The sequence below is a fragment of the Pan paniscus genome, chromosome 10, assembly GCF_029289425.2.
Source record: "Pan paniscus chromosome 10, NHGRI_mPanPan1-v2.0_pri, whole genome shotgun sequence".
Lineage (NCBI taxonomy): Eukaryota > Metazoa > Chordata > Mammalia > Primates > Hominidae > Pan > Pan paniscus.
In genome coordinates this window covers 45,497,658-45,569,496 of record NC_073259.2, presented here as the reverse complement: position 1 = coordinate 45,569,496, position 71,839 = coordinate 45,497,658, and the positions used below count along the sequence as shown (strand labels likewise).

The 71,839-nt window shown below is 42.6% G+C and overlaps 1 protein-coding gene, 3 non-coding genes and 1 pseudogene across 9 annotated transcripts; 1 reads left to right on the top strand and 4 right to left on the bottom strand.

Moving 5' to 3' along the window:
* Positions 1-16,887: 16,887 nt before the first annotated feature.
* LOC100992359 (olfactory receptor 11A1-like) lies at positions 16,888-18,252 on the top strand (annotated as a pseudogene).
* Positions 18,253-42,818: 24,566 nt separating this feature from the next.
* On the bottom strand, positions 42,819-71,632 carry KANSL2 (KAT8 regulatory NSL complex subunit 2). 6 transcript variants are annotated; one of them, XM_063593535.1, is made up of 11 exons: positions 71,535-71,586; positions 71,235-71,413; positions 70,730-70,989; positions 69,016-69,194; positions 68,401-68,515; positions 61,190-61,357; positions 58,494-58,656; positions 57,085-57,181; positions 49,749-50,002; positions 44,338-44,457; positions 42,819-43,572 (listed from the first exon to the last, which is right to left on the bottom strand). In XM_063593535.1, the coding sequence occupies exons 3-11, from the start codon at positions 70,978-70,980 to the stop codon at positions 43,441-43,443; spliced, it is 1,479 nt and encodes a 492-aa protein (XP_063449605.1). In that variant the 5' UTR covers positions 70,981-70,989; positions 71,235-71,413; positions 71,535-71,586; the 3' UTR covers positions 42,819-43,440. The 6 variants fall into 6 exon arrangements, with proteins under 6 accessions (XP_063449605.1, XP_054951679.1, XP_063449606.1 ...); XM_055095704.2 differs by having other exon boundaries at positions 71,206-71,413; positions 71,535-71,574; XM_063593536.1 differs by having other exon boundaries at positions 49,851-50,002; positions 71,535-71,571.
* LOC112436802 (small nucleolar RNA SNORA2/SNORA34 family) lies at positions 43,779-43,915 on the bottom strand. Its single transcript, XR_003025493.1, has one exon. It is a non-coding gene; the product is annotated as a small nucleolar RNA SNORA2/SNORA34 family (small nucleolar RNA).
* On the bottom strand, positions 46,039-46,173 carry LOC112436801 (small nucleolar RNA SNORA2/SNORA34 family). Its single transcript, XR_003025492.1, has one exon. It is a non-coding gene; the product is annotated as a small nucleolar RNA SNORA2/SNORA34 family (small nucleolar RNA).
* On the bottom strand, positions 56,849-56,985 carry LOC112436800 (small nucleolar RNA SNORA2/SNORA34 family). The gene has a single exon (XR_003025491.1). It is a non-coding gene; the product is annotated as a small nucleolar RNA SNORA2/SNORA34 family (small nucleolar RNA).
* Positions 71,633-71,839: the final 207 nt, after the last annotated feature.

Sequence of the window (71,839 nt, the reverse complement as noted above, 5' to 3'; positions counted from 1 at the left end):
CAGCATTGAATCTATAAATTACTTTGGGAAGTATGGACATTTTCACAATATTTATGCTTCCTATCCATAAGCACAGAATGTTTCTCCATTTGTTTGTGTCCTCTATTATTTCTTTAAGTAGTGGTTTGTAGTTTCCTTTAAGAGATCCTTCACCTCCCTTGTTAGCTGTATTCCTAGGTATTTTACTCTTTTTGTAACGATTGTGAATGGGAGTTCATTCATAATATGGCTCTCTGCTTGCCTGTTTTTGGTGTATAGGAATGCTAGCAATTTTTGCACATTGATTTTGTATCCTGAGACTTTGCTGAAGTTGCTTATCAGCTTAAGAAGCTTTTGCGCCGAGACAATGGGGTTTTCTATATATAAGATCATGTCATCTGCAAACAAACATAATTTGACTTCCTCTCTTCCTATTTTGAAAACTCTTTATGTCTTTCTGTTGCCTGATTGCCCTGGCCAGAACTTTCAATACTATGTTAAATAGAAGTGATGAGAGAGAGTATCCTTGTGTCAGTTTTCAAGGGGAATGCTTCTAGCTTTTGCCTATTCCGTATGGTGTTAGCATGTGGGTTTGTCATAGATGGCTGTTATTATTTTCAGGTATGCTCCTTCGATAGCTTGTTCACTGTTTTAAACGTGAAGGGGTGTTGAATTTTATTAAAGGCCTTTTCTGCATCTATTGAGATAGTCATGTCGTTTTTGTCTTTGGTTCCATTTATGTGATGAATCATGTTTATTGATTTGTGTATGTTAAACCAAACTTGCATCCCAGGGATGAAGCCAACTTGATCATGGTGGATAAGGTTTTTGATATGCTGCTGGATTCAGTTTGTCAGTATTTTACTGAAGACTTTTACATCAATATTCATCAAGGATATTGCCCTGGGGTTTTGTTTTTTTGTTGCATCTCTGCCATGTTTTGGTATCAGGATGATGCTGGCCTCATAAAATAAGTAAGGGAGGAGTCCCTCCTTTTCAATTTTTTGCAGTAGTTTCAATAGAAATGATACCAGCTCCTCTTCAAACCTCTGGTAGAATTCAGCTGTGAATTTGTCTGGTCCTGGGCTTTTTTTTTTTTTTTTTTTTTTGGTTGGTAGGCTTATTTATTACTGCCTCAATTTTAAAACTCATTATTGGTCTATTCACAGATTCAATTTCTTCCTGGTTCAGTCTCAGGAGGGTGTACATGTCCAGAAATGTATCCATTTCTTCTAGATTTTTAAATTTTGTTTGTTTGCTTGTTTGTTTGTTTTTTGAGACAGGGTCTTGCTCTGTCACCCATGCTGGTGTGCAGTGGTGTGATCGTGGCTCACTGCAGCTTCCACCTTCTGGGTTCAAGAGATCCTCCTGCCTCACCCTCCTTAGTAGCTGGGACTATAGGCATGTGCCACCACACCTGGCTAATTTTTGTATTTTCAGTAGAGATGGGGTTTCACCATGTTGGCCAGTGGAGGCACTGAAAACGTCAGATGCAGAGGTGGATTTTTTTTCTTTTTTTTTTTTTTGAGATGGAGTTTCACTCTTGTCTCCCAGGCTGGAGTGCAGTGGTGTCATCTTGGCTCATTGGAACCTCCACCTCCAAGTTTCAAGCAATTCTCTTCCCTCAGCCACCCTGGTAGCTGGGACTACAGGCATGCACACTACTCCTGGCTAATTTTTGTATTTTTTTGTAGAGACAGGGTTTCCCCATGTTGGCCAGGCTGGTCTCAAACTCCTGACCTCAGGTGATCCACCAGCCTCAGCCACCCAAAGTGCTGGGATTACAGGCATGAGCCACTCCAAATGGCATAGATTTTCTAGTTTATATGCATAGTAGTGATTATAGTATTCTCTGACGGTTGTTTGCATTTCTGTGGGGTCAGTGCTGATATCTCCCTTATCACTTCTGATTGTGTTTATTTGAATCATCTCTCTTTTCTTCCTTATTAGTCTATCTATTTTAATAATTTTTTTCAAAAAACCAGCTCCTGGATTCATTGATGTTTTAATGGATTTTTTGTGTCAGTTCAGCTCTCATCCTTCAGTTCAGCTCTTATGTTAGTTATTTCTTGTCTTCCACTAGCTTTGGGGTTTGTTTGCTCTTGGTTCTCTAGTACTTTTAGTTGACATGTTAGGTTGTTAATTTGATGTTTTTCTAGCTTTTTGATGTGGGCATTTAGTGCTATAAATTTCCCGCTTAACATTGCTTTAGCTATGTCCCAGAGATTGTGGTACATTGTCTCTTTGTTCTGATTAGTTTCAAAGAACTTCTTGATTTCTACCTTAATTTCATTATTTACCCAAGAGTCATTCAGGAGCAGGTTGTTCAATTTCCATGTAGTTGTGTAATTTTGAGTGAATTTCTTAATCTTGAGTTCTAACTTGATTACACTGTGGTCTGAGAGGTTGTTATTATTTCAGTTCTTTTGCATTTGCTGAGAAGTGTTTTATTTCCAATTATGTGATCAATTTCAGAGCAAGTGCTGTGTAGCAATGAGAAGAATGTATACTCTGTTGTTTTGTGGTTGAGTGTGCTGTAGATATCTGTCAGGTCGACTTGATCCAGAGCTGAGTTCATGTCCTGAATATATTTGTTAATTTTCTTTCTCAATGATCTGTTTAATATTGTCAGTGGGGTGTTAACATCTCCCACTATTATTGCATGGGAGTCTCAGTCTCTTTGTAGGTCTCTAAGAACCTGCTTTATTAATCTGCGTGCTCCTATATTGGGTGCACATATGTTTAGGATAATTAGCTCTTCTTTTTGAATTGAACCCTTTACCATTGTGTAATGCCCTTCTTTGTCTTTTTTTATTTTTGCTGGTTTAAAATTAGTTTTGTTAGAAACTAGGATTGCAACCCCTGATTTTTTCTGCTTTCCACTTGCTTGGTAAACTTTCCTCCATCCCTTTATTTTGAGTCTATGTGTGTCTTTGCAAATGAGATGTGTCTCTTGAAGACAGCATACCAACGGGTCTTATCTCTTTATCCAGTTTGCCATTCTGTGTCTTTTAATTGGGGCATTTAGCCCATTAACATTTAAGGTTAGTGTTGTTATGTGTGAATTTGATCCTGTCATCATGATGCTAGCTGGTTATTTTGCAGACCTTGTTTATGTGGTTGCTTCATATGGTCACTGGTCTGTGTACTTCACTGTATTTTTATAGTGGCTGGTAATGGTTTTCCTTTCCATATTTAGTGCTTCCTTCAGGAGCTCTTGCAAGGCAGGCCTGGTGGTGACGAATTCCCTAAGCATTTGCTTCTCTGAAAAGGGTCTTAGTTCTCCTTTGCATACGAAGCTTAGCTTGGCTAGATATAAAATTCCGGGTTGGAAATTCTTTTCTTTAAGAATGTTGAATATTGGCCCTCAATCTCTTCTGGCTTGTATGGTTTCCACTGAGAGGTTTGCTGTTAGTCTGATGGGTTTTCCTTTGTAAGTGACCTAGCCTTTCTTTCTGGCTGCCCTTAACATTTTTTTCTTTCATGTAGACCTTGGAGACTCTGAGGATTATGTGTCTTGGGGTTGATCTTCTCGTGGAGTATCTTACTGGAGTTTTCTGCATTTCCTGAATTTGAATGTTGGTCTGTCTTGCTAGGTTGCAGAAGTTCTCCTGGATGATATTCTGTAGTATGTTTTCCAACTTGGCTCCATTTGCCCCATCTCTTTCAGGTACCCCAATCAGTCATAGGTTAGGTCTTTTTAAACAGTCTCATATTTCTCTGAGGTTTTGTTCATTCCTTTTCATTCTTTTTTGCCTGTCTTATTCAGAAAGATTGTCTTCAAGCTCCGAGATTATTACTATTCTTGTCTGCCTGTCTTATTTCAGCAAGATAGTCTTGAAGCTCTGAGATTCTTTCCTCCACTTGGTCTATTCTGCTACTGATACTTGTGATACATTGTGATGTTCTCATGTTGTCTTTTCAGCTCCATCAGGTCTGTTTTGTTCCTCTCTAAACTGGCTATTCTGGCTATTAGCTCCTGTATTGTTTCATTTTGTATTTTGTAGAGGTGGAGATTTGCTCTGTCACCCAGGCTGGAGTGCAGTGGCCTGATCTCAGCACACTGCAACCTCTGCCTCCTGAGTTCAGTGGTTCTCCTGCCTCAGCCTCCCAATTAGCTGGGATTACAGGCAAGCGCCACTGTGCCCAGCTAATTTTTTTGTATTTTTGGTACAGACAGTTTTCATCATGTTGGCCAGTCTGGTCTCAAACTCCTGACCTCGTGATCTGCCTGCCTCAGCCTCCAAAGTCCTGGGATTATAGGCATGAACCACTGCACCCAGCCTCCTATATTGTTTTATCATGATTCTTAGCTTCTTTGCATTGGGTTAGAACATGCTCTTTTAGTTCAGTGAGGTTCATTATTACCCATCATCTGAAGCCTACTTCTGTCAATTCAGCCATCTCAGCCTGAGCCCAGTTTTGTGTCCTTGCTGGAAAAGTGTTGTGGTCATTTGGAGGAGAAAAGGCCCTCTGGCTTTTTGAGTTTTCAGCTTCTTTGCATTGATTCTTCCTCATCTTTGTGGGCTTATCAACCTTGAATCTTTGAGGTTGCTAACCTTTAAACAGACTTCTTGTGGGGTCTTTTTTGTTGACGTTGTTGCTGTTGTTTTCTGTTTGTTTGCTTGTTTGTTTTTCTCTTAACAGTCAAGCTACACTACTGTAGGGCTTCTGTGGTTTGCTGGGGGTCCACTCCAGACCCTAGTTGCCTTGTTTTTTCCAGTACTTGGAGGTATCACCAGTGAAGGCTGCAAAACAGCAAAGATGGCTGCCAGCTCCTTCCTCTGGAAACTTTGTCCCAGGTGGGTACTGACCTGTTGCTGGCCCAAACACACTGGTAGGAGGTGTCTGGAGACCCCTGTTGGGAGGTCTCACCCAGTCAGGAGGAATGGGATCAGGGACCCACTTAAATAAGCAATCTGTGCCGGGCACGGTGGGCTCATGCCTGTAATCCAACACCCTGGGAGGCCGAGGCAGGTGGATCACGAGGTCAGGAGATCGAGACCATCCTGGCTAACATGGTGAAACCCCATCTCCACTAAAAAAATACCAAAAAAAAAATTAGCCAGGTGTGGTGGCGGGTGCCTGTAGTCCCAGCTACTCGGGAGGCTGAGGCAGGAGAATGGCATGAACCTGGGAGGTGGAGCATGCAATGAGCCGAGATCATGCCACTGCACTCCAGCCTGGGGGACAGAGTGAGACTCCGTCTCAAAAATAAATAAATAAATAAGCAATCTGACTGCTTTTTGGTAGAGCAGGTGTGCTGCACTGGGGGGAACCCTTCCTTGTCCAGACTGTTTGTATTCTCCAAAGCCAATAGGCTGGAACAGACTGAGTCAACCAAACCACAAAGACAGCAGCTGCACCTCCCCCAGGGGCTCTATCCCAGGGAGAGATCAGAGCTTTTTCTGAAGAACCCTAGCTGGAGTGGCTGAAGCTCCCACAGAGAGGTTGCACCCAGTGAGGAAGAATGAACTGGGGTCCCGCTTAAAGAAGCAGTCTGACCACAGTCTGGCAAGGTGGCTGTGTTGCTTTGTGAGGGACTTTTCCTCATCCAGACTTTATATTCTCCAAAACCAGCAGACTGGAATGGCTGAGTCTACCAAACTACAGCAATTATGAGTTTAATTTCTTTTATAGATATAAGATTATTCAGATTTGTATTAATTCTTATGTCATTCTGGTCATTAGTATCTTTCAAGTAATTTAAAAATTTTATTTAAATTGTCAAATGTATTGGCATAAGGTTGTTCATAATACTGCCTTTTAATTCTTTTAATATCTGTAGGGTTTGTAGTGATACCTCTTCTTTTGTTTATTGATATTGATAATTTGTGTTTTTCTGGGTTTAAGTCAATTTAGCTGATAATTTATCAATTTTATTGATTTTTTTCAAAGAGCTAATTTTTTGCCTGTAATCCCAGCAATTTGGAAGGCCAGACCACTTGAGCCTAGGAGTCCAAGACCAGCCTGGGCAACATGGTGAAACCCTGACTCTACAAAAAATCTAAAACATTAGCCAGGCATGGTGGTGTATACCTGTAGTTCCAGCTACCTGGGAGGCTGAGATGGGAGGATCACCTGAGCCCAAGAGGTTAAGGCTGCAGTGAGCCATGATCATATCACTGCACTCCAGCCTGAATGACAGAACAATACCCTGTTTCAAACTTTTAAAAACTAATTTTTGTTTTATTGGTTTTTCTCCTTTATATTCATTGATTTCCATTCTTTATTATTTTCTCTGTTCTATTTACTCTGAGTCCATCTTGCTCTTCCTGATCTACCTTGTTAAAGTGGAAGCTTAAATTATTGGTTTTAAATATTTATCTTTCTAACATAAGCATTTAAAGACATAAAGTTTCTTCTAAGCGCTGATTTAGCAGCATTTCACAATTTTTCATATGTAATTATTATAATTTAGTTCAAAATGTTTTCTAATTTCCCTTGTGATTTCTTCCTTTACCCATGGGTTATTTAAACACACGTTGCATGCGAGGCACAATGGCTCATGCCTGTAATCCCAGCACTTTGGGAGGCCAAGGCAGGAGAATTTTTTGGGACCAGGGGTTTGAGACCAGCCTGGGCAATATAGCAAGACCTTGTCTCTACAAAAAAAAAAAAAACTTAATTAAGCAAATATAGTGGCACATGCCTCTAGTCTCAGCCACTCAGGAGGCTGCAACAGGAAGATTATTTGAGTCCAGGAGTTTGAGGTTACAGTAAGCTATGATCACACCACTGCACTGCAGCCTGCGCAACGGAGTGAGACTATGTCTCTCAAAAAATCATAATAATAGGCTGGGCGCACATCTATAATCCCAGCTCACATCTATAATCCCAGCACTTTGGGAGGCCGAGGCGGGTTCACGAGGTCAGGAATTTGAGACCAGCCTGGCCAACATGGTGAAACCCTGTCTCTACTAAAATACAAAAAATTAGCCGGGTGTGGTGGTGTGTGTCTGTAGTCCCAGCTACTCGGGAGGCTGAGGCAAGAGAATCGCTTGAACCCGGGAGGCAGAGGTTGCAGTGAGCCGAGATCGCATCACTGCACTCCAGCCTGGTGGCAGAGCGAGCCTCCATCTCAAAAAAAAAAAAAAAATCATCATAAAATAAAAGTATGTTGCTTAAATTCTAGATATTTTATTGTTGTTTATTTCTAATTTACTCCCCTTGTGGTAATAGAAAATATTCAGCTTTATCTTAATTCTTTGAAATTTATTGAGTTTTGTTTTATAGCCCAGCATATGGTCTATTTTGGTGAGAAAGTCTTTCTTGCTGTTATACATGAAGTGTACTATAAATGTCAATCATATCAAGTTGGTTGATAGTGTTTTGTAAGTTTTCTACATACATACTGATTTTCTGACTACTCGTTGAATAAATGCTTCAGAGAAGAACGTTGAAATATCCAACTGTAGTCATTTCAGCTCTATCAGTTTTTCCCTCATTCACTTCATTTTGAAGCTCTGTTATTGAGTCCACACACATTTCAGATTGTTCTACCTTCTTGATGAATTTAACTCGTTATCATTATATAAATTCTTATTTATTCCTAGAAAATTTCTTGTTTGGAACTCTATTTTGTCTTACATTAATACAACCACTACAGCTTTGTTGTTGTTGTTGTTGTTGTTTTACTTTAATCACCTTGACAAGTACAACTTTCTTATGATAATCATTTTCATGACATATTCTCATGTTTATATTTATATTTAAAGTTCATTTATTACAGAACAAAACGCTGGTTACCAGGAGCAGGTGTGAGGAGGAAATGAGGAGATGTATGTCAGAGAATGCAAAGTGGCAGATATATAGGATGAACGAATCTAGAGATCAAATATACATAAAACATGAGGATCATAGGTAATAAAATTGTACTCTATACGGGATTCAAGCTAAAGGAGTATATTTTAGCTGCTCTTGCCACAAAAACAAAAACCGTGAGTAACTGCATGAGATGATGGATATGAAAATTTGCTTCACCATAGTCAACCTAAATGAAGATGTTTGCCAGTTTCTACTCAGGAGCTCTTGTGTCTGTCTGCAATGCTGCCGCTTCTCAGGTGCTGTAGAAAGCTGCGGTACTGGAGTTCCACCTAGTGTTTGTCTGTGGTACTGCAGATTCTGGTGCTGGAACAAACCACGTTGATCACCTTTGTCCTTAACCAGCCCCAACCTGAGCACTGTTCCTGTCAGTGCTTAAATTTGGGCAGCTCCCTCAACAGCATCTTCATAAGTCAGAATGTTGGGTGCACATTTCACTCCTTTCTCTTCCCAGGAAGAAGTGGAGAGTTGGAGGTTTCCTTCAGATTATGTCATGCCGTGCCAGAGGGAAGGGTGAGTGAATGTCATAAATTTTCCTGCTAAGGTTTGATAGGGTTGCCTTCGCACTCGACTGAGGGGCAAGAACCTATTAACTGGTTTCTGGATTCTTCAAACAGGTTTATATATTGTTAAGTTCATGTTCTCATGGAAGAAAGAGGGTCTGGAATTTTTTATTCTGCCATCTTGCTGATGTCTTTTATCATTTTTCTCTGGTTAGTGGTCACATTTATCTGCTTCTTTGTATTTCTACTAATCGTTCTATTAGATGCTGGACATTATGGATATCCTGTTGTTGCGTGTCTGGATTTTGTTTTGTTTTGTTTTGTTTTTGGTTTTTTTTTTTTTTTGAGATGGATCCTCTGTCGCTCAGGCTGGAGTGCAGTGGCGCGATCTCGGCTCACTGCAACTTCCGCCTCCCAGGTTCAAGCGATTCTCCTGCCTCAGCCTCCTGACTAGCTGGGATTACAGGCGCCCGCCACCACGCCCGGCTAATTTTTGTATTTTTACTAGAGAGGGGGTTTCACCATATTGGTCAGGCTGGTCTCAAACTCCTGACCTCGTGATCCACTTGGCCTTGTTCTAGTAGAGAGTTAAGATACTTAAGGTTCAGTTTAATCTTTTCGAGCTTTGTTTTTAAGTTTTGTTCGAATAGGTCTAGATTAGCTTTTATTCTTCGACTGATTTATACCTATACCTAAGGTGTGACCTTTCTGAGATATCTGCTGCATACCCCCAGTTTTCAATGAGATCGCTCCAGCCTGAATGGTTGGAGCTCTAACATCTCCCATTCTGTATGAGTTCTAGTGGTTACTTAACTTACAGCTCCTAGTAATATTCAGCCAAAGTCTCATGAGATTCCTACATATGTTTCTGAAATTCTTTCTCACTATACCTCCCTCCTCTTCTGCCCTACAAATTTAAACAATCTCTGCCTCTCCAAACTCTGATCTCTGTCTCCTCAGTTCAGGCCCTCCTGGATTCCAGATCTGGAAAATGAGTCAAGACAGAAAAACTAATGTGATGGTAGGACTTCCCTTCTCTAAGGAATTAAGGTTCTGTGCTATATGTTTTCCAGTAGCTGGAAACAGATATTTTATGTGTTGTCCATTTTGTAGTTGTTTACATCAGGAGGACTAGACTGGTATCAGTCACTCCGTCATGGGTGGAAGCTGAAAACCTTACCCTCATTTTTAACTTTCTTTTTTTTTTTTGAGATGGAGTCTCACTCTGTCGCCCAAGCTGGAATGCAGTGGCACAATCTTGGCTCACTACAACCTCTGCCTCCCGGGTTCAAGCGATTCTTCTGCTTCAGCCTCCTGAGTAGCTGGGATTACAGGCACCCACCAACAAGCCCAGCTAATTTTTGTATTTTTAGTAGAGGCAGGGTTTCACCATGTTGGCCAGGATGATCTTGATCTCCTGACCTTCTGATCCACCCGCCTTGGCCTCCTAAAGTGCTGGGATTACAGGCTTGAGCCACCACGCCCAGCCCCCTCATTTTTAACTTTCTAAAACCTCTACTGTTTTACATTCTAGTGCATATTCCACTCTCTCCATTAACTTCCCTTAATCCCGTCTCAATAAACTATGCAGCTCTTTTGTAGCAGTTGTCACATATTCCATACTGTACCATAGTTAATCTGCAGGCAGATCCTATGTCTTGATCATCCAATAATGCCTAACATGTGTGGAGCTCCAAAACGTTTATTTATAAGTTAACCCAATTAAAAAATGGGCTAAGGACCTGAACAGACATTTCTCAAAAGTCATATAAATGACCAATAAATACATGAAAAACTGCTCAACGTTACTAATTATTAGGGAAACGCAAATTAAAACCACAATGAGATATCACTTCATACCTGTTAGAATGACTTTTATCAAAAAGATGAAAGATAACAAGTGTTGGAGAGGATGTGGAGAAAAGGGAACTCTTATATATTGATGGTGGGAATGCAAATTAGTAAAGCCATTATGAAAAATGATATGGAGGTTCCTCAAAAAACTAAAATAGAATTACCATACAACTCATTAATCCCACTTCTGGATATATATCCAAAGGAACTGAAACAAATATGTCAAAGGAATAGCTGTGCCCTCCTGTTCATTGCAAGATTATTCGCAATAGTCAAGATATGAAAACAACCTAAGTGTCCATCAACAGGTGAATGGATAAAGAAAATGTAACATATATACACAATGGAATACTATTCAGCCTTAAAAGGGGGGACATCCTATCATTTGCAACAGTGTTGATAAATCTGTAGGACATTATGCTAAGTGAAATAAGCCAGGCACAAAAAGACAAATACTTCATGATCTCACTTATATGTAAAATCTAATAAAGTTGATCTCACAGACGTAGAAACTAAAAGGATGGTTACCAGAGTTTGGGGAAAGGGGTGGAGATGGAGGGAATGGGGAGTTGTTGATCAAAGGGTACAAAGTTTCAGGTAGGAAGAATAGGTCTTAGGATCTATTGCAACAGTGGGGTGAATATGGTCAATAATAATGTGTTATTTATTTCAAAATAGGGCATAAATTTCAAATGCTTCACCATAAAAAAAAATGATAGGTAAGTGAGGTGATGGATATGTTAATTAGCTTGATTTAATCCTGCCACATTTATACATATATCATAGTGTATCCCATAAATGTATGCAATAATGATGCATTGCTCAAAAATACTAATGTTAAATAAATGTTTTAAAATTTTTAATTTGTTGAAACACTGAGATACCCTAAAAAGACACTCTCTTCTTTTCAGTTGAAATACATACAAAGAGAATAAATAACCTCCCCTCTTAGTGAAATGTTGGCCTATATATAGCTTACAGTCCCTCCCAACCCAAAGATTCCCTGAAAAAAATGGTTAGGCAAATTGTGCTACAGCTACATAATGAATATTATATTATTATTTTAAATGTGGGATATATAACATGCTTATAATAAAATGTTAGGTGAAGCATCAGGATTCAAATTGTACATATGATAATAATTATAGCTATATAAAAAGTGCATCAAAAAACTAGAAATAAATTTTTAATAGAGTTATTATAATGTGTATGTATTGTTGACATATTTTTTTTTCATGATCTAAGATTAGTCTTGAAAGACAGTTGGCTTGGTTTTCCAATTATCTTCATGAAGGATGGCTTAGGATGATCAGTTATTCCAAAGCCAAACTTTATTTGTATTACATATGGTCCAACATCTTACTGGATTTAGCTAACAGCCTTATTGAGAATACTAGTTCATGTAGTTATCTACAAGTACATTTTGAAACTAGTTTATCCTGAAGGACTGACCAGGAAGTTTTACTGCTCATATTGAGGTATTATAAGCTTTATTGAGACTTTGTTTGAGACTGAGTCACCTTTTCTACACCTAAGACTCTCTACTCTGCCTCTCTTCTGCCAATGTCACACACTTGTCCAGTTTTTTCCAGGAAGAGCCATGCGAGTCTGTTCCTAGAAAATCTCAGCCCCAGCCCAGAGCCTGTGCTGTCCTCCTCCTGGCCCAGATCTGCTCTCTGCTTGCTATGGAAGAAACTCGGTGCTATATTACTGCAGTGGGATTTCCTATTTACATTTGTCATTCAGCTGCATTTTAGTCTGTCTCCATTATCTTGAAGGGATCTGACCTGGTTTTATGTTAATCTGTGATGTTAAACTATCCAACTAAACAGGACAGAATACCTACAGAGTTATATATCAGTTTCTTCTTGCCTCCTCCCTGCTAAGAGATCAAAGCGGGACCCCAGGGTCCTAACCCAGGCCAGGGTAGAAAGACTGTTGATTTAGCCCTTAGAGGTCACACTGTGTACAGAGTTGGTTCCTTCCAGCAGGCTTTTGGTCTTGCTGACTTCAAGAATGAAGCCGCAGACCTTCACGGTGAGTGTTACAGCTCTTAAAGATGGTGTGTCCGGAGTTTGTTCCTTCAGATGTGTCTGGAGTTTCTTCCTTCTGGTGGGTCTGTGGTCTCGCTGACTTCAAGAATGAACCCGCGGACCTTTGTGGCGAGTGTTACAGCTCTTAAAGGTGGTGCAGACACAAAGAGTGAGCAGCAGCAAGATTTATTGTGAAGAGTGAAAGAACAAAGCTTCCACAGCGTGGAAAGGGACCTGAGTGGGTTGCCGGTGCTGGCTGGGGTGGCCAGCTTTTATTCCCTTATTTGGCCTCTCCCATGTCCTGCTGACTGGTCCATTTTACAGAGTGCTGATTGGTCCATTTCACAGAGTGCTGATTGGTGCATTTACAATCCTTTAGCTAGACACAGAGTGCTGATTGGTGCATTTACAATCCTTTAGCTAGACACAGAGCGCTGATTGGTGCGTTTTTACAGAGTGCTGACTGGCACATTTTACAAACCTCTAGCTAGCCACAGAGTGCTGATTGGTGCGTTTTACAATCCTAGCTACAGAGCGCTGATTGGTGCATTTTACAATCCTGTTGTTAGAAAAGTTCTCCAAGTCCCGACTCGACCCAGAAATCCAGCTGGCTTCACCTCTCAACACTCTTGATAGCTCATCCCAATGCTGCAAGAACAAGTTATAACATACATTTCACCTTGGGGTTCATTCTGAGAATTGAATATTTATTAAATTAGCTAATCAGTTAATATTTGCTTTATGAATTATAAAGTATTCCATAAACGCTGGCTTTCATTGTGGCTATTTTCTTTTTGGTCACCCAGGCTGGAGTGCAGTGGTGCAATTATGGCTCACTGCATCCTCAACCTCCTGGGCTCAAGCGAAGCTCCCACCACAGGCTCCAGAGTAGCTGGGACTACAGGCATATGCCACCATGACTGGCTGATTTTTTTTTTTTTTTTTTTTTTTTTTGTAGAGATGGGGTCTTACTATGTTTCCCAGGCTGGTCTTGAACTTTTTGGCTCAAGTGATCCTCCCTCTTCAGCCTCCCAAAGTGCTGGGGTTATAGGCATGAGCCACAGCATTTGGCTATTATGGTTATTCTTATGTCTTGCCAGTCTTTCCCCATTCATAAGGGGGAGGTAATTAGGTTTGAATGAAACACATGGATGTGGTCCCTTGTAGACCTGAACATTTCCCTGGAACCAAAAGATAGATGCAGCTGCTCCAGTTGGCTCCAAACTACATCTCCTCTCCAAGGAGGCTCTTCTCCAACCTGCACAAGGGAGGGGCGCTCTCCTCCTCTAGAAAAGGCAGTTGCATCCATAGCAGCACATACGGAATAGGGACAACTGTCTTCTGTGAGCACCCTAGGGTGTAGGGAGTCAATAACATGTGGAGACTCCACAGGAGAGAAGCAGAAAGTCCACAGAGCTGTCAGGTGGCAGAAGAATTTAGTCTAGGGGTAAAGACGTCCAGGAGAGAAGTTGACTCCAAGCCCAAAGCAGGTCCGCCCCCATCTTCACTGAGCTTGAGTATCTGGCGTTCATATGGGTCAACCCTGCTCTCTGCCTACAGAGAGGACCACCACTGACCCAACCTAAACATACAGAAGAGAGTTTATCATTTTTTTTTGTTTGTTTGCTCTGGGAGGTTCCTGTGGATGAGGCCCATATTTGCCAACAAACTTCTGGAGGCTCTAGGAAGAAATTCCACTTCACCCACACTGACCCTGTCCCCCGAGCCTCATCTTATTTTCAACCCCCCCAAAAAATGCAGTAAATAACAATGGTTAACCCCTTAAGAATCACCTCTAGGAAGCCAGCACAGATGAGTAATCATGGGTTTTCCAGCACCACCACACCCTTGGTCCTTGTTCTGTGAATTAAATATAATTCCTCTTCTTTATAAGAGTCTCTGAAATATTTGAAAACAGTTATCATATTCTTCTATTCATTTTGTCTTTTCCAGATTCTCTACATTCTTCATATATTCCTTGTATTTCACAGTTTTCAAGCCCTAATTCATGATACTCAGGCCGGGCGCGGTGGCTCACGCCTGTAATCCCAGCACTCTGGGAGGCCGAGGCGGGCAGATCACGAGGTCAGGAGATTGAGACCATCCTGGCTAACACGGTGAAACCCCGTCTCTACTGAAAATACAAAAAAGTAGCCGGGCTCGGTGTTGGGCACCTGTAGTTCCAGCTGCTTGGGAGGCTGAGGCAGGAGAATCGGTTGAGCCTGGGAGGTGGAGGTTGCAGTGAGCTGAAATCGTACCACTGCACTCTAGCCTGGGCGACAGAGCCAGAATCCATCTCAAAAAAAAAAAAAAGAAAAAATTCATGATAGTCAACAAAAAGCCCAAATTATTTTCACATAATTGGCTACTAAGTTGGGTCTTACCCTTCCTATGCTTGTGTAACCGGTTGTTAAAATCTACATGCAGATTTTATATGTGCCTCTGTTAAATTCCGTCTTGTTTTTAGTTTGGCATTCCAAAAGGCAAGATTATTTTGAATTATAATTGTTGCTTACAATATTGATTTTCCCTCTTTGTTTCATATCATCTGAAGTTTGATGAGCCATGCATGCTTACTATGCCTATTGAAGTCATTGCTAAAATAGGTGACGAAGATAAGATCTACAACACATTCTCCTTTTCACTAGACAGATTTCTCCAGATTTTTAGTCATTAATGAATAATTTTGGTGTATGGTAGCCAAACTAAAAGTGTTATCTTTTTTCTTTTTTTCTTTTTTGAGACGGAGTCTCGTTCTGTCGCCCAGGCTGGAGTGCATTGGCATGATCTTGGCTCACTGCAACCTCCGCCTCCCAGGTTCACGCCATTCTCCTGCCTCAGCCTCCTGAGTAGCTGGGATTACAGGCACACACCACCACACCTGGTTAATTTTTTGTGTATTTTTAGTAGAGACAGGGTTTCACTATGTTGGTCAGACTGGTCTTGAACTCCTGACCTCGTGATCCGCCTGCCTCGGCCTCCCAAAGTGGTGGGATAACAGGCGTGAGCCACTGCACCAGGCTAAAAAGCGTTATCTCTAAGCACACAGTCATCATCTTTTTATGAAGCTTTACTGAGATTAACATGCCCTTTCTCTGCTCCTTTCTCCTGATTGTTAAATTATTAGTACTGTCAATAAAAGATAATATTATGAGGTTTTACATTAGGTTCAGCATTACAAAGATCCTGGTGATCCCTTATGGGACTTCCAACTATTCTACATAGCATCTATTTAGGAATTTTACCAGGAACCAAGGTCAAATTCATTGGCTGGCAAGGGCAGTGCTTCTAACTTTATAATCATAAGCATTGGCTCAGAGTGTAGACTTCAGAAGTTTCGGGTCAGTTGACTGGTTGGTTGATTTGGTTAGTTTAACTAGTTTCTTCCTTTGCTCCCTCTTTCTGCTAAACCCAGAGTCCTATTTCACTCTCAATTCAAGTCACTCCTTGGCTCTTTAAGAAATCATTAGTATATAGAAGACAGAATATGTTCAAATACATATGAAAGCATTCAGTTTGTTCCATGTCTGTATCCCCATATGACTGAATGTGGGTCTGCATGATGTAAGCCCAAAGCCAAAGGAAAAGGTAGGATCAGGCCAGGAACAGAAAAACCCTCTGTTCTCACTGCCATCGGCTAATGTGAGATGTCACCTTTCTTAACTTCAAAAGTGAGAAAACTCTCTATCACATTGGGCTTTCTGGTTTCTACCTCCTATGCACACACATATTTTTGATTTCCATATCCATTCTTATTTTATGATTCCATCCCAAGCTTCCAATATTCCCTCAACTGTAGGGGATGACCCAATGATTCCTCCTCTATTTTAGTAGTCATTTAAATGTCTCTTTGACTCTAGTGTTAACTGTCAGATGGTGCAAATTTTTCATCTCAATTTGCTGTTGGAAAATTATTGTAATGAATTCATATATTAATTTATTTATTCATTCCACAAAGTCCTCCTATGTGTTTGGTGGAAAGGTAGTGCTGCAATAACTGAGAGAAGGAAACCTACGCCAGAAGAGAAGTTTCTAAAGAACCCACAGTTAGTTAAGATAAACTGAGCATTAGACCTGTATGGAAAATACAAGGCAGGAGAACCAAGATAAACAGAGTGTTTCCAGTTTCCAACAAACTGATCGGAGACTGGGCAAAGTGTGGAAATGGCTTTACCAAGGGTCACCAGGCCACCTGTCCAAAGAGAAAGAGTGGTTTCCCGGGGGGGTGGGATCTGGATTAATTCAGATCTTTCTGTGTTGCATATCTTGCTGAATAGATGATATAGATTGCTCATCTGGATTTCCAAGTCTCATTTTCTTGGAAAGAAAAAATAGTCTGAGATGAGTGGCAGCCTCAGGAACGTGCATGACTTCAGAGTAGGACCAACTCTCCTAGAGGCGATGCGCACGCCTCCTACCCTTCCACAGTTCACCAGCTGTGGTCCTCCTGTTGGTGCCCAGCCGGGACCTCCAGGTAAATAGCTTCCTGCGGATTGGAAGAACATTATGCTGCTCTCTAATTTTGACATTTCTATCACTTAAAAAAGGTTTGGGGCCAGATGCAGTGGCTCACGCCTATAATCCCAGAACTTTGGGAGGATCGCTTGAGCCCAGAAATTTGAGACCAGCCTGGACGATATAGGGAGACTTCATTTCTGTTAAATTTTTTTTTAAGTAGCCAGGCATGGTGGCATGTGCTTGTAGTCCCAGCTACTTGGGAGGCTGAGGTGGGAGGATGGCTTGAGCCCAGGAAGTCGAGGCTGTAGTGAGCTGTGATCGCACCACTACACTCCTGCCTGGGTGAGACCCTATCTCAAAAAAAAAAAAAATGTGGGTGGAGCAGGTTGGGAAAGCACTGTAGAACAGTAGACCATTCGGGAGCCTTAGAGTCAGGCAAACCTGGGTTCACATCATGACTCCATCATAATGACCTGGAATAATTGACTTGAACAAACGGGTCTTAGTTTCTCTTCCACATCTGGGAGACAATAAGGCCTGTCTCTGATGCGCGCTGTGATGAGTAAATGGATAAGCCAAGCATGGAGTGTGGCCATAATAGTATCTTTGTTAATATTAACTACCTTCCTCTCTTCTCTTGGGCCCAGACCTGGAAGAAGAAGCAGTCCAGTGGTGACAGTGGGAACCAGACCACCTGGCTGATCCTAGTGGGCTTCGGGGAGCTGCAATACCTGGGCTTCCTTCCCTTCACTCTCTTCCTGGCCATCTATGTGGTGACAGTTGGGGGCAATGCCCTCATCATGCTGGCTGTGGCCGCTAGTCGGACACTGCACCTACCAATGTACTTCTTCCTCTGCCACTTCTCCCTGCTGGAGATTGGCTATACCTCCAACGTCATACTATGGCTGTTGCAGAGTTTCTTGGAGGGGAAGGAAGTCATCTCTCTAGTCAGCTGTCTGGCTCAGTTCTACGTGTTTTCCTCGCTGGCTGCAGCTGAGTGCCTCCTGCTATCTGCCGTGTCCTATGACTGTTACTTGGCCATCTGCTGCCCCCTTCACTATCCTGCCCTGATGAGCCCTGGTTTTGTCACTGCCTGGCCGCTGGTGCTTGGTTCAGTGGCTTCTTCTCCTCTGCCTTCACTATGGCCCTGGCAGCACCTCTGTCCTGGCAGCAGGGAGATTGACCACTATTTCTGTGAGTTTGCTCCAGTAGTCAGGCAGTTCTGCGGGGATGTGGGAGTCATGTAGGGAGCTGAAGTCAGCATCTCAGACTTCCTGACACTGGCCCCCTTCCTACTGATTGTGGCATCCTCTGCCTTCATTGAGGGCTGTACTGCAAATACCCTCAGGCCATGAGAGGCAGAAAGCCTTCTTCACCTGTTCCTCCCACCTCACCGTAGTTGGGGTATTTTATGGCACCCTCATTGTGGTCTATGTGGCCCCAACAGAACACATGTCCCCTTGCTTCTAAAGGTCTTCTCTGTCCTCTACACAGTGTTCACTCCCATGGTCAACTCCATCATCCACAGCCTCAAGAACCAAGAGGTGAAGGGGGCTCTGCATAGGCTCAGGGGACAGCTCATCCCAGGACACACTCACTAAGGAGGACAGGACAGCTTTTGGCTTCTTCCTGGATTGATTTCAGCTTAGCCCCTTCCTCAAAGTCTGATGGACTAGAGACCACTGCAATAAAAAGATGGAGACTGTGGGATTGAAAGTGGATGTCTACCAAAATGAGGTAACTGTATTTTCCAATTGGAATTGGCCTCCCTATCCCCAGTGGTAGCAGCTTCCCCAACCCCAGCGACAGCAGCCTCTGTCCCTGTCTGAGGGAATTAATCCCACATTGCCTGAAGAAACTGTAATTGCCTCCCCTGGGGCAGTTCCCATGCAAGACAATGCTGATTCTCCTCAGAACCCATACCCATCACTCCTCTTTGGTTCTAAAACTATAGCTAGACCCAAGTCCCTGCAGGCCTCTAAAGGTGAGCACAAAGCGTGACCCATGAGGACATGCACTACAATCCAAAAGAATTACTTGGGTTTTCTAATTTATACAGACAGAAATCCAGTGAACATGCATGGAAATAGATCTTGAAATTGTGGGATGATGATGGAAGGAACGTAAAGTTGAATAAAGCCGAATGTATTGATATACATTTGTGACAGTGGGAACCAGACCACCTGGCTGATCCTAGTGGGCTTCGGGGAGCTGCAATATCTGGGTTTCCTTCCCTTCACTCTCCCTTCAAGGCTCACTAAAGCAGAAATTCTGCATTTAATGTTGCAGCTTGGGGAACTAGGAAGGATTCTAACAGTTTGTTTAGTTGGTTGACTGAAACATGAACCAAAAGGTGGGATACAGTAAGTGAATTAGAAATGCTGGATCTGCCTTGATTTAATGTAGAGAAAGGATTCAACGGCTAAAGGATATTGAAATATTAGAGTGGATTTGTTACTTAAGACCTACTTACCCATGTGAGAGGGCCCAGAAGACATACTTTTCACTATGACTAAGAAATAGGGAAGCCCCGGCATCCTTGAAGAGCTCTGTAATCTCTCTTCTCTGTAGCCCAGACCTTACGGTGAGGACTGCAGTCACTGAATTGGGAAACCTACATTCAATGGGAGTAACTGCATCCTGAGATGGCAGAGCCCAAGTGGCAGCACTCAACCTCCAAAGGCAAGGTGTACATGGTTGCCACAATGGACAGCAGAGTCAAATCAGCAATCAGAATAGCCGGACTCACACAGACCTATGGCATACTGTTTCTAGAAATGCAATAGATAAGAAGCCTACTAAATTCTTACTTGATCAGAAAAGTTCTAAATCAAGTGAACATCAGCTAAGTTTTTATCAGGGTTATTCTACTAGTGCCACAAGAGAGTTAGATTGGGATTGTGAGAATGAAGGGGAAGTGATGATGAGGGTAACAAGAGGGATTGAGAATCTCAGCCATCCATCTTATTGGTTACAAGAAATGAAACTATTTCAACTTCCCTTGAATATCTTTCTTCATTTTTCTCCATGCCAAACCTACTCTTTCTCATGTAGAGAAACCTTCCAAGGATGGTTTTTCTGTGCTGCCTTCCAAGGATTCTCCTCCGCTACCTTTCCACCTTTTCTCTTGCATGTACCTTGGGATATAGAACAAAAGTGAATATATACAAGTGAGTATTTGGCTGGGAGATGAGGCTGGAAAGGTTGATTGGGAAACAGACTGTGATTGATTGATTACTGGTCATTCCAATTTTAATTCCATAAAATGACACCAAATAATTTTGGATTTATTTGGAATAAAATTCCAAATTAATAAATTTATTATAATTATAATTATTATTTTATTTGGAATAAAATTCTAAATTTATTAATAAATGCATTTAATAAATTGTTGTATATTTTCCATGGGCTAATTATTGCTTAGGACTGGGAGTGCATATGAATTATAAATGATCTCTGACATTGAGGATCTCATAGTTTTTTCAACTCAGTCTTTTTTTTTCTTTTCTTTTCTTTTTTTTTTGAGATGGAGTTTCACTCTTGTTGCCCAGGCTGGAGTGCAATGGCACCATCCAGCTCACTGCAACCTCTGCCTCTCGAGTTCAAGTCATTCCCCCGCCTCACCCTCCCGAGTGGCTGGGATTACAGGCGCCTGCCATCACACCCGGCTAATTTTTTTTTGTATTTTTAGTAGAAACGGGGTTTCACCATGATGGCCAGGATGATCTCGAACTCCTGACCTCAGGTGATCTGCCCGCCTTGGCCTCCCCAAGTGCTGGGATTACAGGGGTGAGCCACTGCACCCGGCCTCAACTCAGTCTTAAAAATGGATTTTCATTTCAGATAGCACTAGTACAGCATAAGTTATGTCTCATCTTTCCCATGGCCTATTGGATGACCTCTCATCATGGAGCACTCTCCCTTTTCTATCCATACCTTTTGCTCTCTCTGACACAGGGATCTGCTTGGTTCAGTGTGGGAGTAACTTGAACACCCAGGCCTTTAATGGAAAAAACTGCTGATGGCAGTAGTGACAACGGGATTTTCCAGCTGAACAACTTCTGATACAAAGACCACAAGCATTCCTCAGAAAATGCCTGCAACCTAATGTGCAGCAGTAAGGACTCTATCCCTCTGAGGGCTGGATGAAGTGGGAGCAGGTAAAATAGGTGCAAAACTGAATGCACTGCTCCCTATCACCTGACTGTCAGCCTGTGCTGGGGAAGCTGAATATGGGGAATAAACAGTCCTCACACTGAAACAAGATCCCACAGAGATCATCCTGACAAAAAGAAGGAAGAAAGACTGGCCCCTGGCTAAGCCCCCTGATTCCCAATCTCCTTTTCATCTTCCTCATTCATGGGTTCCCACCCTTCAAGACATGTTATCTGCTCCTGGTACACACATCATCCCACATACCAGCACTCCAGACATTCTGAGCAGCTTCCCGAACACAAAAGCTCTCCCTAGTCCATCATGTCCTCGATGCCTTCTGGAAGGACCAGTGCTCAGAGAAGGAGTCTAAGCAAAAACAAGAAAACCCAGGCAAAATGGAAGGCAAACCCAGAGAGGAGCTCCAGAGAGAAAGGATTTCTGAATCTCAGGATTCACTTTCCTCTGGGAATTCCCCTCTAAAAATGATCAATAATTCAAAATAGAAAAAGAGAGATTTCCCTCCCCACTCATCCACTTGTCCTTTCAGAGTTTATTGATGATAACATTGGTGATGACAAACTGCCAAGAGGACTGTGAAAGATCCTAAAGTGATATCTGCCTGGTAAGAGGAATGTGAAGGGCAGAGAGTAACTGTTCTGCCAGTGGGGTTTGGTGGGAGAGGGGCAGATAATATCTGGGCTACTGATGTTAGTGGCATCTGTGCTGCAGGATTTGCCATGGGCTTTGGGAGAGGGTTGAGAATGTTCCCCTGATGAGAAAATGAGGCAGAGTAATCATGTGATGCATTCATCCCAGGCATCATGGCAGCACCCACATGCATCCTCTTCACCTGGGACTCTCCAACAGCATAAATTGGCTCCAGCCCGCAAGCCCAACTTTCCCTCAGCTGAGCCCCTTTCAGACTTCTGCCCCTGCCTCTGATCTATACTTTATTTCTCTATCCTTAAGGCAGCCTGGGTAAAACACTGCAAAGCCAAAGATTTGTCTAAATACCTGACCAGCTGTAAGCTGTGAGACTGTTTAAACATGGCTCTTGGAGAAGGTAGCCCAGAAGATGGGGTAATTTCTCAAGGTTCTTTGAAGTTCTGAATCTTCCCCCATCTCTGCCTCCAAAATAAAAGTTACTCAAGTTCACCTGTCTCAAGCAGAATGCTTAAGGACTGGGTCAAGATGGAGCCTTTCCTACATGATATAAACAGCTGGATATCCCATTCTCTCCAAGCCCACCACTGAAGTTTCCTATATCTCCTCTGGAAAGATGATTAAGGAAAATTATTGTCTCAGAAATTCCTGAGGGTCATCCAGATTGGGCTAAAATTGACAGCTGAATATGGCATTCTAGATGCTAGCTCTCAAAATGCCAGCTCTTATAAAATTCATTTAGTGGAGAGGGTTAATCTTATTCTCCATCACCAGAAGGAGACTCAAGATGAAACAGAAGGAAATTGTGGGAGAGGTTTGATTTACAGACAGGGAAAGATTGGCAGAATATCAGGGTGATGAGCTTAGGGAAATAACTAAACTGCTGTAAGAAAGTCCCAAAAATATGGTGCTAGACATTTATTTGTCTCTCACAATAGTCTAAGATGGGTAGACAGGCTCCTTTATTCCACAAAGACATTCAGAAACCCAGGTTCTTTCCATTTTGCATCTCCACCATTCTCTTTATTAAAATATCTTTTATTTATTTTTTATTTTATTTATGTATTTTTAGATGGAGTCTTGCTCTCTGTCACCCAGGCTAGAGTGCAGTGGCGCGATCTCAGCTCACTGCAACCTCTACCTCCCAGGCTCAAGCAATTCTCCTGTCTCAGCCTCCCAAGTAGCTGGGATTACAGGCGCACACCACCACACCTGGCTAATTTTTGTATTTTTAATAGAAATGGGGTTTCACCACGTTGGCCAAGCTGGTCTCAAACTCCTGACCTCAAGCAATCCACCCACCTAGGCCTCCCAAAGTGCTGAGATTACAGATGTGAGCCACCATGCCTGGCCACTTTACGTTTTACTTTGGAATGTGGCATCTATCTATTGTCTTTAGGACTCAGCTGAAACTAAAATGAAAAGCGTTTCTCATTTTATCTCCTGATTCATTATCTTTTAACAGTTTATAAAGCACTTTCAGACACTAGACCTTATTTGACCCTTGCCATACCCTCTGTGTTACAGAAATCATTCCCCAATTGGCACTATCACTGCCTTGCTGCTCCTGCAGCTGCCTCCTTCTCTGATGGATTTCATCATTTCTGCTGCTGTTGCTGTCGCTGCTGTTGCTGTCGCTGCTGTTGCTGTCGCTGCTGCTGCTGTAGCTGCTGCTGCTACAACTGCTGGCTCAAATACTTTCCTTGTCTTGTTGGCAACACACCATGGTTAAGTCCCAGCTGAGGGTTCCCAAGTAGGAGAAGGAAGGAGTGGAAGAACAGGAAAATAAAGTGAAGAGGAAATAAAGAGAGGCCAGCTTGTACTATAGCATTAGTGTTACACAGCTCTATACTAGGGCTAATTATCTCCCAAATCTCCTAGAGGAAGTTCTCTATATCTCCACATTCCAGGAAGCAGCAAGGTGGCTCACAACTATCCAGGAATCCTGTCCGGACTGGGCACGGTGGTTCACGCCTGTAATCCTAGCACTTTAGGAGGCCAAGGTGGGTGGGTCACCAGAGATCAGGAGTTCAAGACCAGCCTGGCCAACATGGCAAAACCCCGTCTCTACTAAAAACACAAAAATTAGCCAGGCGTGGTGCTGTGGGCCTATAATCCCAGCTACTCAGGAGGCTGAGGCAGGAGAATTGCTTGAACCCAGGAGGCAGAGGCTGCAGTGAGCTAAGATCACACTACTGCACTCCAGCTTGGGCAATAGAGTGAGACCCCATCTTAAAAAAAAAAAAAAAAAAAAAAGAATTCTGTCCCTTCCTTGGGTAGAATGAATTATTATTCCCAATTCCTTACCTCCTACGTCAGTGTGATCTTCCAGACCACACATAGGACAGAGTATTATTTCCCCACTACATCAAGGTTGAACTTGGCCATGCAACCTGCTTTAGCCAATGAAATGTTAGCAGATATGACTAAGTTGAAATGAAAAAATGTGCTTGCCTGCTGTCATTTGGCTTCTTGTGCTCTGTGATTGCCAGAAGAGAGCTGCACTCTCTATCTACCTACATCCCAGAATGAAACATTTAGAACAGACCTGATCCCAACCCAAATCCTGGCTCCTAAAGTAGAGTCTCCTCCCCAACCCAACCCATCAGCAATCCACCAGACCCAGGAGCAAGAAAAATAAATGCTGTTGTAAGCCACTGAGTTTTTGGGTGGCTTATGACACAGCAAAGACACTGACAAATACTCTTCCTCACTCCTCTACTTCTCCAAAGAGTCCTCTTTACTCTCCTACCACGAACCCTAACCCCCCTTAATTAGCAAGATTCTTCATTGTGTGCATGCAGATTCTGTACCTCCTTTGGTGATCTGCATTACATTTGGTTAAAATATGTTTACTGATCCCTTACTTTATGGTTAGTTGCCTAGAAAGGGGATTTAGATATGGTCCTATCCTTTGTCCCATTACAAACCCGGGGAGGGAATCTAAAATTCCCACCCAGAATAATCCAACCAGTAACTAATATAAACAGATCCTTGATCAAAATCTAATGCAACTCCTTTCTGCTCCCTACATAAAATCATCAAAGTTGAGAGTGCATACATATTTTTTTGTAGATGTTTACTTTGCACTTAAGAAATAAGGCCAGGCACAGTGGCTCATGCCTGTAATCCCAGCACTTTGGGTGGCCGAGGCGGGTGGATCACCCAAGATCAGGAGTTTGAGACCAGCCTGGCCAACATGGTGAAACCCCATCTCTACTAAAAATACAAAAAATTAGCCAGACGTAGTGGTGGACGCCTACAATCCCAGCTACTCAGGAGGCTGAAGCAGGAGAATTGCTTGGACCCAGGAGGCGGAGGTTGCAGTGAGCTGAGATCACACCGTTGCACTCTAGCCTGGGTGATGAGTGAAACTTCATCTCAAAAAAAAAAAAAAGAAAGAAAGAAAGAAAAGTTAATTCTTTTGTTTGGGACACTTCTTTTAACAGAGCTTTGGATGTGGAGTGTTTTCATTCAATCCTAGAAGCACAACATTGTTCTTTTTAGTCTGTTAAAAATCAACTAGGGCCAGCACGGTGGCTCACGCCTATAATTCCAGCACTTTGGGAGGCTGAGGCAGGCGGATTACTTGAGGCCAGGAGTTTGAGACCAGCCTGGACAACATGGTGAAACCCCATGTCTACTAAAAATACAAAAATTAGCCAAGCGTGGTGGTGCATGCCTGTAATCCCAGCTACTCGGGAGGCTGAAGCACTTAAACCCAGGAGGCAGAGACTGCAGTGAGTTGAGATCGCTCCACTGCACTCCAGCCTGGGTGATGGAGTGAGACCCTGTCCAAAAAAAAAAAAGGGCCAGGCACGATGGCTCATGCCTGTAATCTCAGCACTTTGGGAGGCCGAGGCAGGCAAATCATGAGGTCAGGAGTTTGAGACCAGCCTGACCAACATAGTGAAACCCCGACTCTACTAAAAATACAAAAATTAGCTGGGTGTGGTGGTGCACGCCTGTAATCCCAGTTACTCAGGAGGCTGAGGCAGGAGAATGGCTTGAACCTGGGAGGAGGAGGTTACAGTGAACCGAGATCACACCACTGCACTCCAGCCTGGGAGACAGAGCAAGACTCTATCTCAAAAAAAAAAAAAAAAAAAAATCAACTGAAGAGTAGCTGAGGCAGCTTTTATGAAGAAAAAACCAGACATCTCACATGTCCAGATATCAAGATCTATTACAATGCTATGGTAATTAAGATAGTGAACAGATGAGTGGAACAGAATGGTGACTTTCACAAATATGATCACCTGACAGGACAAAGTTGGCACTGTACTGATGTAAGGAAAGCATGGTATTTTCAATAAATGACAATGATTCGGCTGGCTACCTATGGCTGCTTTTGTTATCTTTTACTCATCTCAAAGCTGTCTGTGGTATTAGAAAAGCAAGAAACATACACATGTCTATGATTGTAGCCAGCAAGACATGAACTTTTCTGCCCATTTAAAAAAACAAAACAAAAAGCAGTAGCAGAGGTAACAGTGGACTTTTTTGATCATCCCCAAATCTGGATGTAAATTGGACTTTGAAGCCGTTTGCCTCAGAGCGCTGAATTCAAACACATGTCCTAAAAACTTGACCTACCTTTTTTTAATGCTGCATCCAAAGAGCAAGAGCAGAGGGAAGGGGGCTGCACTAAAAGAAAAGCAAGCAATAATTTTGCCCCACAGTAGAGACCACCCCAGGGCACAGTGGCCACTAGTAGAAGCGGCAGTTCTCTGGACAGGAAAAACTGCCATTCCATACAGAAGTAATGCTTTGATCTTCCACTGTATTATTTTATTGAAAGCCAATAAGCTTTCTTTATTAGGAAGGAGATGCTGGGCACGGTGGCTCATGCCTGTAATCCCAGAACTTTGGGAAGCCGAGGCAGGTAGATTATGAGGTCAGGAGATCGAGACCATCCTGGCTAACATGGTGAAACCCCATCTCTACTAAAAATACAAAAAATTAGCCGGGTGTGATGGTGGGCGCCTGTAGTCCCAGCTACTCAGGAGGCTGAGGCAGGAGAATGGCGTGAACCCGGGAGGCGGAGCTTGCAGTGAGCCGAGATCGCGCCACTGCACCCCAGCCTGGGTGACAGAGCAAGACTCCGTCTCAAAAAAAAAAAAAAGAAAGAAAAGGAAAGGAAAAGAAGGAAGGAGATTAGGAAAGATTAGGCTTGTTGCTCTCATTTTTGTTCCAGCAACACTGACCTCACAGTTAAAGGGGAAAAAAAGAAAATCCTTGATTCCTTTGCTGATGACTACGGCCAAGAGTAGGGGAAATTTGAATAGAAACTTCACCAGAGACACATGGATGGCAAATAAGCAGCTGATGAAAAGCTGCTCAACTCATTAATCATTAGGGAAGAGCTAATTAAAACTACAATGGAATATAACCACACCCATTAGAATTGTTAAAATTTTAAAAAGGCTGACCATATATGTGTCCCTCCAAAATTCACATGTTGGAACCTAATATCTAATGTGATATTACTAAGAGATAGGGCCTTTGGGGAAGTGATTAAGTCTTGAGGGCTCCACCCTCATAAACTACTTAGTGCCTTTATAAAAGAGGCTTCAGAGAGCTGCCTGGGCCTTCCTTCTCTTCCATGTGAGGACACAGCATTAGTCCCCTCTTGCCCTTCCACCTTCTGCTGTGTGCCGATGCAACAAAAAGGCACCAACTTGGAAGCAGAGAGCAGCCCTCACCAGACACTGAACCTGCCATCATCTTGATCTTGGACTTCCCAGTCTCCAGAACTGTGATAAATAATTTATTTTATTTATAAATTACCCTATCTGGCCAAGCGCAGTGGCTCACGCCTGTAATCCTAGCACTTTGGGAGTCTGAGGCAGGCGGATCACAAGATCAGGAGTTCAAGACCAGCCTGGCCAGCGTGGTGAAAGCCTGTCTCTACTAAAAATACAAAAAATTAGCCGGGCATGGTGGCGCACGCCTGTAGTCCCAGCTACTCAGGAGGCTGAGGCAGAAGAATTGCTTGAACCCGGCAGGCAGAGGTGGCAGTGAGCCGAGATCACGCCATTGCACTCCAGCCTGGGCAACAGAGTGAGACGCCGTCTCAAATAAATAAATATATAAATTACCCTAAAGGTATTTTGTTATATAGCAGTACACTAGACTGAGACCCTAGACCCAAAAAAATGCATATTATATAATTCCATTTATATAAAACTCAAAAAATATAAACTAATCTATGTGACAAAAAGCAGAGTAGTGATTGCTTTGGAATAGGGAATAGGAATGGGAGAGAGAGGAACTCAAGGAAAGTTTTGGAGTGATGGATATGCTTACTATCTTTATTGTGGGGATGGTTTCATAAGTGTATATATGTGCCAAAAGGTATCAAGTTGTACACTTTAAATAGGTGCAATTTTTTGTTTGACAATTATGACTCAATAAAGCTGTTAAAAAATAAAATTGGTAACAGTCAACCACAAATAAGACAATAAAATATAAATCTCAAAATTGCTCTATGGCTAAAGAGAAAGAGGTTTGACTAAAACTTTGAGTTATATCCAATGAATGTGGAATAAACACATTACAAGAATATGAACTCATATGGGGCACAACGTAAAAATTATCTCATTGATGAATCTATTTGCATTCTTATGCCAGCTCTTCCATTAATTACTTAGTGCTATGAGTTGAATCGTGTCCCCCAAAGAATGACATGTTGAAGTCCTAACCCCCAGTATCTCAAGAATATGACCTGGAAATAGTGTCATTACAGATGTATTAGTTTGGTGCAAAAGTAATTATGGTTTTTGCCATTTTTAATAATTAGTTAAGATGAAGTCATACTGAAGTAGGGTGGGCCCCTAATCCAATATAACTAGTGTCCTTATAAGATGGCCATGTAAAGATAGAAAAACAGAGAGAACTCCTTGTGACAATGAAGACAGAGATTGGAGTTATGAAGCTGCAAGCCAAGGAATATCAAAAACAGCCCACAAACCACCAAAAGCTAGGAAGAGGCAAGGAAGAATTCTTTCATTCCTACAAGTTTCAGAGAACATGGCCGTGCCAATACTTTCAGCCATCTAGTCTCCAGAACTGAGACAAATTTCTATTGTTTTAAGCCACCCAGTTTGCTGTTTTGTTATGGCAGCCTTGGGAAACTAACACACTTGGTGTTACTGGTAAGTAGTTAATATTTCTAGGCCTTGATTTCCTCACTTTTACTTAAGAGGGTTGGACCAGATTATATATAAAATTCCTTGGGAAAATTCATTAGTCTCTTATGACCTGGCTACCTCATCTGTAAAATGGAGATAATTATATAACAATGCCTGGCACATGCAAGCACTAACTGTAAGCTGATAATTACACATACCAGTAATAGCAGTAGTGACTCTTTCAGTTCTGGCCATCTATGGCCTATAACCAATCCCAAAGGATATGAGGTTTATATGTCCAGTGAATTCTAGAAACGACAATTCAACAGGAAGAAAAATACCCTACAGTTTTTGGATGAGGGCAAAATAAGGAGTCGAACAACCAGAAAGGAGTCCTAAATAGCTGTAACAAAGGGTCAGACACAGGAAGGAAGGCATTCTCGTAGCAGTAGGTCCTTCCACTTCCTCCACTACTTTACATTTCATGGTAAGCCCATCCCAACTTTACCCGAGCCCCTCCAGGAGTGAGAACACTCTCTCCCATACAGGTTCCTGCTGCTAAGTGGCTCACCCAGTCTGATCATGGTACCACTTTTATTAGATTTTTCTACTAATTATTCAATGCAAATATACACCAGGCACTACACAGGAGAAGGGATACAGCAGGGAGTAAAACAGTAAGTCCCTTATTACAGTTCTAGAGTCTAAAAAGGGAAACAAACATTAAACAAATAATTTTACAAATACTCATATATTACAAATGTGAGGGTACTATGAAGACAAAGGACAGAGAGCACATCCATGTCAGGGGTCAAAGGACAACTCCCTGAGAAAATTAATTCTAAGATGAAACCTGTAGGATAGGTAGAAGTTAACCAGGAATAAGTGTCAAAGATAATTTGGAGGAAACAGGCAGAGAGGAAAGGTATGTGCAAAGCTCTAAAGCAAAGCTTTCCACATTTGTGGAACAGAAAGAAGTCATGAGAGATGAGGCTGGAGGGGTAGGCTGGAGACAGACTGTGTGGCCATCATAGCCCATAGCAAGGAGTTTGATCTTCACCCTAAGTTCAAGGGGGAGTTACTGAAGGGTTTTTAAGCAAAGGAGTAATAGAAGATTTGCATTTCCCAAAGATCACTCTGGCAGCAGTGTAAAAAATAGGTAAGAGGGGTAGGTATGGCTATAAGGATATAATGGAGTGCTACTGTAGCCTTTCAGATGAGATGATTCAATGTCATAGATTAGGATGGTTGTAGACTTGGAAAGAAATGGTTAGAGAAATGCATTGGTAAAATTTTATTGGTGTCAGGGACCTTGGGATGCTGCTTCCAGCAGCTCAAAACCCCACCACAGATTCTGCTGAACAGAATTCTTCTGGAGAATGAGAGCCAGACATGTTAGCCAGGAGAACCCAGAGCAGAAGTCTGCTTCAGAAGCTGTGTCATCTAGAGGGAACCTGAGTTTCTGTACTTCATGATGCTTTTTCGAGCAGATCTAGAGGCTACAGACACTCCTAACAATGGGTGATGTGTCACTGATAAATGACTAGGGACTGGGAGCAGGGAAAGATAGAAAATAGGTTCTTGGAAAGGTATGTGATTATTCTCCAGCCTTCTTTTTGTCACTTTTCCTTCTTCACCAGGTTACTGGGGCCCAACTGAGCTGGCTGAGGAGTAACCCCTGCCCCTTTACAGTGCCTCATCCGTCACAGGTTGTTTCTCCTCCACCTTTCCACCTCTGTGCTTTCTTTCCCTCTCATCTCCCCTTTCCACTCTCACCTCACTTCCCCCGCTTCTCATCTTCCCCCCACTGTCTCCCTGAGTGTAGGGAGATTTCCCCAACCTTAGAGGTCCCCTCAATATTGAAAAGACAGGTACTGTCTCCCTAGTCCCCTCTTGTCACTGCAGCCATGGTGGCCTATGCAGACTTGGGCCAGAGGGGACAGACAGATCCTGGTCTGAAGGCAGACTTTTCCCCAGACTACAGTAAAACTGACTGTTGCACCATGCTTCAGCTTTGTGTCTAGCATTTTTTCTGCAGCTGAAGACAGTGACAACAAGCTAGTAATGCTAAAAATTTAACTCAACAAATATTTGTGACCTGCCTGCCTTCCTTCCTTCCTTCTTTCCTTCTTTCTTTCCTTCTTTCTTTCCTTCTTTCTTTCTTTCTTTCTTTCTTTCTTTCTTTCTTTCCTTCTTTCTCTTTCTCTTTCTCTCTCTCTCTCTCTCTCTCTTTCTCTCTTTCTTTCTTTCTTTCTTTCTTTCTTTTTCTTCGGTCTCCCTCTGTTGCCGAGGCTGGACTGTACTGCCGTGATCTCGGCTCGCTGCAACCTCCCTGCCTCGGGCTCCCGTGATTCTCCTGCCTCGCCGAGTGCCTGGGATTGCAGGCACGCGCTGCCACGCCTGACTGGTTTTTGTATTTTTGGTGGAGATGGGGTTTCGCCTTGTTGGCCAGGCTGGTCTCCAGCTCCTGACCTCGAGTGATCTGCCCGCCTCGGCCTCCCGAGGTGCTGGGATTGCAGACGGAGTCTTGCTCACTCAATGCTCAATGTTGCCCAGGCTGGAGTGCAGTGGCGTGATCTCGGCTCGCTACAACCTCCACCTCCCAGCCGCCTGCCTTGGCCTCCCAAAGTGCTAAGATTACAGCCTCTGCCCGGCCGCCACCACGTCTAGGAAGTGAGGAACGTCTCTGCCTGGCCGCCCATCGTCTGGGATGTGAGAAGCCCCTCTGCCCGGAAGCCCCATCTGGGAAGTGAGGAGCGCCTCTGCCCGGCCGCCACCCCATCTAGGAAGTGAGGAGCATCTCTGCCCAGCCGCCCTGTCTGGGAGGTGAGGAGCACCTCTGCCCGGCCGCCACCCCGTCTAGGAGGTGAGGAGTGCCTCTGCCCAGCCACCACCCCGTCTGGGAAGTGAGGAGTGCCTCTGCCCGGCCGCCACCCCGTCTGGGAAGTGAGAAGTGCCTCTGCCCGGCCACCAACCCATCTGGGATGTGAGGAGCATCTCTGCCTGGCCGCCCCGTCTGGGAAGTGAGGAGCGCCTCTGCCGGGATGCCCCGTCTGGGAGGTGAGGAGCGCCTCTGCCCGGCCACCCCGTCTGGAATCTGAAGAGCACCTCTGCCCGGCCACCACCCCGTCTGGGATGTGAAGAGCACCTCTGCCCAGCCGCCACCCCGTCTGGGAAGTGAGGAGCGCCTCTGCCCAGCCGCCCCATCTGGGAGGTGGGGAGCGCCTCTGCCCAGCCGCCCATCGTCTGGGAGGTGGGGAGCGCCTCTGCCCGGCCGCCCATCGTCTGGGAGGTGGGGAGCGCCTCTGCCCGGCCGCCCATCGTCTGGGAGGTGGGGAGCGCCTCTGCCCGGCCGCCCCGTCTGGGAGGTGAGGAGCACCTCTGCCTGGCCGCCACCCCATCTGGGAGGTGACGAGCGCCTCTGACCGGCCGCCCCGTCTGGGAAGTGAGGAGCGCCTCTGCCTGGCCGCTGTGCAATCTTCCAAGTGTGAAGTGACAGCCTTTCTGCAGGTGTACCCAACAGCTCTGAAGAGACAGCAACCATCGAGAACGGGCCATGATGACGATGGCAGTTTTGTCGAAAAGAAAAGGGGGAAATGTGGGGAAAAGAAAGAGAGATCAGATTGTTACTGTGTCTGTGTAGAAAGAAGTAGACATAGGAGACTCAAAAAAAAAAAAAAAAATTGTGAGCATTGGCCATATACATAGCTACCAGGAATTCATTATTTATCAAGGATAAGACCAATGCCATCACAGTTCTGGCACACCATAGGGAATAATACCTAGCATACTTAGAACACTACTAGCTTAATATAATGAATAATATATTCATTCATATCAGGTTCATCTATATGTCAATAAATGCTCAAATACAAGGCAAGTGAGAAGCAGGTGAAGGACTAAAGAAAGAAAAGTCATGAATAGAATATATGCTTAACAGGGATACCTTCTTAAGACATATGTCATTAGGCAATTTCATCATTGTGCAATCATAGAGTACACCTACACAAACCGAGATGGTATAGCCTACCACCCACCTGCACTCTATGGTATAGCATATTGCTCCTAAGTTACAAATCCGTACAGCATGTGACTGTACTGAATACTATAGGCAACTGTAACACAATGGTAAGTATTTGTGTATGTAAACATAGCAAAACATAGAAAAGGTACACTAAAAATACCATATTATAACCTTGTGGCACCACCATCACATATGTAGTCCATCCATGACCAAAATGTTATGTGGTGCATGACTATATGCTTTAGGTAGCATGTGGGTGCAAAATGAGTTACTCCACACTAAGACTTGTACAAAACACATGCAAAGTTACTTTAAAAATATAAAACAGCCCTAGGCCAAGATTTGACTGAAACATTTATTGATATTAACATTTTCTTTTGGTTTGTGTGTGTTTTTTTTTTTTTTAAGAGGTAGGGCCTCGCTCTGTGGCCCAGGCTGGAGTATAGTGGCATGATCATGGCTCACTGCAACCTCAAAATTTCTGGGCTCAGGCAATCCTCCTGCCTCAGCCTCATGAGTAGCTAGCACTACAGGTGCACAGCACCGTACCAGGCTAATTTTTTTCTTTTTTTTTCTTTTTTTTTTTTTTTTTGTAGAGATGGGGGTCTGTCTCTCTATGATGCCCAAGCTGGTCTTGAACTCCTGGCCTCAAGTGATACTCCCACCCTGGCCTCCCACAGTGCTGTGATTATAGGTGTGAGCCTCCATACCCAGCCAGTTTGTGTATTTTTGATAGCCCTAGCATAACCTTTTGGTTTCCTAGGGTAACGCAGCTAAGAGTCAGACGATTCTGGCTCACAAAATCTCAGGATAGTATATTGCTGTATAATAGCTGCTGGACACCATGAAAAATAGGACATGGTCCAAAGTGTCCCCCCACCACCCTTTTCTTTCTTTGAGACGGAGTCTCACTCTGTCACCCAGGCTGGAGTGCAGTGGCATGATCTTGGCTCACTGCAACCTCTGCCTCCCAGGTTCAAGCAACTCTCATGCCTAAGCCTCCCAAGTAGCTGGGATTACAGGTGCACACCACCATGTCCAGCTAATTTTTGTATTATTAGTAAAGACAGAGTTTCACCACGTTAGCCAGGCTGGTCTCAGACTCTTGAACTCAAGTGATCTGCTTGCCTTGGCCTTCCGAAGTGCTGGGATTACAGGTGTGAGTCACCACGCCTGGCCCCAAAGGATCATTTTTTAACACACACACACTGATTGCAGAAAACAACATTCCCATTACATCATTTCCACCCTTTTACTATTACCATGACATTCAAGGGTAATAAAGGAAGAAGCCTGATACTGCAACCTTATACCTCATTCAGAGCCTCTAGTCAAAGTCACTTCCCTACCTGTTTCTTGTCACCTGGGCATCCTAAGACATTTTGCTCCACAAGTTAGCATGTGGGAATTCCCTCCATGCCTGTCATCAACAAATCAAAACAATATCATAGAGCTGACCTATCAACAAGTGAAAGGTAAGGGGATGAGCATTCTAAAACAAAGGAGTACAAACTGTTACTAGGTCCAGTGTTTGAGATAATGAAAATCTACAGGCTTATATTTTTGTAAACAGGAGAATAAATCATAAAATTTATATAAATGGCTACCTACAAGGTAAGGGAAAGAACAGACCAGAAATACAAGGGATAGAAGTTATTCTTTAAAACAAATGAGCACTGAGGTTATATTTTAATTCTATCATCTTACTGTTCTTGAGAATGGAGATGGTCAGCATGAAAAAAATGATGTACAGATATAAGACAGAAGAGGTTATGTTAAAGTCCCTAGTTCTGAATGTGAAATGTCATTATGAAATTATGAGGCATTATATCTATCTCTGTTCACTGAAAAAGTGTAGAAACAATGACGATTATATCTGCAATGGACATCCCTAGCACTGAGATTGTAAACCATCATTTCCTATTAAAAAGAAACCAGAGCTCTTGGCCGGGCGCAGTGGCTCACACCTGTAATCCCAACACTTTGGGAGGCTGAGGCTGGTGGATCACAACGTCAGGAGATTGAGACCATCCTGGCTAACACAGTGAAACCCAGTCTGTACTAAAAATACAAAAAATTTGCCGGGTGGGGTGGCGGGCACCTGTAATCCCAGCCACTAGGGAGGCTGAGGCAGGAGAATGGTGTGAACCCGCGAGGCGGAGCTTGCAGTGAGTCAAGATCACGCCACTGCACACCAGCCTGGGGGAGAGAGCGAGACTCCATCTCAAAAAAAAAAAAAGAAAAAAAAAAAGGAAACCAGAACTCCTGTAGAAATGGGTGATTCTGGCTTTCGAGTAGGAAATGAACAAGCCTAAAACATATTGACATTTAAATTGCAAAGCCTACTGAGGCCACATCAAAAGGACTCAGACGTGAACTGAAGAACATCTCCTTGGGCAAAAATAGGACAATGTAGGTACTAGTAAGTTTTTTTTTTTTTTTTGAGATGGAGTTTCGCTCTTGTCACCCAGGCTGGAGTGCAATGGCGCAATCTCGGCTCACTGCAACCTCCACCTCCCGGGTTCAAGCGATTCTCCTACCTCAGCCTCCCAAGTAGCTGGGATTACAGGCGTCCGTCCCCACACCCAGCTAATTTTTGTATTTTTAGTAGAGATGGGGTTTCACCATGTTGGACCAGGCTGGTCTCGAACTCCTGACCTCAGGTGATCCACCCGCCTCGGCCTCCCAAAGTGCTGGGATTACAGGCATGAGGCACCGCGTCTGGCCTTTCATTATAATTTTTAAAACTCTGATTACTTTTGAAGGTTGCTAATGACCCAATTCATTATTTTTGAAAAATAGTAAATAAAGAAAAAGGGTTAAGTATTGTTATGGTTTGAATGTTTGTGACCCCAGAAATTCCTTAATCTTTTTTAAAATTAATTTGTTTGCTAATCTTCTTTTTATCATTCCAATTTTAGTATATGTGCAGCCAAAGCGAGCATCCAAAATTCTTATGTTGAAATCCTAACCCACAAGGTGATATTACTAAGAGGTGGGGCCTTTGAGGAGGTGATTAGTCATGAGGGCTTTGCCTTCATGAATGGGATTAGTGCCCTTATAGAGACCCCAGAGAGCTAGCTAACTAGCCTCTTCCACCATGTGAGGACAGAGCAAGAAGATGCTGCTGGCTAGGCTCGGTGGCTCATGCCTATAATCCCAGCACTTGGAAGGCTGAGGCGGGTGGATCATGAGGTCAGGAGTTCAAGACCAGCCTGGTCAACATAGTGAAACCCCCTCTCTACTAAAAATTAGCCAGGCGTGGTGGCGGGCACCTGTAATCCCAGCTACTTGGGAGGCTGAGGCAGGAGAATTGCTTGAACCCGGGAGGCGGAGGTTGTGGTGAGCAGAGATCGTGCCACTGCAAGACTCTGTCACAAAAAAAAAAAAAAAAGGTGCTGCCTTAAGAAAGTAGACCCCCTTGCCAGACACTGAATCTGCTAATGCCTTGATCTTGGATTTCCCAGTCTTCAGAACTGTGAGAAATAAACTTCTGCTGTTTGTAAACCACCTAGTTTATAGCATTTTGTTACAGCAGCCTGAACAGACTAAGTATTTATCCTGCTTTTCCTATGCAAACTATACCACTGGGTATCCAAATAATGGATAAAGAGAAATTTCTTCAGTTTTCCAAATAATAGATAAAAAAGAAATAAATTCACAATATCGCCATTTTACAACACCTAATGAATCAATAGATCTCAGCAATGAGCATCAAAAGGCTGCTACCAGCACAAAAAGAGACAACCAGACATTACATGCCTCCTGACAGAAGACACCACCACCTATGAAGATCACACCTCTGGACCCAACTGCCAACTTGCAGGAAATACCAACAGAATAACATGTTAAACTACAGTATGGAGGTGCAATCTGCTAAATCCAGACTATGAAAACTATACAGGAACAACCACCTATTTTCTCCAAAACAAAATTAGGAGAAAGAGAGAAACCTATAGATTAAAAGAAACTTATAAGGCATTATCATCAAGTCACCATATTGTGTGAACTTCATTTGAATTATAACTTAAATGATCAACCTACATACATATTTACATACATACACACAAAAATATGACAACTAGAAATTGGAAAACTGACTCAATACTTGATATTAAAGAATTATTGCTAATTTTTAAAGTATGATATTTGTGTATCTTTTAGAGATACATAACAAAATATTTACAGATTAAATGATACATCTGAGATGTGCTTCAAAATAATACATACAGGAAGAAAATGGGTGGCCATGAATTGATGTCAGAAGAAACTATCCAAGAAGGCAACAAAAAGATGAAAAATTTCCATGTAAGAGGTATAGAGTGAGAAGATATTTAGCACTGATTTAATCAGAATCTCAGAGGGAGACAGAAGATTCTGGCTTGGACTTCCAGAACAATACTAAATAGAAATGTTAATAGTGGGCAAACTTCTCTTAATCCTGATTTCAAAGAGAAACTTCAAAAAACTTGCTGGAGTAATTTTTGTAGATACTATCAGGCTAACAAACCTTTTCTACTCCTAGCTTCACTAAGTTAAAAAAAAAATCACATATGGTTATTAAATATTATTTTTAAAACCCTGCATCTATTGAGATTACTTTTCTTCTTTAATCTCTAATGTGTTGAAACACAGCTATATAAAATCTTTATTTAATATAAACAATTGCTGTACTGTATTAGAGATCTGAAAAATTACAAAAGGAACACTGCAGTATCACAGATTAGTAACTAAAGGAAGCAGCTACCACCCTACGGCAAGGGAAACAAAAGGAAAAGTTTGAAAGAAAGGGCCCTGCAGACCTGAGACTCAAATTTTGAGAAACGGTTGCTGCTTGGCTGCTAAAGGTACCTCAGGATCTCAGAAGAGGAGCTTGAAGGAGGGACCCCACACATCTGGGACTCTGACCTTTGAGAAGGAATGCTGGCTGGCCGGTACTGTACATCTGAAGAGGCACAATGAGGGTGGTTCTGGGAGTGCAGAAAAAAACTGCAAACTGGAACCAAGTGATGCTGTCAGAATGAGGAGTTGTTACTGAGAGAATGCTGACAGAGACAGAAAGCAAAGAGAAGGAAAGTGTCCCGGGCCAGGTATGGTGGCTCATGCCTGTAATCCCAGCACTTTGGGAGGTCAAGGTGGGTGGATCACTTGAGGCCAGGAATTCAAGACCAGCCTAGCCAACATGGTGAAACCCATTCTCTACTAAAAATACAAAAATTAGCTGGGTGTGATGGCAGGCACCTGTAATCCCAGCTACTCAGGAGGCTGAGGCAGGAGAATAGCTTGAACCTGGCAGGCAGAGACTGTAGTGAGCCGAGATGGCACCACTGCACTCCAGCCTGGGCAACAAAGTGAGACCCATCTTGAAGAAAAAAAAAAGAAAAAGGAAAATGTCTCTTCTAGCCCTACAACCTGCCTTTAGTAGTCCCTACCGGCCAGCCAGCTGGCAAAGGAGAAATGTGATTTGCAGAGTTCTAGTCCCAGCAAACAACAGTGTAAAAACCAGCACAACACTCCTTTAAAAGAACCAAGTAGGATAATTTGCTATACCAGACAGAAATCATCACTTATTATAAAACAAAAGTAATTCTAATAGTGTAATGTTAACAGAGATACAAAAACAGACCAATGGAAACCAACAGAGAGCCCAAAATCAGACCATTTGACAAAATTGGCACTGCATGGGAGCAGAGAAAAACCACGTGACAGACAGTCATATGGGAAAAAAAGAATTGGATCTCTACCTCCCTTATACCCAAAAACAAATTCCAGCTGGGCATCATGGCACACATCTGTATTCCCAACTTCTTGGGAGGTTGAGGCAGAAGGATCACTTGCGCTCAGGAGTTCCAGGCCAGCCTGGGCAACATAAGCAAGATTCCCCACCTCAAAAAATAAAATAAATTGGTTAAACCCCTATGGAGAACTAGCTTTACATTATCTAGTAAAGCTATAAATACATCTACCCTATGACCCAAATTACACTGCTGGGCATCCCACAGAGATATGTAGGCACATGTGCAACAGCTATATACATGTTCGGTTTTTTTGTTTTTTTTTAAAGCGACAGGGTGTTGGTATCACCCAAGCTGGAATGTAATATCACCCAAGCTGGAGTTAAGATCACAGCTCATTGTAACCTCAAACTCCTGGGCTTAAGAGATCCTCTCATCTCAGCCTCCTAAGTAGCTGGGACTACAGACACACGCCACCATGCCCAGCTTTTTTATTTTTTATTTTTATAGAGACAGGGTCTCACTATGTTGCCTGAGCTGATCTGGAACTCCTGGACTCAAGCAATCTTCCCACCTCAGCTTCTCAAAGCACTGGGATTATAGGTGTAAGCCACCGTGCCCGGCCCTTAATATACAAAAATATTAATGACTAATTCTTGAAATATCCAAAACTGGAAACAATTGTCTCTCAACATTACAGTGAATAAATAGTGATGTAGTCATATAGTAAAATTCTACACATAGTAGAATAATAATAGTGTAGTAAGTCCCAGTTACTCAGGAGGCTGAGACAGGGGAATCACTTGAACCCAGGAGGTGTAGGCTGCAGGGAGCCAAGATCGCACCATTGCACTCCAGCCTGGCAACACAGCAAAACTCTGTCTCAAAAAAAAAAAAAAAAAAAAAGAAAGAAAGAAAGAAAGAAAGAAAAAAAGAAAAAAAGTAGTAAATTTCTATATATAGTAATGAAAATAAATGAAAACATCTTTATGTAGACAAAGAGGATGAATCTTACAACTTTGCTGGAAGGGGAGCAAGGCAAAATAATACAAGCCGTATAGGCACTGCTACTTCTAATAGTAAGTCAGCAGATTAAATATTTAACTGTAAACATGAAGACTGAGTTACTATCTTGTCTACAGAATCGTACTTTTCCCTTACAAATGAATGAACCTATAGACATGGCTGGATTTGCTATTTTGCTTGTATTCATTCAATGTCAGCATTAACTCATCATTGAAAAACTTGGATGAAGTGATGCCTGAGCTGAAAAGAGAGAACTTATACTTTTAAAATAATAAGTTACCATTTTCTGAGGGTTTACATGTTTCTGAGTTTCTAATTCTGTTTTTCACTTTATCTCCCAATACTTCTAGGTGAGTGTTACCCCTATTACACAGTCGAGAAAACTGAGGTTCAGAGAGGTAGTGATTCAAAGTCACAAAGTTCTCAGAGTAAGTGGCAAAACCAGGATTCAATCCAGGTCCTTCTGAATTCAAACCCCATGTACTTGGCTACATTTCAATGTTTCCTTTTCAAATAAATCCAAGAATGGCTGGAGAATAGCCTGTAAGAGAAAGAACATTTCAGGATGACTGCCCATAGATAAATATGATCAGATTATGAAGTCTTAAATGCCATGCTAAAGCAGCTGGTTGTTTTGTTTTTTTCCTGACAACAATGAGGTGTAACTGAAGGCTAGGGGTTGCCATAAGCAGTGAGAGACAGGATAAAGTTTTCAAGATCATTCTGGCTGCAGTACGGATTGAAAAAGGGTGAGACTGAGAGACCAACTAGGAGACGACTGCCTTTCTCAAGAGAAAGGATGAGGGCCTAAACCAGGAGTCACACATGAAGCATAAAGAAGTGAAGCAGGCAGGTTTTCTAAGACAGTTCCTTGCTGGCTGTCAGTTTTGGTAGAGGGGTCATCCTTAACAACTAGAGACCTCTCTCCAGTCTTTGCAGACATCCAGAACCAACAGGTCATTTAAACCTTCTCACGCGATTGCTTCTGATCACAGCTGGGAAAGGTTCTCTGCTTTTAAGGAGTCATGATTATATTGGTCCCACCTGGATAATCCAGGCTATTCTCCATCTCAAAACCCTTAACCTTGACCACATCTTAAGTTCTTTTTGCCATTTTACAATAGCATACTCACAGATCCCAGGGATTAGGATGTGGACATCTTTGGGATGATTATTCTGCCTATACAGTTGGTACTCCCTCACACAACTGTAAATGAATTAACACGTGCAGCAACCCTAGCCTGAGAAGGGTATGATTACCAAAGGCTCAAGACTTGCCAGGAATTAAGGTAGGTTCACACCACCAGGCAAACCAAGACCTACCATCGTAATAACTGAGGGAATTTGGAATGTATAGTAGAGTGGGGAGATGTGATTACCAGTTGCAGCCCCCAAGACAAACTGTAGCTATGAGGGCTGTAATTTGTACCCCTAAGTTTCTCCTTTAAAAGGCCCCCAGGAATCACAAACATGCATGGGAGAAGTGGATCTGACAAAAGGCTGCAGCCATGGAGGTATGCCGCCCCGATTTCAAGAGAATGAGCTGCAGTTAACTGACAGCTTCCAGCATCCTAACCTTTGGATCTACCAAGGTATCACACTTCCCTCAGGTTGCTGCCAGTGACTGAGCACAACAAGGGTATTAGGCCATTTCTTCTAACAGACCTTTGTTTAGAGACTCATTACCAGGGCCAAAACTTTCTCAGTAACATGGTGCAGCCTGAGGCCCCTCCTACCCCCTCTTCCTGTTTTCTCTGCACCTAATGAGAGCCAGAACCTTGGAGAATGGTAGCCAAACATAGCCTTCCCAAAACTCACCACAGCTGAGTCTGCAAGCATGCGTGGCTATCAGAATTTCTGAGGCACTAAGTAGATTCCCTGGCCCTCATTCCCCAGAAAGTGCTGACGGGCCTATTAATTTACTTTTTAGCAATCATGCTGGGTGATATATATATGCTAGTGGTCTGTAAATTACGTTTTTTTAAACAACAGGGAGAGGATATCTGAGCAGTCATGTTCAAGCTCATAGCTGTGTAAGAAGTAACGTTTGTCTTAGCTAGGCATGGTACGTAAGTCCCAGATTTAAGAGGCTGAAGCAGGGGAATGGCTTGAGCCCAGTTTGAGACTGCAGTGAACTATAATCATGACACTGCTCTCCAGCCTGGGTGACATAGTCAGATCACATCTCAAATATAAACAAACACATAAATAAAAAGTAATGTTTGTCTTTGTGGATAAAGTATAAAATGCACTAGACTAGGCTAGGCATGGTGGCTCACACCTATAATCCTAGCATTTTGGGAGGCTGAGGCAGGCAGATCACCTGAGGTCAGGAGTTCGAGACCAGCCTGGTCAACATGGCAAAACTCCATCTCTACTAAAAATACAAAATATAACCAGGCATGGTGGCACATGCCTGTAACCCCAGCTACTCGGGAGGCTGAGGCAGGAGAATCATTTGAATCTAGGAGATGCAGGTTGCAGTGAGCCGAGATTGAGCCACGGCACTCCAGCCTAGGTGACAGAGCCAGACTCCGTCTCAAAAAAAAAAAAAGTACTAGAGAATCAAAAAAGCAGTGGGAACTACAAACTTAAAAAGAGTATCACTGGAAGACCCAGTAAAGGCAATCTCCCCAGTGGTTCATCTGATGGGCCTTTTGTGAGTTACTTTCAACCATTCTCTGAATATAAATGCTTAAAGTTAAGATGATGGTGTAACTGTAAGCCATTCTGTGCCCATTTCAGTTCTTATAGAAAGTAATCTTTTGCCCTCCTTGTCATAATGCAGTATAGAAATAGACAATTTCTAGCATAGGTACCTCAACCCTAACTGAACTTCTATTTTAATCCTGCTCTAAGATTCAGTGTCAAAACGATCTTGACAATACCTATCTATGTCTATCTTAGTGATCCAGTATCAGGCCCAATTTCTCTATGTTTTAAGTATATTCCTACCACTAGAGAATTCTGAGATGGTATTAGCATTATTTTTTTAAAAATAATTATTTAAAATTTAAAAATATAGACACAGGGTCTCACCACATTGCCCAGACTGGTCTTGAAGTCCTGAGCTCAAGTGATCCGCCTACCTCAGCCTCCCAAAGTGCTGGGATTACAGGCGTAAGCCACCACGTCTGGCAGAGATGGCATTGGCATTAATCGTGAGAAATGGGAGTGGGTGTAGGAGACACAGAGTGGAGGGTAAAAAGAAGAAAGATATTTGGAACTGATGGGCTTTAATAAGTCCTGCCCCTTTTCATTTACTTCTTCCTTCAAAGCAAAACCAAAATGAGCTACTGAAGATTCATTTACTTCTTGGGATGGAAGTATCATCTGTCCCAACTTCCCTTTCCCACCAGAAACAGGTCCCCAAAACCGCAAAAAAGAGACTATATTCTCAAACAAAACATGCATTCAATTCAGGTTGACTGTTTGATATTTTCATAACATTTTCTTTAACATTTAATAGAAACTATATACAATAAATTTTTACTATATTTTACATAAGATAGCAACCACAGAAATTTACATAAGTTAAAAGCAAGATGGATAAGGAGGACCCAGTCCTGTGGGCTGTTTTCTCAGAGGATAAAAAGCCAGAGTTCACCAGGGAAAGGGGTTAAAGACTGCCCAATTAAGTAGAGGTGAAGAAAAGCTAAACTGCAGGTCTTCAGATAGAGATAACCGATATTAGGGCCATCAGTATCTCAAAGACACCACTCACAAAGACAGCTCCCACCTAGCTACTTAAGTGGATTTCTATCCATGACTTGGGAAATCCCATTACAAAGATGTCACTTTCCTTTTAGGTATAGTCCCAAATAATCCCAGAAGCTTTGTTAGGGATTATCTCTCTTTCTCTTCCTTGCCCTGAATGGGAAGAAACCCACGGTCCACGTCCTCAAAATTTGGCTTTACGTTTGACTATAATACTCAATCCAGAAGAAAAACAAGGTAGTCTGGGTTGCCTGTGTTTTGTGAGAGATGATCAGAAATACTTCTTTGAAGAACGAGAAATTTAAATCCACCAAAGTAAAATGGTTCCCCAAACTATCAACTAATAGAAGTGGGTTCTGGCTTCCCATTTGCAGTAGCCAATCCACTCTGAGACAATGGTGTAGAGGCTTTCTCAGAATTTCGAGATCCCTGGGATCTGCACCCATCTCCAGCCATCTGCATCTGGCCCTGTTAAAAGAAATAAAGGCACTTCAGTTAGAAATTCATTCACTGTGGTCTGAAGTATGAATCTGACTTATCAGTGGCCACTTATACTAGCAATAAGAACAATACAACAGAAATTAATTCTGGACAGATGCTCTTCCCATATTAGCTATCCTAGTCCCTTGGAAGAGCCTATTCCTGAGCCTCTTCCAATGGGATGGTGAGCTGTAGGTTGTTTCTTCCAAATGAAATAGCCATTCCCTGCTGAGGTCCCAGAACAGCCAACAGACCACAGGAAGACAGTCCTTTAGGCCTCTGCTTGAAACCAACAGCCACAGTACAACTGCTGGTCTTCAGTCAGGGCCACTGGAATTCTACCCAAGGCTCACGGACAGAACTCAAATCACATTACTTTACTGGTCCTTCTACAATGAGAACAATTTCAGTGATGAACTCTCCCTCAGAAGGTATGATTTCCCTAGATTCCTTGTCTCAAGCTTTTATTTAAATAAATGTATGTCCTACTCTGGGATATGAGGATCACGGGCCATTAGGTGTTCTAAGAGCCCATCTGGAGAACTACAGCAACAAGGGTACACAGGAGCAGAGTAGGGCATTTTTAAAAGTGCTTTGCTTATATGGTATTCAATGAGTGAGAGACATGTGGAGCATCTTTATACTAGTGATGACACCCCACTCCCCTCCAGGAGCACATGCTATCTAGCAGGGAACCCTCTGCCTGGCCAGGTCACTACATGAGGGAAACAGGTGGGACTGTTCTTCACTTGCCAAAATATCCACTGGGTCTTCAGCAATTTCTTTGACTAAATGATCTTCAAGGGTTAGTGAAGGATCAAAAAGCAAAGGTGAAGGAGGACACTGCATACCATCACCCACAACATCCAAGTCCTAGAAAAAAGAGAAAAGCCCATCAGCAATACCAAGAGAAACAGTAATAAAGTTGGCGTGTTTTTCATCAAACTTTAAAGCAATACTCTGCTGTCTCCCTCAACCCTAGCCTACCTTTAATAAAAAAAAAATTTTACAAGAATGTCCAACAAATGAAACAAGATCCAAAAGCACTGAGAGCTTTTGCTGCCAAGTGTAAAACATAGACCAATACAGTAGATTAAAAAACAAAATTCTGGCCACCACACCTGTAATCCCAGCACTTTGGGAGGCCAAGGTAGGCATATCACTTGAGCCCAGGAGTTCAAAACCAGCCTGGGCAACATGGTGAAACCCCGTCTCTACAAAAACTGCAAAAATTAGCCAGGCGCGGTGGCACACACCTGTAGTCCCAGCTACTCTGGAGGTTGAGGTGGGAAGATCCCTCGAGCTTGGGACACAGAGGCTGCAGTGAGCTGAGACTGCGCCTCTGCACTCTAACCTGGGTGGCAGAGCCAGACCCTGTCTCAAAAAAAAAAAAATTCTAGGAAAATTCACAGAAACACAAAGTAGAAATGGAGAATAGTAGGGAACAGGGGAAAGGGAAAGGAGAGAGTTACTGTTTAAAAAGTACAAAGTTTCTGTTTGGGTTGATGAAAAAGTTCTGGAACAGAAAATGGTGATAGCCGTACAACATGGTAAATGTTCATAACACCACTGACTTGTACACTTAAAAACGGCCAGGTGCAGTGGCTCATGCCTATGATCACAACACCTTGGGAAGCCGAAGTGGGAGGATCACTTGAGGCCAGGAATTCAAGACCAGCCTGGGTGACACAGCAAGACTCCATCTCTACCTACCCACCTACTTACACACATACATAGGTTAAAAGAGTAAAATTTTGTTATGTATGTTTTACTACAATTAAAAAAATATTTTTTAAAAAAGCATATTCTCTGAGGCTACCTGTAATGAACATGTAAGTTCACCAGTGATTAATTTAAATATGAACAATGCTACGTTAAAATTAAATATTGCTGGGCAATACAAGATTGCCTGATTAATATCCTAACAGCCACAAAGCAAGCAAACAAGCTCCAACAAGGGAAAGGGAGAAGGTAGGAAGAAAGGAAGGACGACAGAAAACTCACAGTTCCTCTGAATGGCTAGGAAATATTATTTTGGTTAAGTCCCTATCCCGACAGAGCAACAACCTGGTTTTTTTTGTTTTGTTTTGTTTTTTGAGACAGAGTCTCGCTCTGTCGCCCAGGCTGGAGTGCAGTGACGTGATCTCGGCTCACTGCAACCTCCGCCTCCTGGGTTCAAGTGATTCTCCTGCCTCAGCCTCCCAAGTAGCTGGGACTATGGGCGTGTGCCACCACGCCCAGCTAATTTTTTGTATTTTTAGTAGAGACAGGGTTTCACCATGTTAGCCAGGATGGCCTCGATCTCCTGACCAGTGATTGGCCCACCTCAGCCTCCCAAAGTGCTGGGATTACAGGCATGAGCCACCACGCCCGGCCAACTCCCTGGTTCCTAAGCCTAACATAGTTTTGCTCTGTAAAAAAAAAAAAAAAAAAAAAATGACATTACATTCTAGACTATGTTTCTTCCAACTGAACTGGCAATTCGCATTGGAATACTGAATAGCCAACAGACCACAAGGAAGACATCACTCTTAGCTCCTGTTTGAAACCAACAGCTACAGCAAACCATTGGTCTTGATTCAGGGCCTAAGGCAATACAAACTCAAACAATATATCAAACTAACTTTCATGCCACTGCTTTTCAAGAGTCTGGTGCTAAATTCTCCTTTTTCCTAAGAATTAAAAATATCCAGGAGGTTTGTACCCCCCTATGTTTAATCCAGTTTATAGATGCTCCGTGTTTCTATTCATCTAGCTTCACGAGAAGCTTAGTTCTATGCTTTTAAATAAATCTAAGAATTTGCAATCCTTTCCCATTTGTTGGTGTGCTAATCACCAAAAATGAGAATCACAACATCTTCACATTAAAGAATATATATAATTTAAAAATCTACTTAAAGCTGCTCAGGCCGGGCGCGGTGGCTCACGCCTGCAATCCTAACACTTTGGGAGGCCAAGGTGGGCGGATCACGAGGTCAAGAGATTGAGACCATCCTGGCTAACATGGTGAAACCCAGTCTCCACAAAAAATTACCAGCCTGGCCAACATGGTGAAACCCCATCTCTACTAAAAATATAAAAATTAGCCAGGCGTCTTGGCACATACCTGTAGTCCCAGCTACTCAGGACACTGAGGCAGGAGAATTGCTTGAACCCAGGAGGCAGAGGTTGCAGTGAGCCGAGACTGCACCACTGCACTCCAGTCTGGGCAACAGAGCAAGACTCTGTCTCAAAAAATAATAATAAAATAAAGCTGCTCAATTTAAGCAGAAACATAGGGCACAGGATACACTCAACCTACCATTCATTTCAGGTGAGTTGGAAACTTCTGTACTACCCACAGAAACCAGTGTTCTCACACCATTAAGACTATAAATCTGTTTTCTCCCATTCTTTTACTATGTGCAATTTGTGTGTGTGTGTGTGTGCGTGTGTGTGAGACAGAGTTTCGCTCTTGTTACCCAGGCTGGAGTGCAATGGCAAGATCTTGGCTCACTGCAACCTCCACCTCCTGGGTTCAAGCGATTCTCCTGCCTCAGACTCCCCAGTAGCTGGGATTACAGGCGCGTGCCACCACATCCAGCTAATTGTTGTATTTTTGGTAGAGACGGAGTTTCACCATGTTGGCCAGGCTAGTCTCGAACTCCTGACCTCAGGTGATCTACCCACTTCGGACTCCCAAAGTGCTGGGATTACAAGCGTGAGCCACCGCACCCGGCCCATGTGCAATTCTTACATAAACAATTAGCTTGGAATGGGCACGGTGGCTCACGCCTGTAATCCTAGCACTTTGGGAGGCCAAGGTGGGCGAAACACTTGAGGCCAGGAGCTTGAGACCAGCCTGGCCAACATGGTGAAACCCTGTCTCTACTAAAAATACAAAAATTAGCCAAGCACGGTGGGGCGCACCTGTAATCCCAACTACTCGGAAGGCTTAGACCGGAGAATCGCTTGAACCCAGGAGGCAGACGGTGCAGTGAGCCGAGATCACGCCAATGCACTCCAGCCTAGGTGACAGAGCGAGACTCTGTCAAAAATAATAATGACTAGCTAGGAATTATTTAAACACTGAATCAAAAGGCATCCAAATCTCAAGATAATAATGAAATGTGTATGTTTTCAGAAAAGGCTTTTCTCATATATACAAAGTGTTATCTTTTATAAGATTTTAAATTGGGAAAAGGATCCTAAAATAAGAAAATCAGCAAAAATGCCTATTAAAACAGGAGTGTTTTAAAAATTGAAGTATCAGGATATAAAGAGAATCTATGTTTTCAGCTGGGTGCGATGTCTCATGTCTATAATCTCAGCACTTTGGGGAAGCTGAAGGGAGTGGATCACCTGAGGTTAGGAGATCGAGACCAGCCCGGCCAACATGGCGAAACCCCATCTCTACTAAAAAATACAAAAATTAGCCAGACATGGTGGCACACACCTGTAATCCCAGCTACTCGGGAGGCAGGAACAGGAGAATTGCTTGAACCCAGATGGTGAAGGTTGCAGTGAGCCGAGATTGTGCCACTGCACTCCAGTCTGGGCGACAGACCAAGACTCCGTCTCAAAAAATAAATAAAGATAAAATAAGAGAATCCACGTTTTGTTACTATCTCCAAAACCAGCAATAGAGAATGAGAGAGAAGGAACTCAAAAGTAGTAAGATTAAGGTGTTAAGTTACTACTTGCCAACCACCCTTGCATCAAAGCACAGAAAACAAGCAAATATCCAGAATGAACGGCTGTGTTTTTACTCATATTAATATCTGATGCCTAGTCTTCCCACAAGTAAAATCACCAAAGTTATCATTAACAGTTATAGGCCAGGAATGGTGAATCATGCCTATAATTCCAGCACTTTGGGAGGCCAAGGTGGGTGGATCACTTGAGGCCAGGAGTTAGAGACCAGCCTGGCCAACATGGTGAAACCCTGTCTCTACAAAAAATACAAAAATCAGCAAGGCCTGCTGGCGCACACCTGTAGTCCCAGCTACCCAGGAGGGTGAAGCACAAGAATCACTTGAACCCTGAAGGCAGAGGCTGCAGTGAGCTGAGATCACATCACTGCACTCCAGCTTGAACAACAGAACAAGACTCAGTCTAAAAAAAAAAAGCCAAGTTATAGTGGCCAGGCACAGTGGTTCACACTTGTAATCCCAGCACTTTGGGAGGCCAAGGTAAGAGGATCACTTGAGGCCAAGGTAAGAGGATCACTTGAGCCTAGGAGTTGAAGACCAGCCCATGCAACATAGGGAGATCTCATCTATACAAAAAATAAAAAATTGGCTGGGCATGGTGGCATAAACCTATAGTCCCAGCTACTTGGGAGGCTGAGGCAGGAGGATCACTTAAGCCCAGGAGTTCGAGGCTGCACTGAGCCATGATCATGCCACTGCACTCCAGCCTGAGCAACAGAGCAAGACCCCAATTAAAAAAAAAAAAAGTTATAAAAATGATAACTAAGCTGGGCGTGGTGGCTCATGCCACCGACAGAAACTCTGTCTCAAAAGTTCTTAACAGTATATTCCTTAATAGCCAGAGAGTAGAAACAGCACAAATATCCATCAACTGATAAATTTTTAAAGCGTGGTATTTCCAAACAATGGAATATTCAGTCACAAAAAGGAATGAAGTATTGATACATATTATAGTATGGATAAACCTTGAAAACATTATGCTAAGTGAAACAAGCAAGACACAAAAGGATACATATACTATTACATTGATATGAAATGTCCAGAATAAGCAAAATCAGAGACAAAAAGTAGATTCATCGTGGCCAGGGGCTGGGGGGAGAAGAAAATGAAGAGTGTCATAATAGGTACTGAGTTTCTTTTGGAGATGGTGAAAACCTTCTGAAATTAGATAGTGGTGGTAGTTGCGTAACTTTGTGAATATACTAAAAATCACTCAATTATACACTTTCAAAGAGTGCAATTTATAGTATGTAAATTGTATCCCTAAAAAGGTATGGGAAGAGTCTGGAAAAAAATATAAGGTAGGGTAGATTTCTCTAAATGAATATGCTAACATATAAATACAACTATACGTATATATCACTTCAAAAACTTTGTCGATTCTCCTAACCACAAAGACTAACCTATTCTCACCATTAATAAATAAGGCTTTGTCTCAAGGGCCTGAACCAGAGCAGAGCTTCTCTAACTTACATCACTGAACTCCAGAGGTAAACTCTCAGTGGGCTGAAGCTCAGCAGCACTCAAGTACAGATCCATGGGGCCGGCTTCCAGATCGTCTGGCACAGACAGTACCTGCTCGGGCTTATACATCTGAGGAGGCAACTGGAAATGCAGTGGGCAGCAGGGATCCTCAGAGAGGCTTACAGGAACAGGTTTGTTGCAGGGTACCTCTTCAGATCCCTGGCAGCACTTGAAGAGAACCTGATTCGTATCCTGACAAATATCTGTAGAAAAATGGTCAAGGGAAATAAAACACAATCTATCGAAAGCGTAAAATACAAATAGCATTGTCTGCCACAAAAAACTCAAGGTCTGGACTATATAAGATAAATTACAACTACATTTGATACAGAATACCAAATGAAGTTAGCAATTTTTAAAGTTACTTCTCAAAATAAATGTCATTTACTAGCATCAAATTCTAGCTCTACCAGTAATTTAAAACTTGTCCCCAACCTCCTTTTCAGGATCCTGGTCATTTAAACTAGACACCATCCCATTCTCCCTTAAGCAAGTAGCAGTAACACTCCTAGGAACACACACGTATTCAGAAGAAACATGTAGTGGCAAATGCAAATAGCCTTGAAAATGCCCCTAAACAGCCCTTCCAAAAGAGTCAAGCGATACAATGTCTCTGCTCCCTTAGCAGACTGGCAAAGTTTGCAACAATTTCTTGGACCTCGTTTCCAAAGATGATTACATGATAAATTCATTTAAAGCACCACTGGAATAGGGGGAAACAGAGCTCTAGTAAAAGTCACTAGGTATCATATCCTAACAAGAAATTAAATATACATGCCTTTTTTTTTTTTAGGGGAGTGTGCTAGTACAGAGGAATCCTTTTATGATCCTAAAGGAAGAAGAAAATTTTGCGTATGAAGGCCCATTGAAAAAAAAAAAGTATTCTAGAAACACTCCAAGGACTCTATTAACAACTTTTGTTAAAGGTAGAAGAAGAAAAGGGCTATATTTCCAAGTTAGCAAAGAAGCTCTGTAGGATGAATCAAAATTGAGATGATTAGATACAATAAAATTCAAGTTACTTTACAAAACACATTTTATGCAAGTGCTACCATTTCTTGAAATCTGTTAACTACCTGGTTATTTTCCTAGATTAATAAACATTATTTTAAAATTTGACTTATTTTTAACCAGAAAACACAATTTTTCTTAAACTGATAGTACCTGAATTATGGAGTTATAATTTTCAACTCAAAACTTTTATGGTAATTTTTTTAAATAAAAAAACTAACAATTATAATTTTTAAAACCATATAAACTTCCTTGAATAAAGCTATTTCTTTCAATGCATACTTGGAAATAACTAAACTCTCAAGCAGGGTGTGACAACTGTGGCACTACCAACACTGTGGGCCAGGTACATCTTTGTTGGAAGAAGGATGTATAGCAGCATTCCTGGCCTCTATCCACTAGCTGTCAGGAGCACCTCCATCTGAGTTATAACAACCAAAAATTTCTCCACACATTGCCAACTGGAAAACAAAATGGCCCCCAGTTGAAAACCACTACTCTAAAGAAACAGAAGATAGTACAAGGCAAACAAATATTTATTGAATGATCAAATGAATAAACATATGAATCTAATGGGAATCATCAGATTTGCACTATGCGCTTAAGAAAATCTAAGCAATATCTAATGTGCTTAAGAAGCCCACTCTTAAATTATTAATATTTAAAATATTATCCATTAAATGTTTCAACCAGAAATTTTTTTTAGACGAAGTCTCGCTCTGTCACCCAGGCTAGAATGCAGTGGCGTGATCTCGGCTCACTGCAACCTCTGTCTCCTGGGTTCAAGAGATTCTCCTGCCGCAGACTCCAAAGTAGCTGGGATTACAGGCACCTGCCATCACACCCGGCTGATTTTTATACTTCTAGTAGAGACAGGGTTTCGCCATGTTGGCCAGGCTGGTCTCTAACTCCTGACCTCAGGCGATCAGCCCGCCTCAGCCTCCCAAAGTGCTGGGATTACAGGCGTGAGCCACCACGCCTGGCCAAGAACTTTTTTTTATTGGAATTCAAAGGACTTTCACAAGTCTCTTATGTATTTAATACCACAATATCCTAAAAAAGGACTCCCCCCATCATCCTCCACCCACCACTTTCCTTTCAGATGGGGCAAAAGAGGTAAAAAGAAGGGAATGGTTAACCTACAACTAGAGTCTGGGTCCTTCACTTTCAGTTGAGTGCTGTCTCCATTAGACCACAGTAAAGAGTTAACAGGTCACCAATGGCAGTCGCATCTTTCTCTGGGATAAGGACTTAAGGAAGGGTAAGTGACTTAGGCAACTATGGAGTGGAAAGGAAAGAGCATAAAAGGAAAAAAAATACTTCCCTTCTCTTTTCAAATACATTTTCAATTTTGCTTTATATTTATATTTTAATAAGCTATTTGACTACAGTATTATAATATCTAAAATAGTCCTTAGTATCTGTAAACTGAGTTTTTTCCCTTATAAAAGTAATTCATGCTCGCCTTAAAAAAACAAAAAATAAAAGAACAGTGAAAAAAGGGCATTCACAACCACACCATGCACAAATTATCACATTTCTGTATTGTTCCCTTCCAGTATTTGGTTTCATGCAATTTCAGACACCGTACAGAATTCCATATCCTGGAATGTCACTATCATTTTGCTGTCATTCATAAATTCTGTTAAATATATTTAATGCCTGAAAATATTCCACACTATGTTGTGTCATTAATTTATCTCCCTATTCTCCAGCTCTAAAAATGTTAAGGCTGTCTCAAGTTGGAAGAATATTTCATGTAAAAATATTGGTCTGCATTTGATTATCTCCTTAAAATAAATTCCCAGAGGTAAAAATTACCATATGAGGAAATATGAATTACTGTCAGATTGCTTTCCAAAAAGCTTTTATCTATTTATATTCCCACTGGCAATATTTAGAAGAGTCAATTTCACCATACTCTCACCTACTTTTGAAATTCACTGACTCATTTTTGAAAAACTGCATATTTTAAATTTTATTTTAAAACAAATATATGTACAAATATCAATTTTATAGATTTTTAATTTTCCTTATTTCCTATTTACAGTTGACCTTTAAACAACACAAGCTTGAACTGCACGGGTCTACTTACACGTGCATTTTCTTCTGCCTCTGTCATCCCACAGACAATAACACTTCCCCCTCCACTTAACAAAAAGACCATGAGAATAAGGACCTCTATGATAATCCACTTCCATTTAATAAATAGTAAATATATTTTCTCTTATGATTTTCTTGGTAACACTTTTTCCTAGTTTATTTTAATACAATATATAAGACATATAAACATATAAAATATGTGTTAGGAAGCTATGTTGTTGATAAGGCTTCTGATCAACAGTAAGCCATAAGGCTATTAGCAGTTAAATTTTGGGAGAATCAAAAATTATATACAAATTTTCAACTGTGTAGGGGGTCAGCACCCTAACCCCATGAATTGTTCAAAGGCCAACTGTATTTATAGTGAAGATACACACTTTTAACTATTAGCCTTTTTTTTTTTTTTTTTTTTTTTTTGAGACAGAGTCTCACTCTGTTGCCCAGGCTGGAGTGCAATGGCACGATCTCGGCTCACCGCAACCTCCGCCTTCCGGGTTCAAGCGATTCTCCTGCCTCAGCCTCCCGAGTAGCTGGGATTACGGGCGCCCATCACCACGCCTGGCTAATTTTTGTATATTTAGTAGAGACGGGGTTTCGCCATATTGGCAAAGCTGGTCTCAAACCCCTGACCTCAGGTGATCCACCCACCTCAGCCTCCCAAAGTGCTGAGATTACAGGTGAGAGCCACTTTGCCCGGCCCTATTAGCCTTTTCTATCTTCTTTTAAATCTGCCCATAGCCTTTGCCCAATTATGTTTTAAGCAATTTTTTTTTTTTTTGACAGAGAGTCTCGCTCTGTCGCCCAGGCTGGAGTGCAGTGGCGCAAAACCTCAGCTCACTGCAAGCTCCGCCTCCCGAGTTCATGCCATTCTCCCACCTCAGCCTCCTGAGTAGCTGGGACTACAGGAGCCCACCACCGCACCCGGCTAATTTTTGTATTTTTAGTAGAGATGGGGTTTTACCGTGTTAGCCAGGATGGTCTCGACCTCCTGACCTCGTGATCTGCCCGCCTTGGCCTCCCAAAGTGCTGGGATTACAGGCGTGAGCCACCGCACCCGGCCTTTTTTTTTTTTTTTTGAGACGGAGTCTCACTCTGTTGCCCAGGCTGGAGTGCAGTGGCGTGATCTCCTCTCACTGCAACCTCCACCTCCCAGGTTCAAGCAATTCTCTGCCTCAGCCTCCCGAGTAGCAAGGATTACAGGAACCCGCCACCATGCCTGGCTAATTTTTTTTGTATTTTTAGTAGAGATGAGGTTTCACCATCTTGGCCAGGCTGGTCTTGAACTCCTGACCTCGTGATCCACCCATCTTGGCCTCCCAAAGTGCTGGAATTACAGGTGTAAGCCACTGCACCCGGTCTTTTTTTTTTTTTTTAGAGACAGGGTTTTCCTCTGTCTCTAAAAAAGTAGAATGCAGTGGCATGATCCTAACTCACTTCAGCTTCAAACTCCTAGGCTCAAAAAATCCTCCCAGGTAGCTAAGACTACAATCACATGCCATGGTGACCAGATAATTTTTCTTTCTTCTTTTTCTTTAGAGATGAGGTCTTACTGTATTGTCCAGGCTGTAAGCATTTATCTTTAGAGTTTTTCATTACTTTGCACAACCATTTTATATATTAAGAACAATAATCTCTTATCAGACATCTGTTGTAATTAATAAATTAGTAAAATATTTAATAAGCAAAATAAAAATCAGCTTCCTGTCAAAAGACTAAGAAGAGGTTCTCCTTCTCCTCTCCCTATTAAAGAAAATAAGTGGCCGGGCGCGGTGGCTCATGCCTGTAATCCCAGCACTTTGGGAGGCCAAGGCAGGCAGATCACAAGGTCAGGAGATCGAGACCATCCTGGCTAACACGGTGAAACCCCATCTCTACTAAAAATACAAAAATTAGCTGGGCGCGGTGGCAGGCGCCTGTAATCCCAGCTACTTGGGAGGCTGAGGCAGGAGAATCACTTGTACCCAGGGGAGCAGAGGATGCAGCAAGCTGAGATCGCGGTACTGCACTCCAGCCTGGGTGACAGAGTCAGATTTTGTCTCAAAAAAAACAAATAAAGAAAATAAGTTTTAATTTCCAAATATTTGGCATTTCTTGCCAAGCAAATGAAATCCAGCAATCCTATTTAATTAACAAATGCTTTTACTGCAAAATTTTTCTCAATGCCTATAATAAATAAGCACTTTCACAATTCAATCAACAACTCAAAAAGGTTTGAAGGCCCAATACCAAATGTAGTCCTTTAACAGAATCAAGAGACATTATGATGGTTCAAAGGCAAATTAATTGAAAAGAAGAAAAAAAAGCATCTCATTTTTGGAAATAGCAAACTTCTAATTTGAATGATGTTTAAAGTATGCAAGTTAGAGGCCAGGCACAGCGACTAAGTGTTACCACAAAAGAGTCAAGAGACTGGGCATGGTGGCTCACAACTGTAATCCTAGCAGTTTGGGAGGCTGAGGCAGGCGGATCACATGAGCTCAGAAGTTCGAGACCAGCCTGGGCAACATAGTGACACATCCTCTCTACAAAAATTAAACAAAATTAGCTGGACGTGGTAGCACGTGCCTGTAGTCCCAGCTACTCTGGTGGCTGAGGTGGGAAGATCGTTTAAGCCCAGCAGATCACGGCAGTGAGCCATCATCATGCCACTGCACTCCAACCTGGGCAACAGAGTAAGACACTGTCTCAAAAAAATTAAAAAAAGAAAACTTTTTAAAGAGCCAAGTTTCTTTTTTAAGTTTATAAAGGCCAGGTACAGTGGCTGATGACTGTAAGCCCAGCATCTGGGGAGGAAAGGACTGGCAGACTGCTTAAGCCCAGCAGTTTGAGACCAGCCTGGGCAACATACTGAAAATTGCCTCTACAAAAAAAAAAAAAAAAAAAAAAATAGGCCAGGTGCAGTGGCTCATGCTTGTAATCCCAACACTTTGGGAGGCCGAGGCAGGCAGATCACTTGAGGTCAGGAATTTGAGACCAACCTGGCCAACATGGTGAAACCCCATCTCTACTAAAAATACAAAAATTAGCCAGGCGTGGTGGCACGTGCCTGTAATCCCAGCTACTCAGGAGGATGACACACAAGAATTGCTTGAACCCAGGAGGTGGAAGTTGCAGTGAGCCAAGATCACACCACTGCACTCCAGCCTGGGCGACACAGCGAGACTCTGCCTCAAAAAATATAATTAATAATAAAATAAAATAAATAATTAGCCAGGCATGGTGGCACACATACATAGTCCCAGCTATTCAGAAGGCTAAGGTAGGAGAATTGCTTGACCCAGGAGTTAAGGCTGCAGTGAGCTATGACTGAGCCACTGCACTCCAGCCTGGATAACAGTGTGAGACCCTGTCTCAAAAAACACAAATAAAAAAATAAAAGCCGGGCACAGTGGCTTACTCCTGTAATCCCAGCATTCTGGGAAGCCAAGGCGGGTGGATCACCTGAGGTCAGGAGTTCGAGACCAGCCTGGCCAACATGGTGAAACCCCATCTCTACTAATAATACAAACATTAGCCAGGTGTTGTGGTATGTGCCTGTAATCCCAGCTACTCGGGGAATCGCTTGAACTCGGGAGGCGGAGGGTGCAGTGAGGTGGAGGTTGCAGTGAGCCGAGATCACGCCATTGCACTCCAGCCTGGGAGACTACAGCAAAACTCCATCTCCAAAAAATAAAAAATAAAATAAAATACAGAAGTGAGGGCCCTAACCACACAAAAGGATAATACTAGAAGTTCACAGTGCAAAATCATCCTTTCAATTGGGGTGGAAAACCCACAGTAATTTTTTAAGTTTATAATTAGATTTAACAGCATTAGGATCCTAATAAGCAAGTTAAATCAGAAACCTTGAGACAATTACAAATATTTTATGTATATTTTGGGACCCAAGTATTAAGACTATAAATAAATATTAGCCCACATCTATGAAAAACGACTCATGTTTCTTTCTAATGAATTGACCATTACATTTCCAAAGTTATGAAATGGCCAACAGACCATAGAAAGACAATTCTTTAGGCTCCTGCTTGAAACCAACAGCTTCAGCAAACTGCTGGCCTTGATTCAGGGCCAAAGGAAAACAAAATCCTTCAATTAAGCAAACTAGCACAGAGATTCCCACTAGTCTTCAAACTAGCATATCACAGCCTTAACAGGCAGAGTAAAAAGATACGGGTAAGGCAGTGTCTGGTCATTGGAAGAGACTGATTGGAACAACGAACATCATCCACAAAGGCCAAGCACCTCTGACTGGAACGAGTGGTATGGGCCTAAAATGGAAAAAGACAGATAAAATAGACCCACAAAAGAACATACAAACAATTACGATGAAAATAGTTATATAAGAAAAGCACATCCTAAAGGCTAGAAATTTAACATTTAACAAAAATAGATTCACCAATACCATGCAAAAGACAAAAAACTTTAAAACCTAGTGCATGAGTCAACCTCAATCCCAAATACACCTCTCCATATTCTAAAAGTGTGATATAGCCTATTTAACACAAATTTTGTCTTTTACCAACAGAACTCTTTGAAATTGCAGCCTTAAGTGGAATCTCAACAAATGAAACAAAATTACTCTTACTGAAACAGAGACCAAGGGTTTGAAAAACACATTTAAGAATGATCACTTAATTCTTCTTCCTATTAACCTTACTTCCTGACATTCAATTGCTCCTATTCTACCTTCCCACATTTTAAAACAAGATTCCCAAGCAATTTAGGCTTAACTTGTGCTTATTTCTGAACTGAAGAATATCTGAACCAAGGACTTAGAAACTTTTCCCAACTACTCAATATGCAGATGAGAATACTGAGGCCCAGAAAATTTAAGCTAACTGTGCAGACACAGAGCTGGTCAGTGGGGACTCACACTAGAATCCATGTCTCCTGACTTCAAGCTAAGTGCTTTCACTATAACCCACGTGCAAAAAGTCAGATTTCAGATCCAAGACTGGACATAGGGAGTTCAAGACCAGCCTGACCAACATGGAGAAACCCCGTCTCTACTAAAAATACAAAATCAGCCAGACATGGTGGCACATGCCTGTAATCCCAGCTACTCAGGAGGCTGAGGGAGGAGAATCACTTGAACCCAGGAGGTGGATGCTGCGGTGAGCCAAGACGGCGCCATTGCACTCCAGCCTGGGCAACAAGATTGAAACTCTTGTCTCAAAAAAAGACTGGACATAGTGTTTTGACAATTACTCTAACTTTGTAAATAAAGTGAACATGACCAGGCACGGTGGCTCATGTCTGCAATCCCAACACTTTGGGAGGCCGAGGTGGGTAGATCACGAGGTCAGGCATTGGAGACCAGCCTGGCCAACATAGTGAAACCCCCAAAAATACAAAAACATTAGCCGGGCGCATGGTGGTGGGCACCTGTAATCCCAGCTACTCGGGAGGCTGAGGCAGGAGAATTGCTTGAAACTGGGAGGCAGGGGTTGAGAGATCTCAGTGAGCCGACATCGCACCACTGCACTCCAGCCTGAGTGACAGTGCGAGACTCCGTCTCGAAAAAATAAAAACAATAAATAAAGTGAACGCATATACCTTAAAGGTATACACACAAATTACCTGTTGGGCGGCACCATCTGTGGCCAGCATTCTCCGTTCCTTCAACTGCCTATGCAGTAAGGCTTCCACTCCATAGCGCTGGCGGTATCGACGCAGACATTTTAATCGCTTTAAGTTCTCTCGTTCTTTGGCCAAAAGTCCCTCTGGGCCAGTCAGGAGACTACTGCCTAGAGTTACAAGAGTCAAGATGTTATTTGCCAAGCAATCCATCAAGGTTACGTCTCCAAGTCAACAAGTAAACAGGAAAATCCTTGGGCATAAGATAGGCAGTTTCAAAAGCAAATGACCCCCAATCCAGGTACCAAGACAGAAATAAATCTAATTATAGTCATGCACTATATAACCACTTTTTAATCAATCATGGACCATACATACTATGGTGGTCCCATAAGATTATAACAAAGCTGAAAAAAAATTTTTTTTTTTTTTTTTTGAGGCAGAGTCTGGCTCTGTTGTCCAGGCTGGAGTGCAGTGGCGCAATCTTGGCTCACTGCAAGCTCCGCCCCCCAGGTTCACGCCATTCTCCTGCCTCAGCCTCCTGAGTAGCTGGGACTACAGGTGCCCGCCACCACGCCCGGCTAATTTTTTTTTTGTATTTTTAGTAGAGACAGGGTTTCATTGTGGTCTCGATCTCCTGACCTCGTGATCCGCCTGCCTTGGCCTCCCAAAGCGCTGGGATTACAGGCATGAGCCACCGCACCCGGCCAAAGCTGAAAAATTCTTATTGCCTAGTGACATCATAGTTCAACCCACACATTTGTGGTGATGCTGGTGACCAAACCTACTGCACTGCCAGTTATATACAAGTCTAGCACAGGCTGGACACAGTGGCTCACACCTGTAATCCCAGCACTTTTTGGGAGCCCAAGGCAGGCAGATCACCAGATCAGGAGATTGAGAACATCCTGGCCAACATGGTGAAACCCCATCTCTACTAAAAATACAAAAATTAGCTGGGCGTGGTGGCATGCACCTATAGTCCCAGTTACTCAGGAGGCTGAGGCAGGAGAATCGCTTGAACCCGGGAGGTGGAGGTTGCAGTGAGCCAAGATCACACACTGCACTCCAGCCTGGCGACAGAGTGAGACTATATCACACACACAAAAAAAATCTAGCACCTACAATTATGCACAGTACCTAATACTCGATAATAAACAACTATGTTACTGGTTTATATATTTACTATATTTATCCTTAGAATGTACTCCACTCTATTTATTAAAAAAAAAAAAAGTTAAATGTAAAACAGCCTCAGGCAGTTCTCTCAGAAAGTATTGCAGAAGACATTGTTATCATGAGATGACAGTTCGCTGCATGAGATTGTCCCCGAAGACCTTCCACTGGGACAAGATGTGGAGGTGAAAGACAGTGACACTAGGCCCATGTAGGCCTAGGCTAATGTACGTGTTTGCATCTTAGTTTTTAACAGAAGTTTAAAAGGATTTTTTTTTAATTAAAACTAGAAAAGCTTATAGGGATATAAAAAAAATTTTTGTACAGCTGTACAGTGTTTGTGTTTTAAGCTAAGTGTTATTACAGAGTCCAGAAGTTTTTCTTAAAATTTTTTTTAAGTTTATAAAGGCCAGGTGCAGTGGCTCATGCCTGTAATCAATCCCAGCACTTTGGGAAGCCACGGTCGGAGGATCACTTGAGCCCAGGAGTTCAAGACTAACCTGGGCAACATAGCGAGACCCTGTCTCTACAAAAATTTAAAAATTAGCTGAGTGTGGTGGTGCATCTGTAGTCCTAGCTACTCAGGAGGCTGAGGCAGGATAGCCTGAGTCCAGGAGTTGAAGGCTGCAGTGAGTGAGGACCACGCTACTGCACTCTGGCCTCAGTGACACAGCAAGATTCTGTCTCTTTAAAAAAAAGCTTATAGGCCAGGCGCAGTGGCTCATGCCTGAAATCCCAGCACTTTGGGAGGCCAAGGTAGGGGGATCACTTGAGGTCAGGAGTTCCGAGAGCAGCCTGGCCAACATGGCAAAACCCCTCCTCTACTAAAAATAAAAAAATTAGCCGGGCATGGTGGAATGTGCCTGTAATCCCAGCTACTTGGGAGGCTGAGGTGGGAGAACTGCTTGAACCTAGGAAGCAGAGGTTGCAGTGAGCTGAGATCATGCCACTGCACTCCAGCCTGGGCAACAGAGCGAGACTCCGTGTCCATCTCAATTAAAAAAAAAAAAAAAAGTTTATAAAGTAAAAAAGTTACAGTAAGCTAAGGGTTAATTTATTATTGAAGAAACTTTTTTAATAAATTTAGTACAGCTTAAGTGTACAGTACTTATAACGTCTAAAGTAGTAAATAATAATGTGCTAGGCCTTCCCGTTGACTCACCACTCACTCACTCGCCCAAAATAACTTCCAGTCCTACAAGCTCCATTCATGCTAAGTGCCCATTTTTAAAATCTTTTATGCCATAATTTAACTGTACCTTTTCTCTGTTTAGATGTGTTTAGGTACACAAATACCACTGTTACAACTGCCCACAGTATTCAGTACAGTAACATGCTTGTACAGGTTTGCAGCCTAGGTATGTTGCAGGCTATACCACCTACGTTAGCGTGAGTCACTCTATGAAGTTTGAATGATAAAAATCACCTAACAACGTATGTATCCCCATCATTAAGTGACACATGACTGTACTACCAAATTCACATGTTAAACCCACAACAGCTTGTTGGAACTGGCATAAAACTTGCCTAGAGCTTCATGTTCCACTTTGCGATTATGTAAGTATCGGCGCTTCTTCTCCTTGAGCAGATGCTGAAGTCGTTTAAACTGATCAATATACAACGACTGCAAACGAATTAGCTTTTCACGCATAATCAGGGCCACTTCTTCTGCCGTGTAGACACCAGCATGTCTGGAATAAAACAGAATTCAGCAAAGCATAAGAAAACAATAATAATAAAACCCAAGTTTGAAAGAGTAGAGATGTCAGACTAAGTTTGTTATTTAACAAGTGGTGACATCATCACCTTAATGTTTTTGCAAAACATTGTACCATTCAAGTTGTTATTAAATAAAACAAAAGAGAAATCTCCAAGAAAGAATACTAATCTGTGATTTCCCAAAATGGGGGAAGGAGAAATGTCTTATTTTTCCCAGCTATTTGCATTATGTTGAAAAGAAAGTGAACATGCGGAACACTTTAAACTTTTATTAATCTACATTCTTAATGTTTTGATATGAAATCATCACTTACCAGTCAAGACAGCTTTAAAGTGTTCAATTCATTAACATGTATCTTTCACATATACATACATATATATATATATATATATTTTTTTTTTTTTTTTTTTTTTGAGATAAGGTCTCACTCTTGTCACCCAGGATGGAGTGCAGTGGTGCAATCAATCACAGCTCACTACAACCTTTGCTTCCTGGGCTCAAGCGATCCTCCCACGTCAGCCTGCCGAGTAGCTGGGACTACAGGTGTGCACCACCCCACTTGGTTAATTTTTGTATTTTTTGTAGAGATGGGATTTCACCATGTTGTCCAGGCTTGAACCCCTGGATTTAAGCGATCCTCCCGCCTCAGCCTCACAAAGTGCTGGAATTAAACGCATAAGCTACTGCACCTGGCAATATATTTTAATTAAAGCACTAAAGATACCAGTATCAAATAATTTTTTTTTTTTGAGACAGTCTTGCTCTGTCACCCAGGCTGGAGTGCAGTGGCACAACCTTGGCTCACTGCAACCTCCGCTTCCCAGGTTCAAGTGATTCTCCTGTCTCAGCCTCCCAAGTAGCTGGCATTACAGGCACCTACCACCACGCCCAGCTAATTTTTATATTTTCAGTAGAGATGGGGTTTCTCCATGTTGGTCAGGCTGGTCTTAACTCCTGACCTCAGATCGATCTTCCAGCCTCGGCCTCCCAAAGTGCTGGGATTACAGGCATAAGCCACTGTGCCCGGCCAAAATTTGTAATTGTTTAAAAAATATAGGCCTATATTGGAGCTCATATGGACCCTCAAATAACTAGTCAAAATGGGCTATACCCTGTCCTCAGCTAATTTTCTTGACAATATTCTCAAAATTCAGTACCCTAGGTTAACCCTTAATTGCCAAAGATCTGGCACGGATCCATATCAACTTGATTAAGCTTTGCTGCCAATTATAAACTAAAATAATTTCTGGCCAGGCACGGTAGCTCACACCTGTAATCCTAGCACCTTGGGAGGCCAAGGCAGGCGGATCACCTGAGGTCAGGTGTTCAAGACCAGCCTGGCCAACATGGCGAAACCCCGTCTCTACTGAAAATACAAAAATCAACCAGGTATGGTGGTGGGCGCCTATAATCCCAGCTACTCGGGAGGCTGGGGCAGGAGAATTGCTTGAACCCGGGAGGCAGAGGTTGCAGTGAGCTGAGATCGTGCCACTGCATTCCAGACTGGGTGACAGAGCAAGACTCCATCTCAAAAAAAGAAAAAAAAAAAGAACTTCTAAAAGTTATGCTAGTGATTAATACATGGAAGACTGTTCTCTGGCTCTGATTTATGCAATCAAAATTAAGAGATGAGGCCAGGTGTGATAGCTCACGCCTGTAATCCCAGCACTTTGGGAGGCCGAGGCAGGCAGATTGCTTGAGCCTGGGAGTTCAAGACCAGCCTGGGCTGTAACATGATAAAACCCTGTCAATACAAAAAATACAAAAGTTAGCTGGGCACGGTGGTGTATACCTGTAGTCCCAGATACTCAGGAGACTGAGGTGAAAGGATCACTTCAGCCTGGGAGTGGGAGGCTGCAGTGAGCTGAGATGGCACCACTGCACTCCAACCTGGGTGACAGAGCAAGACCATGTCTCAAAAATAAATAAATAAATAAATAAATAAATAAGAGAATAACTTTGAATTTTAAAAATTTTGTTTCACTCACCGTCTGATCATTACATAAATACCAAGAACAAGCTATATACCTTAAGTTTCATACTGAGTAAAAATTTTATTGAAAAGGCAAAACACATAAATTACACTAATTTTAAGTCAAAAAATTATGCTTTATTACTTTTTCATTTTTAAGACAGAGTCTTGCTCTGTTTCCCAGGCTGCACTGAAGTGGCACAATGTTGGCTCACTGCAACCTCCGCCTCCCGGGTTCAAGCAATTCTCATGCCTCAGCCTCCACAGTAGTTGAGATTGCAGGCATGTGCCACCACACCTGGCTTTTTTTATTTTTTGTATTTTTAGTAGAGATGGGGTTTCACCATGTTTCCCAGGCTGGTCTCAAACTCCTGAGTTCAGGCAATCCACCTGACTCGGCCTCCCAAAGTGCTAGGATTACAGGCGTGAGCCACTGTGGCCAGCCTATGCTTTATTTTTAAAAACTAGCTGTTAAGGCACTGAAATACACAGAATATACAAAATTAACTTTAGGACTGAGAGCAAGTAATTTCTGCCAAAATTTCTTCATAAATATAAACAAAAGCCAATATTACCTGTGTATAAGAGGTACTTAACTATATTCTGAAGTAAAAGTGAAAAGAAATTAAGAAAAATCAAAACATGGTTAATAAAACCAGCAAAGGGCCAGGTGTGGTGCACAAGGCCAAGGTGGGTGGATCACTTGAGGTCAGGAGTTCGAGACCAGCCTGGCCAACATGGCAAAACCGCCTCTCTACTAAAAATACAAAAATTAGCCAGGTATGGTGGCAAGCACCTATAATCCCAGCTACTCGGGAGGCTGAGGCAGGAGAATCACTTGAACCTGGTAGGCAGAGATTACAGTGAGCCAAGATCGCACCACCGCGCTCCAGCCTGGGCGACAGAACGAGACTCTGTCTCCAAAAATAAAAAATTAAATAAAATAAACAAATTAAATAAATAAATAAAAATAATAAATAATAAATAAAATAAAATTAATAAAAAATAAATTTAAAAATAAATAAAATAAAATGAAACCAGCAAATTACAGAAATGACAAAAGCTAACAGACTATCAGAAAATGTGAAAAGGCTTTAAAGATACATAACAGTTGGCTGGGCACGGTGGCTCAAGCCTGTAATTCTAGCACTTTGGGAGACCGAGGTGGGCATACTGCCTGAGCTCTGGAGTTTGAGACCAGCCTGGGCAACATGGTGAAACCCCATCTCTACTACAATACAAAAAAAAAAAAAAAAAATTAGCCGGGCACAGCGGCGTGCGCCTGTAGTCCCAGCTACTAGGGAGGCTTAGGCAGAAGAATTGCTTGAACCCAGGAGGCGAAGGTTGCAGTGAGCTGAGATCGTGCCACTGCGCTCCAGCCTGGCAACAGAGCGAGAGTCCGTCTCAAAAATAAATACATAACGGTTTCACAAGGTGACTAAGTTACATCTTCAGAAAAATGGGTTATGCCTACATTAACCTGTCTGTAACCTAAAATACTGAGGCCTTAACCTAATATAGAGTTTGTTAAAATGAAATTCATTTTTTGAATACTGAAAATGAGAAAAATAAAAATTGTTTTAAAAAATTAATTTCACTGCACCCTGTCAGAAGAGAATTTAACCAATGGTCTGGGACTGAAATGTACTTATCTGAAGCCATTACTATTAGAAGTTATTAGAAATCATTTGGTGGGGGCAGTAAGCAACCTACTAAATGAATGCCGGCTGGTTCATGTAACAGATGGCTCATTTACTTAAAGATGAATGCGCCAGACTTTCAGAGCTGGACATTAAAATTATGTACTAATTCCCCTTGCTCTGGTATGCACAAATTAAAGTCAAGGTTTTATTATTAGCATTCATCTTCAAAAAAGAGGGTCTCACCTTATATTCTACTAAATAGTCTCTCTTATAAAGGGCATTCTCCAAATTTCTTTATTTGGAAAACAATGATGAAGATTCAATAATGTGAAATAACCTTCAGCCAAACAAGTTTTGGATGTTTATAGAGGTCATATGATACAATTATTATTTAAAAAAGGGAAATGAAGATTTAACAATTACCTTTAGGATAAAATTTCTTAAGTATTAGATGTTGTAGACAAGCTTTTATTTATTTTTTCTGTGTGTATGAGATAGGGTCTCCCTCTGTTGCCCAGACTGGAATGCAGTGGCACGATCACAGAGCCTCGACCTCCCAGGCTCAAGCGATCCTCCTACCTGAGCCTCTTGAGTAGCTAAGACTACAGACCACGTGCACCACCACGTCTGGCTAATTTTTAAATCTTTCGTAGAGATGGTGTCTCCCTATGTTGCCAGGCTGGTCTCGAACTCCTGGGCTCAAGCAATCCTCCCACCTCGACCTCCCAAAGTGCTAGGATCACTGGGCGCACTGGTTCGTCCCTGTAATCCCAGCACTTTGGGAGGCTGAGACGGGCAGATCACCTCAGATCAGGAGTTCAAGACCAGCCTGCCAACATGGAGAAACCCCGTCTCTACTAAAAATATAAAAATCAGCTGGGTGTGGTGGCGGGCACCTGTAATCCCAGCTACTCGGGAGGCTGAGGCAGGAAAATCATTTGAACCCGGGAGGCGGAGGTTGCAGTGAGCTGAGATCGCACCATTGCACTCCAGCCTGGGCGACAAGAGTGAAACTTCGTGTCAAAAAAAAAAAGTGCGAGGATTACATGCGTAAGTCACTATGCCTGGCCATAAACAAGCTTTACTTTTAACAAAACAATTAAGTAAGTGGTTACTTTGAGAGAAATCATATATATACTAACAGGAAGTTTAAAAAATCTATGCCAACAATATTCTAGTTAGGATCAAGTCTCTAGCAACATCATAAACAATATAAAAGGTGCCCTTTGTGTAACAAGCAATTGAAGATAAATGTGGTTAAACTATTAGATGATTCAAAAAGTGATCCTATTGATGACAAAGACACTGGTGCCCTAAGATAAAAATTCTTAATGAAAAGAATTTTACTCAGTGGACATACTACTAAATTACTATATTATTAAATATAAGAAGATAGTAATATGTAATCATATTATAAGGAGACACTGAACAACTCTATTTACATGCCTAAAAATGCATAAATTTAGTGGGTCTAAATTTTTTTAAACAATAATCTCACTGAGGAAAAATAACGAAAGCCTTATACTTAGTTGCCTAATAGCTGACCATATTTGGGGCTTTATTTTCTCTTCTGAACATGTTTCTTCTAGGACAGAGTGACATCAACTGCCTAGTACTTTCCACATTTGTATTTCTCATAAAATGACCTGGTATTTTGGTTTATACAGCAGCCTTCTGTAAGTTAAATCAGCATCCATGTGCCTCCTAGAGACTGATCCACTCTAGATTACTAACAAAATCAAGTTTCTCGACCTTAAGCTGAGTGTTTACCACACCAAACGACACTCCCTTTGTAACCCTAGAGAGCATACATCTCTTCAAAGCAGCAAGTTTGGCCATCTAGAACCACAATGGAAAAAAAAGGAATGAAGCTGGGCCTGATGGCTCATGCCTGTAATCCCAGCACTTTGGGAGGCCGAGGCAGGTGAATCACGAGGTCAGGAATTCGAGACCAGCCTGGCCAACATGGTGAAACCCCATCTCTACTAAAAATACAAAAAATTAGCTGGGTGTGGTGGTGGGTGCCTATAATCCCAGCTACTTGGGAGGGAGGCTAAGGCAGGAGAATTGCTTGAACCTGGGAGGCGGAGGTTGCAGTGAACTGAGATCATGCCACTGCACTCCAGCCTGGGTGACAGTGCAAGACTCCATCTCAAAAAAAAAAAAAAAAAAAAAAAAGGAATGAATATGTTGGTTTAAGTTACTATTTGTGAGAGAATCCTGCGAGAGAACAGACATTCCCGTTCCAACTACTTAGATGGGTTTTCTAAACTAGTACTTCCTGAATAGTTGACCACAGTGAGATTACTCAATAGAAATGGATGAAATTATTCTACTCAGAAAACGTAACCCTAACATATGGCCATACCATCCGGAACATGCCCAACCTCCTCTGATCTCAGAAGCTAAGCAGGGTCAGGAGAAAATGTAACCCTAAATGACTTCTTATAAACCAAAGAATCCAAAGTAATGAAGAAAATGCTATTGCAAGAACAAAAGCCCAACAGTCAATCTAGAAATTACCCCTTCCACTATTTACAGTCCCTCTACATAAACTGTCAGTACAAAGTGTTAAGACACAGAAGTCAGCAGGCAAACATTTTAAAAAACTAAACCCAGACCTTGAGACACAGAAATATGAGACTCCAGAGTGGTAATGTTTTTATGCTTCTACAACTCCTACGGTGATGATGGGTTAAGTGAAGAGCAGAAGCTTACTAAGATATAAACCTGATTAAGATATACTTTTGGGTTTCTAAATCGGTTTCTCTTTCTTAGGCATGAAACCAAACTCTTGAATACCTTTTTATTCTTCTTTTTAAAAAAAAAATCCACACACAAAAAAACACTAAATGCTTGAGCTGATGAATATGCTAATTACCCTGATTTGATCATGACACAAGGTTTACAAGTATCCAAACATCACACTGTACCCCATACATTGTACAATTGTCAATTTAAAACAATATATAACTTCAAAAAATTTATAAATCCCATAAACACGACATTTTGCAGAAGTATTCAACTACAATCACATTATTCCTGAGGTTTAGGCCAAGCACCCATTCACAACCATTTTCTCTTCTCTAAACTGGTCTGACCATTTCTCAATCCACCTCCCACACTCCCATGTCTAAATTTCCTGTTTTCTCCCCTATACTTTCTCATACGTAGAATTTGGTGTTCAAACTTTTTTTAAATTACAAGGCTTCTAAAAAAGAATCATCCTGCCTTGAAGCAAGACGACAATGAACCATGCCACTTTTATATACAGAACCTCTCACTGCTGACAAATAGCTGTCTTCAACCCTCCTAGGTTACTAATTTATTAACAGCATGCAGCGCTACATTCCATATACTAACTACATTTTAAATGCCTTATGTGGAGTTACAACTTACTTTAGGGGATCTTCTTGATCACTGTCTATGCTATCAGCTTCACTGTCAGGGTCACCTCTCCATGTCTGATCCACAGTAATGGGTTCCTGCTCCCCATCACTCCAGCTGTCTTCATCTGAGGCAAGGAAGGGAGAGCAGCCATTAAGACTTCCCACCTCTGTAACTCCACCACACAAAACTAGATTACTTATCAACCCAAACCTTGAAATTTTAAAAACAAAAACAAAAAAAACACTTAGTACAAAGGTACTGGCAAATAAAAACACTTTAAGAAAATACAACCCAAGTAAGATTACTTACAACATAAATGAGTAAACCATGCCCTCTCAAACAGAAAAATCAACTTAAAATTACTGTTTCCTGAAATTACCTAACAAAGCTGCTGAGCATTAAAAAAGCAATGAAAGAAATGGTCACCAACTCAGGAAAGTAAACCTAGGCAAACACTACTTCAAATTCAAAAGAACTGGTAAACAACAAAGCAATCCCGGCATTCTCACCAAATTCCTGATGAATTAACAATACTGCCAAATAGTTCAAGGCATTGTGCTAACCCAAAATAGTTCCCCCTTAACTTTCTTCCTCCTTTTTCATTCCAGGAGAGAAGGTCCTTACCTAGTATTCGGCTGGCTTCACTGCGACTACTTTCTGGAGTCTGAGACCCCAGCTCTGTCTTAGCATATGAGCTCAGCTGGCACAGGAGTGTTTCACCCACAGGCCCTGGGTTGGTCTTCTTCATTTGAGCGTGAAGTGCCAGGGCATTCCTACGGACATGTTCAGCACAGAAGGACACCCTAAAGAGACAAAACATTAATATTTTATAAGTTCCTTCTTGAAAGCGTTCAATAATGTTCACAGTCCCTAATCTTTAAATCATTTTTAGGGAATTAAAATGACTATTACATTCATTTCTAAAAATGCAAGTCAGAGGAATTTAACTGGCCCAAGGTCAACTCATTTGACTTTATTAAAGGGAAATAACAGGACGGATGAAGTGGTTCACCCCTGTAATCCCAGCACTTTGGGAGGCTGAGGCAAGGGATTGGGTCTTGCTCTGTTGCCCAGGCTAAAGTGCTGTGGTGCAATCATAGTTCACTGTAGCCTTAAACTGCTTGGTTCAAGCGATCCTCCTGCCTCAGCCTCAAAGTAGCTAGAACTATAGGCATGCACCACTGTGCCCAGCAAATTTTTTTTAGTTTTTTGTAGAAACGAAGTCTATGTTGCCAAGTCTGGTATGGAACTCCCAAGCTCAAGTGATCCTCCCACCTCAGCCTCCCAAGTAGCTGGGACTACATGTCCACGCCACTATGCCCAGCGAGTTTTTTAATCTTCTGTAGAGACGGGGTCTCACTGTATTGCCTGGGTTGGTCTCCAACTCCTGGCCTCAAGTGATCCTCCTCCCGTGGCCTCCCAAAGTGCTGGGATTACAGGCATGAGCCACTGCGACCAGCCAGGGACACAATTTTAAAACTACAAGATATGTAAAAAATTATCTAGTCAGGTTATGTTTTTGCATGGATACCTTTGCATACATGATGAAAACTATAAAGCCTCTTACAGAAGAATACACACATATATAACTTTGCATGTTATTTAACAAAATTCATGGACAGCCAAATAGAGCCACACACCCCTCCATTAAGAAGAATTTTAGGGGCCAGGTGCGGTGGCTCACGCCTGTAATCCCAACACTCTGGGAGGCCGAGGCGGATGGATCACCTGAGGTCAGCAGTTCAAAACAAGCCTGGCCAACATGGTGAAACCCCGTCTCTACTAAAAAGTACAAAAACTAGCCGGGCATAGTGGCGCACGCCTTAAGTCCCAGCTACTTAGGAGGCAGGAGAATCGCTTGAACCTGGAAGGAGGAGGTTGCAGTGAGCAACACTACACTCCAGCCTGGGGAATAAAGCAAGAATCTGTGCCCACCCCCCAAAAAAATTAATTTTAGGGCCGGGCGCGGTCGCTCACGCCTGTAATCCCAGCACTCTGGGAGGCCGAGATGGGAGGATACCTTGAGGCCAGGAGTTTGAGACCGGCCTGGTCAAAATAGCAAGACCCCATCTCTCTTAAAAAAAAAAAAAAAAAAAAAGACTAATTTAGAATATGCCTTTATTTTACAGATAAGGGAAAAGAACCAAAGAGGTGAACTAAGTAATCCAACTCAAGGGTCTTTCCAGTCTTCACCGTTTTTTCAGTTTTCCAAGGATACAACCATAACCCCAAATTTACAAGGACAAGATCTCAAACGCGGCAGCTATGCTGAAGCCCGCATCATATCACATACCCCCTCGCTTTAAGACAAACGACATATATATCTATACATATATACCCATCTTTCTTCTCTGGCTTTGGGGCAGCATTGGGACATCTTTTTCCATTCTTCGTCGATATATAACTACACTGCTTGAAGGGTGCATTCTTGTCTTCAAGGATATGCTTAATGCAAAACTCCTGCCCCTCCAGACGAGGGTGAGAGCATGGACGATGAGTGAATGCACAAGACAGAGGTTCCTGAGACCTGGGCACTGGAGTGATCCTCCCCCGATTGGTTGGCAAGACGTGAATCCGAATCCTGTTCATAACCAAAACCTGCGGGGTCAAACGAAAGACCAAAAAGCCCTTACCCTTCCCGAAAATTCCTGCTCCACACAGATCGCGCGGGCAGTTTCCAAAGGACATGCAGAAGTCGTCCCCGTAAGGTACGCTCCGTAAGTCCCCGCCGCCCTCCCCAAGTCTCCACAGGCATCTGTGGCTTTGCCTCCCTTTAGCGTGTCCCTCCATGCCCGGCCCCACCCCGAACCACACCACGCTGAATGTATCTTCAGGACTCGCACAGCTGCAGCACGAAGGGAAGCGACAACACCAGCCCCATGCGGCGGCCACGCCGCCTCCCCGCACGCCGCCTTTGTCCCGGCCTGCCTCAGAGCGCACGACTGGGCCTGGCCTCGGAAGCCTATGCGAGCGCCATTTTGTCCTACGGCTCCGGTCACCGGAGATCCTGGCTCCTGGAAGCCTGCAGGAAGGAGACTGACTCTGACACTGCTTTGAGGCGGAGTAGCAGCTCTGAGCTGACAAAAAGAGCGAAATAGCAGCCCAACTGCAAGAGCTTAGAGGAAACAGCACCGCCATCTTACCTCGGGAGCTGCGCTGCGCCGTACTCTGCCGCGCCGCTCACCCTCCTCTAGTGGCGCCAGCGGCTCCCAGATCGGCCTCGCCCCTTTCCGGACTCCTGGCTACTGATTGGCTACCGCTCGTATGACAGGGTGTCGCCATTGGCCGAGACGAACTACCTATCGTGTCTGGGAGGGCGGAGCGCTGAGAAAATGCGAGGTTGGGGTGGCTAAGACAGACTGTCTGTCAGCAACTCCGCCCGGAGGAGAGTGAGCCGGGGAAGGGGGCGGAGAGCGGGCTGCGGGGCGGGTTGCCAGCTAATATTTTT

What these genes read in the sequence shown, in the direction of transcription:
- KANSL2 (XM_055095703.2), bottom strand. Translation starts at nt 70,980, where the DNA reads ATGAACAGGATTCGGATTCACGTCTTGCCAACCAATCGGGGGAGGATC. An exon ending in GAACATGAAGCTCTAGGCAA is followed by an intron (nt 58,657 to 61,189) that starts GTTTTATGCCAG and finishes AACTCTAGGCAG; the next exon opens with TAGTCTCCTGACTGGCCCAG. An exon ending in TACCTCTGGAGTTCAGTGAT is followed by an intron (nt 44,458 to 49,748) that starts GTAAGTTAGAGA and finishes TCTTTTTTCTAG; the next exon opens with GACTTGGATGTTGTGGGTGA.